The sequence below is a fragment of the Oxyura jamaicensis genome, chromosome 5 (assembly GCF_011077185.1).
Source record: "Oxyura jamaicensis isolate SHBP4307 breed ruddy duck chromosome 5, BPBGC_Ojam_1.0, whole genome shotgun sequence".
In the NCBI taxonomy this organism is placed as follows: Eukaryota; Metazoa; Chordata; class Aves; order Anseriformes; family Anatidae; genus Oxyura; species Oxyura jamaicensis.
In genome coordinates, this window is record NC_048897.1 from 27,740,328 (window position 1) to 27,801,275 (window position 60,948).

Consider the following 60,948-nt stretch of genomic DNA (forward strand, 5'->3'; position numbering starts at 1 on the left):
GATCCAGCTCTTTTTGGAGTGGGGAATGTGATAGCATGGAGGACTTCAGGCGTGGTATGTGCTTGGAAAATGCTGCTGGAGGATTAAGGCAGGGGAAATACCTGGAGTCCCTGGTTCGTATCTGAAGTCACATCTGATGCTCAGATTTCCAAACATGGGAGGGGGCAAGGGGAGCTCTCCTTAAGAACTTTTTCTCTGAAAACAAAGCAAAACACTCAAAACAAAAACTCTGGGTGGGACAAAGGGTAGGTATTTATTACCCCGAGGACTGAGAAATCATAAGACATCTGTTCTAGTTACTGTGTTTAATTGGCATTGTTGTACAAACTCCACCTCTAGCTGTGCAGCTTCTGGAGGGACAAGTTCGTACTGAGTGATTCTGGAAAGATGAGAGAGATTCCTGGAGGAACGATTTACATTGCCTATCATCTTATCACCAGCCTGTCCCTCTTGCTTTTTTATTTCTCTGTGCAGCAAAAGGGATGATTAAAGAGCTGGGGATTTAATTAAAGCCAGGTTCGCCTAGGGGGAAAACCCACTTGGTGAGAGGACCTTGCAACAACAAACATAAAGTTCTCCAGTTTCCTTGCTTTGAAGGATTTAAACCTGTGGTGGGGGGGCAGAGGGGGGAAAAGCCAGCCATTAGGCTGGAGTTTGCAAAACACACGCTCATCTCTCCCCTGCGAGGCCAAGTGCTGCTTCAGCAGTTTGGTCCTTACCGTCAGCTCTCCTTACGGCCCCAACACCCTCATGCTCTTCTGCAAGACCTGAACGACTTCTCCAATGCTTTCTGTCATCACCGTATCCGTAAAACAACCTCCTTCCCCTCCCACCCAGACCAATGCAGGGTTTTGCACTATCTTCAACCTGTCAAGAAATGTCCAGCACTGCTTGATGCCCCAGTTTGTGTCTACCCCTGGTCCCAGCCCTTATGTGGGCTGTGCCTGCCTCCATGAGCTTCTCACGTCTTCTCCTTTCCAAGTGTTTCTGTAAATGGGTGTCTTCTTGCTGGGCTCTTTTGTCAATGGGTGCTTGTGAAGGAGTTTGTAGGAACAGCCTTGTGTCCAACAGCCACAGGTGAGCATGAAGGACCAGCCAGGCCTCTGTATGACTTGGATTTTTTCCGTGTCACTACTTGGGGATCCTGGTCTGGCTCCACAGCAGCTCCACACAGCAAGGAAACTGCTTTGCCATTAAAAAGTCACCCAAAAAATAACACTTTAGACCTTTAAACAGCAAAAGCCTTTTCCATTCTGTAAGGGACTTGGGAGAGTTGGTGGTGAGGTCAACAAGAAGATGTGTCACTGGCTCTCCCAAGCAAACAGGAGCTCCAGCAGATACCTTAATAGTGGGGGTGGTTTTCTACATCATCAAGTGAACTAGTGGAAGGAATCATGAGTACAAATCCAGAGTAAGGACAAGGAGAGAGAGATTTGGCTGTTCTGAATTTATCGGGAGACTTATTTGCCTTGTAAGGAGGGGGGAGGAAAAAGAAAAAGCAGTGTTGGTTTTTCCTGCGACATGTGTACACAGCCACGGGCAGTGCCTGTTATTTCACTTGCAAACAATTTCCTCTCCCTTTTGTTTATTGATGACAGAACACATTCCAGCCAGGTACACTGTCTCTGCCCCAGCACTTCAAAGGAGGTCAGGTTACAAAGGCAAGCACCATCCAGCAGATTAAATGCAGGAGGGGAAGGCCCATGGGATCTCAAGGGGAGGCTGCATGCAAGGAAAAAGCCCCGAACATGCCAGCAGGAATAAAGATAAATCCCACTGCTGCCTTTTCGGTGCTGACCAAGCTTATCCATGGGAGCGAGGAAGTCCAAACCATCCCAGGTGCCCCCGCTACCGCCTACATCCATACTAACAGCACTGCGAGGGCAGCACATCGCCCAAACCCTCCATGGGATTGTGCATGCCAACCTTTTGGTTTCCTCCTTCCCAAATGTGCCCGTGCTGCTGCTTGAGCAAATCAGGCACCTGCATGCCCATGGAAAATTGTAGGTGGCATTTTGGCAGGCGTTGTGCGTGGCGCGAGGATGTCATCACTGGGTGGTGCAGATCCGTCTATCCCTATTTTTCTAGATTTTTCTTCCTCTAAGCCTCTTTCTAGGGATTTTACGAGCTTATCTGTGACTCAGGAAAGCTCTCTGCTGGAGGTAATGAGTTTTCAGGTCTCATTTCTGACCAGAAGCAGGTCCTGAGCTCCAAAAATATAATCCAGCACCTAAATCAAGATGCTGGTGTTAGAAAGGGTCCACACTCAAGATGAGGGGCCTTTGTGGCTCATGGCTGGATCAGCCACGCTGGGGAGGGAGACCAGCAGCAAAAGCCAACAGGACCCAGTAACCAGTGGGGAGGCTGGGGTACATATAACCCAGGGATGGCCACATGGCCTGGGATGGAAAGCAGGTGACGTGGGCTGATGCTTGCCGCTCCCATGGTGATCTGGAAGTCACTGATGATATCCCCCCATGACTCAAGGATGGGCAGGGATGGGGCTGCGCCTGCATGGTGAATCCCGATTAAATACACCATTCAAGTCTGGGCAAATTGAGAAACCTTTCCTCCAGTGGCTCAGAGGAGCTGAACTAGGGTTTGGGTGATGCCACCACCATGGCAAATCATGCCGAGGGAAGGCAGTCCTGTGACTCAGCACAGCCCTGGCGGGAGGGACCGGCAGGCAGCAAGGCATTAATGATGGTTCTTCTTCGTTTTTGGAGTGCTCAGCTTAATGAAGCATGACTCAGCAGCTCCTCCACCCATCCTCCTCCTGCCCAGCCCGTGTCCCTGGCGGGTGTGAAGCCGCAATGACTCAGGTCACCCCATCCTTTGTCCCAGCGTCACACTGCACTGTCCCCCAGGCCACCAAGCAGGTGAGCCGCACGGGATTCATGCCACTGCCACACACGTGAGCCCAGCTACTGAGTCCTGCCCAGGGGTGGCACAGGGACAGGGTCAGGGACAGGGAAGAGGCAGAAGCATGTACTGGAAAACCAAATTTCTGCATGGCAATATGCCCCCTCATGCCAAAAATTGTGCTCTGAAGGACAACAAAGGGTTTAATTTTGATTTTTTTCCATTAAGTTGTAGCTTGTTGGAGAAATATTTAAACTAGCTATCACTTGTTATGAAAACTTCACCTTATTTTCACTCTATGTCTATTTACTTTTTACTGGTTTATTTTATTTTTGCAATTAAATTGTTTGTTTGTTTGTTTCTGGACTATTTGTTGTACATCAACATTTCTTTTAAATAACTTCCTTTTTTATTTATCCTGCACTGATTTCCTTTCAGTGGATTTTGTGTTTTTTTCCTTAGGATTAGCATAGTAAAGCTGAGAGCAGCACAGCTGTGGTCCAAGTCAAATCTGAGCACCAAGGTTTTCTTTAGGCTGCACCAAAATTGAAAAGAAGCCATTGCAGGAAACAGTGTTTTGCACTAAAGCTCTTCTTTCAAGTCAGAGGGGCTTTCGTTAGGATCAAACAAACCCTTCTGAAGTGGGGGAAGCTCAGTAAATCCCCATCTGCCCCTCCCCTGGAGCCCCGTCAGCCAGGATGAGCTCTTCCACCCTCTGTCCTCTCCTGCCCACTCTGGCCAGTGCCAAGTGTGCCAGATGCTTGGCAGAGAAATAAAAGCAGGCACCTTCCCTCTCTGAAGCACTGTAAAAGACAAGCGTGCCCTGGGATTTACATTTTCTTCTCATCCTTCCATCCCCCTCTCCCCCAGTTTTTGCTTAAAATCTGTAAAACCAGTTCCTTGTCCCTTGTGCCTGTGCATACTGCTGGGGCTGGGAATTAGCATTGCTGTTGTCCTTATTTCCTTATGTCCTTATTTCCTGTATAAAAATGATGAACTGCCCAATTAATACATTTATGGTTTAAAATACTGGCAAGACAAGGTACAGGAGAGGAGGCATTTTCCACCTCTGCATAAATATGTACAGCTTTGCTTTGGAAGAGCTTGCCAAAAATGAAGAATTTAAGAGTAATTGTGTTTCACAAATAAAATAAAATAAAATAAAATAAAATAAAATAAAATAATAAAAAATAAAATAATAAAAAATAAAATAAATCTCAAGTTAAAAATTTTTATCTCCACGTGCCTTTAGATGGTTTCAATCACCGCTGTTGACTGGGCAGTGACAGTAAAATCTCACAAACACCACTCAGTAGAGAGATCTTCCTCTGACAGGGCAGATTTATCGCTAGGATGCAAATAGCTCAAAATCATGTATTGTGTCTTCAGGCCATTTACTGTGACAGCAAAGACCCTTCCGGGGGGCCGCCCCCCGGCCCCACAAGGGAAAGAGGGAGGAAAGAACTCATAACTCATTTACTCCCTTTCAGTTGCCTTCTCAGCTTGTTCCTATTGATATAAACTGGATTAACGTTGCTTGTGTGCTTCTCCCCCAGGTTGTGCAAGGTCTGGTGGTTGGGAAGCTCAGTAAGCACTGCACAGAGAGGACCCTGCTCAGGCTTGGCGTCCTCGTCTTCGCCGGCGTCGGCCTGGGCATGGTAAGGCTTGGTGTAAAATCATCCACAGTGCTTTCCAATAATGTGGCAGGCAGGGGCCCGGCTGCCACTGCTGCTGCTGGCAGTGCCACCGCTGGCTCTGCTGGGCAATGCTCCTGGGGGGGACCAGCAGTCCTGGGCCTCTCTGCAAACATGGCTGTGCTCAGCAACGATAAAGAGTGCTGTGAGTAATGGTTATGGGGATTAGCAGAATAATAATCCTGCACAGAAATTCATAAGTCCATCCTGAGTCACTGGATTTGCATAGAGGTCCTGCCTTCCGTCCTCAAGCCGCTGCGTTTCCTGAACAGCCCAGAAAGTAAATGCAGATTATGGGGAGATAAAACATTGCAGTCGTACCCTGCTGTGAGACAGAGAAGAACTGTTTTCTCATCTTTCTGGGCCTTTGTTTTGCCTAATTCCCCCAAGCTTAGAGCATTTGGAGAAGGAAGCAGCAAGGAAATAATTCAGCTCCTCGGTTTGGGGATAAGCGGCCTCACACATCGCTGGTTGTGTTGGTGTGGGCGAGAGTCGATGCCAACCCCAAACGTCAATCGGGAAATCGTGCTGACGTGGGTAGCTCTGCCGATAATCGCATTCACTCAGATAAGCCAGCTCTGCCTAGGGCGGTGGGATGCTCGGGAAGGGTCTGCCTGGTCCCTGCCCACTGGCATCGTGCCTGGCATCAGGCTGGTGGTGGTGTGCCCCATAAAGTGTGGCCCAGGGGTGGTTTTAAGGGTCTCACCACTGGGGTTTGGTCTTGGGTGGGAGCAATTAGGTGGGGTCAAGGTGGAGCTGGCCCACCCTGAGATGTGAGGAGAAGTAGATGGGAGCAGGGCATGGTGCCACTGGTTTAGGGCCTACAGCGCTCAGACAGAGGGGCTATGGTGGAGTAAAGGGCTTTGGTGCACCAAGATCTCACTGGGAGGGAGAGCTAGCAGCTGCTGAAGGTACAGGAGAAAGCCTCAACAGCAGAGCAGACTGGAGGCACTCGCTCAGCCAACTTTATTGTGTCTGAAACCCATCCAAAACCAGCGTGGATGGGACACAGGAGCTCACTGGGCAGCAATGACAGAGCAGCAAGGGGGTGATTTGGGGGGGTAATTCCCATTTTCCTCTGGAGAGACAGCAACACAGTGGCCACAGGGCTGATGTGGCTGCACAGGGAGGGGAAAGCGGGGAAGGGAAATGGTTGGTTTGAGAGCTGGCAATTACACCATGTCTGGAGGGCTGTGGACATCCTGACAGCATAGCCCAGGGACAAGGGTCAGCGATGACTTCCCACAAGAGCTATTCATAGGCAAATGCAGCAGCCATCCTTGTCGGGCAGGCAGTCCTTATTAAAAAGCGCTCTGTTGTGTGGTTTGCTGCAAAAATATCTATCTCTGGGGTGGCTTTTCATCTCAGGCAGGTCCCAAGCACAGAGAGGACAAAAAATCCCCAAAGAGAGGCAGCAAGGAAAAGCAGCTATCTGTCCGTACAAGAACCTCCGAAATCCACCCCCTTGCCATGAGGCGGGCTGAAGGGATTTTGGATGGGGGCCACCGGTGGCTGCAGACAGCCGGGAAGAGGCTGGAGGATGCTTGGCAGCAGCAGAGGAAAGAGGTGGGCTGGGAGCCCTGCAGTCACACCTGGAAGAGGGAGAGCAGGGCAGGGTGTCTGGCATGCAGATGCTGGCAGCGCTGTGAGCCGAGCGCGTGGGCAGGGGCGTAGGAGGTCTTGGCGGTGTTGATGGGGAAGTTTTTTCGCTTTGTCTCAAGGCACGGCTGTGCCCCATCCTGCCTCCTCCCCTCTGGTTCCCAGGCACTGGTTTTTGAGCTGAAACCCCTGGGTCTGCCTTCCTCACCTTGAAAATGGCCTTGGATTTGGCTGGGTGGAAAAGGCTGCTGTCTGCTGGGCTGCAGACGAGTAGCGAACACCAAGCTCTACCCAACCCCATCCTGCCAAAGCCCTAAGGCAGCAAGGAAACATTCCCCAAGGTCTATGTGGGTCTGCTCTTTCCTGGCCATTTCCTTCAGCCTCCAGCCCCTGAGGACACTCCTTCAAGGCAAGGGAGCATTAAAGCTGTTTTTTCCTACAACTGCCATGTTGTCCCGCAATGACATTTGCCCTGGCAAGGAATTATTCTCCCCCTGTCTGAATGTTTATGTACCAAATACCTGTTCCTCTACCTTTGTTCACCAGTTCCTTAAGCAGGAGTGCCTAGTTCTTAACCAAAACGTAGGCAAAGAGCCCCTCCAAGGAGAGAAACCTAGCCGTGTACGAGTCTAGAGGGGAACTAGGAATAAACCTCAGTATTTCCAAATCATTAGTTAGCAATGGCTCTGGGCTTCTCCAGCTTCTGTAGCCAAGAGGCACAGACCAGTTTTTATGAGCAAGAACCCCAGAGAATGAAACCTCTGGCTGGGCCAGTGACTGTTCCAGCCACAACAACACACCTTGAGATGAGGCTGAGGGCAGGAGACTGGCAAGGGAGGGGGAATTTCCTTTTCATGCCCCAGAGAAATCTATTTATTTGACCAGCAGGGCTGAGAGCCGCTCTAGCCCCATCGCTGAGGGATCCTCACTGCTTTTGTTTAAGCATTAAACAGCTGGAGGGATGTCTCCACTAAGAATATGTGCAATAACAAAATCATTACTCTCCTTAATTATGCTCGCTAATGTGCACTTATGGCCAGAAGACCTATTCCAGATTACTGAATTTGATGAATTTATTAGCGAGGAAGCAGGAGAACAGGATTAGAAATCCCAAAGGTACAGCATTACATAATGCACCGGTTCATTTATTTTGGCAAGCTTAGTTTGGTTTTAATTACTTATGATAATGAACCAAAGTGCCTTCTCTAGGCTGTTTTGTATAAGTAATGGAGGCTTCCTGAAGTACGCCACATGCATCTGCTGCTGAACATTTCCTTAGGACTTGGACAAGGGACAGAAGACCGGGGGGAGGGTGTGGGACGTCACTAATTCCCAGACACTAAAAATACCCATGGCAGGGCTGGAAAACGTGCTGCCGGATTACAGGGTATCGTCTGCTACTTGTGCTGCATGCTTGGAATAATTCCCTGCACACAAATGCTGGGAGACGGAAGACCCTGAAATGGCCAAAGCCACACCATCATAAATCAGTTGGGGCTCCCACAATTCAACTAAAAGTCAAGGGTTTGGCTCATGATGCTTTTCTAGATAGTTTTTTTGCTAAAAAGTTGCTTTTTTGTGCTCTCTAATGATCCATTGTCCCTCATGTCTTGTCACTTAGGCCCTGATGAGGACTGTATGGCATTACTGCATCATTGCCTTGCCACTGGTGTTTGCCTTCAGCATGCTGGGCACCATCACCGACAGCATCCTCACCAAGGCCGTCCCCTCCTCCGATACCGGTAAGGCTCATCAGAGAGATCAGACAGGTCTTTTTCCACTCCCTTTGCTCTTTTTTTGGCCCCATCAGGCGCTTCCCAGCTCAGGCTCCAGCTCACCACAGTGGATGCCCGATTCTCCAGCAAATCTGGCTGCAGCAGTTGCGTGTGGTGGTTGTCAGCAGAGGGGTGAGTGAGTACCAGTGGATCTAGCACAGGATGAGCCAGAACGGTGCTGAACAAACATCCCATGGCCAGTGCACCCAGTCCTACCCCACCTGCTGCCCTCAGGCTCCAGGGTGCTGTCGGCTCTGGACCTTCAGTCCCATTTGCCCTGCACGAGGTGAAGTCCATGGCCTGATAGACCTCACTCTTTCAGCAGCTGTTTCCCCAAAAAGCTGACGCCATCCCCAGCACCATCATCCCTAATCCCCAACTCAGCACCAAGCAATGCACTTTGCTTCCAGCCCCATGCGGTCATTGCCCCGTCTCCACTTTTTGGCCACATCTCTGCATAGAGTTACTTTATTTCTCTGTACAGGGGGTCTGAAATGCAGCTGTAGATACAGAAATCTCCACACCTGCATTTTTTTCTTTAGTCAGCTGAGGAAATATAGCTGTGTTATTGCCATGGGAGCCTTCCTGAGTTTGCCCCAGAATGGAGCAGGGTTAACTTGCTGCAGTGTATTCTGCTTATGGTCTTTCACATTTTGTTCCTGGAGCTCTGACCACCAGGTACCCAAGAGTTCCTCTGCTTTAGCTGAGCCTTTCCGGGCCACCAGCCTTCACCCTTCAGCTTCATTTGCAGCTGTCTGAGCAGATACCTTCCCAAAGGACCCTACTGAGAATTGGCTTTAGAGTCTGCACAGACCATTTGTGAAGTTTATAAAGCACTTTTAAGATGCTTCTGGATGAAGAGCTTTTCTAAACGTCACTCCAGAAGTTTATTTGTAGAGCTAAAGACTGCCTCATCTACAAATGCTGGGATCCCACAATTTCCAAGTGCGATGCTTCTACCTGGGAGAAGATCCTAGACCATGCAGAGGTGAGATCTGGGATTCCCCAGCCCCTCTGCGTGTCCAGGAAGGAAATCTGCTGCTTCACGACTTGGAGCAACATTCAGCAAGGAGGGAGAGTAGTGGAGGAAGGGCACCAAAGGGCTTTGGGGCATAAAGCAATGCTGGAATTCATCCAAGCTCTGCTCAAAGGGGCTTTGTAAGGAAAAACGGAGCATTGCTTGGCTTTTAAAGCCCAGAGGCTAGCATCGGTCAGAGGGGAAAATGGGTTTAGTTGCCTCACCCTGCTCCCTGCTTGCGTATGTTGTTGCGACAGGACAGGATGGATGATCTCTGCACAGAAAGGCATGATGGAGACAGCCCATGGGGTGGCAGGAGGATGTCTGGAGACCCTGGGATATGGGCTCTAATGTGCCCATCCATTCTGGGCTGATGCCATGCCAAGTGCTCCTACAAATTGCAGGCTCAAAACTGGGCACAAGGAGGAGGCATGCTGCCGGCACGGAGGATCACAGCAGTGGTGGAAAACTGTGTCTCCACCAGCCCTTCCTGCCCCTCACCCTTACAACAGTGCCTTCCTTCACGGTGTTTCCCAGGGAGGAGGCATCTGCTAGTCTCGCACTTGTTTTGGGTGCATCCCCAGCGAAGGCAGGAATGCCTGACGCAGCAGAGTCGCGTCCTCGCGAGCTGCCTCTCCACGGCAGCTGCGGCGGTGACAGCGTGGGTGTCTCTCAGAGCAATGCAGCTATTAAGATGCCTGCCATCCGTTGCAGGCTGTGGGTGGCACCACACGAGGGCTGTTCCACCCGTACGGCACCTCGAGTGCAGCTCCTTCCTCTGCCAGCCTGAAACTGGCTCTGCAGAGTGAGTGTTTTGGTGGTGTGCTAGGAATCGCCACTTCCCCAAGGGTGTGTAAATCTGTGGATTCTCTTTACAGAAAAGCCTCTCTTTCATTCCCTGGGGTCAGCCCTTGCTGTTTTTACCTGGGGCTGGAAGAGGCTGGGGGGACTTTGCTTTTGGTCAGAGAGGCCACGTGAGGAGCTGGAAGTTGGGCTGAGCTGAGGATGGGGTGTTGCAGGACGATTGTCTGTCTGCCCTGGCTAGACACTGAATCACCCATCCTTGCCTCCTAGCTCGGCGTTTCTGCAAGGAAACAGAGACTAGGTGGTGGCTGGAGGACAGCACCATCCCTTGCACCCACCACCCTGCTTCCAGGCCCCATCTCAGGCCACTCCTCCTGAGGCTGACGAGTTCCACTGAAGGCAACGGAGTGGAAATGATTTCATTCATTTCCTTTTGATTTTTTTTCCCCTCCCCATCTTCAAAGGCAGGAAGGGAAAATGTTGCGCCACGTGCATGTGCCATTCAGCTGGGCGCGCGAGCTGGTGGGAGCACAGCCCCAAGCCAAGGCGGGCTCGCATCGGCACAAACACTCCTTGTCCCCCCGAGAATGGAGGTCTTGTTCCTGCCCGAAGGAGGGGGGAGGTAGGAAGGAAGTGAAGCAGAGCATCACTGCTTCATAGGCCTGTGTTTCACAATTTTATTCACACATCAGGCGCAAAGCCCTAGAAGGAGAGCTTGCAGCAAGGCTCGGCCCCCCAGGCCCCCCCAGCTTTGCCTTGCTGGTTTGGAGGCAGCCGCTCATGTTGTCCTGATCACTAAATGAGGCCACGCTATTGCCCCACGGGCACCAGGCTGATCCGGGCCAGCACTGTCATCTGAAGGTGGTGACAGGATGTGAGCTGGAAAGGAGTGAGCTGGGAGGAGGGACACGGCCCCGAAACCTGTGGGAGGAGATGCTGGGAGAAGGTCTGGGGTGGGAGGTGACTACACTGGCCAGATCTGGCCACATGGGAAGGGGTAGTGATGCAAGGTATGGGAAAAAGCAGGGGAAAAGCTAGTGAAAGAGGAAAAAAAGGGGGCAGGGAAGGTACAGAAAGATGAGATCGCTGTGATAAGAAGGTGGCAAGCAAGCATGGGTTTTGGCAGAGCTGAACAAAGTGACGCAGACATGGTTTTTGCTGGCATGGTGACTCGTCACGGTTAAAGGTCTGATGTTAACTGAGATCCATCACGTGTGCAGCGTGGAAAAAGAACAAGGGCTGAGATTTACAGTGTCCGAAAGCTCCAGGGCATCCGACACGAGGGATCTAATTTAAGCCCATTAAATAGAAATTATCTTTCTCAGCAGTATGTTACAGAAGTGCAGGGGGAGAGCCCAGCCTTTTGAGAGGATGGATTGCAGTTCAAAAAAAAAAAAAAAAAGGAAAGGAAAAAAGTGCCTCCTCAATCATAAGAGCCAGTTTGGCAATTGCACATAGTAATTAGTTTAATTCAAATACCTAGAGGGAAAAAAATAATTGCAAAACCTGCCCAGAAAGTTTGGTGGTTGTGGGATTGTTCCCATTGGCAAAGGGTCAGGTTGAGGTCCCACCCATCGCCGTGGTGTTCCCATGTGCAGGAGGAGCTCAGCAGCTCTTCCAGGGAGACTTCCCTCTCCACGCACCGTGACTACGCCCTTGGTTTGGGCTCATTGCACAAGTATTTTAAGCATTTTTGATAAAAGCGCAGCAGTCCCGGGGAAGCGTTATGCCAACACGTGGCTGCCCATCCTCCCTCTGAGCTGGGGGTCGATCCTCTGTGGTCAGCCACTGCTCCAAGACACACCAGATATCACTGGTGTCCGCATCTTGCAAGCAGGACAGCATCCTCCCCTCACCTAGATGCTGCTGGCATGGTGTGGTGATGTTTCAGTCCATGTCTTGGTGGAAAATTAATGTCAACAGTCCACTAATCACACTGGGGTTAAGAGAAATAATTTAGAACGACATTTCAGAGCAGAGCGTAAGTTCCCTGCACAGCTTGCCCTCCTGCCCCGTGGTGTGGGCTAATAATTTTCTGGCTGGATGGGCATTTTCTGCTCCCCTGAGTGTGAGAGCCATCCTGCATGAGGACTGCATGGCCAGGAGGCCAGTGGGTGCAGAGGGCCACAGTTGCATCCCGTGAGATGTCCTGGCGGAAAAACCTGCCTTTGCCCAAGTGGAGGTGCTTCCCCTTCCCCTGGGCTCCTGTTAACCATGCAAATGTGCGAGCTGCTGGAAGGAGAACCGGCTGAGCAGGGTGAAAGGCTCCCATTTCCATCCAAATTGAAACATCCGCTCTGTTCGCAAGGGTGTGGGGGGTTAATCTCAAGGGGGTTCGGTCTCTAGCTGTGCTTTTAGCTATTTATTCTTAAAGACATAGTTGGACCTAAGTTTCTTGCTTCTGATAAGCTCTCAAGAGCAGTATTATGCAAGAGAAGAAATGGTGATTGCTGCTTGATGGGATTGAAGCCTCTCGGGTATCCACTGCTGCTAATCATGATATCAGAAGACAGTGTGCTTCGCTTTGGAAGGTGTCAATGTGCTCCTAGAAGTGACATCTCTGTCCCCAACCTGTGCTGTACTTGGCAGCCCGGTTGAGTTCAGGAGCATCTTCTAGTGTCCAAAGCATCCGTGGACCCTGGCTAAGGCAGTGTTGAGCCTCAGCTTGCCTTTTGGGCAGCATTATGACCATCTGCATCGCGGTAGCAAAGAGCTGAGCTGGCTCCTGGTGGAAACTCGTCCCCATGCCTCCAGGAGGCCTTAGACTTAACAAACCCTAATTGGACTTCTATAAATAAATGCAAGAGATTATTTGATTTCCTATTGCTGTGGGGGGAAGGCCAGCAGGGACAAAGGGGCTCTCGCACACCTCCCTCCCAAAACTCGCCCTCACCCTGACATGTGCCTGTCTCTGCCGTCTCTCCTAGGTACCATGCTGGGGATCTGCGCGTCAGTCCAGCCCCTGACACGGACGGTGGGCCCAACCATTGGTGGTGTGTTGTACAAACGATTTGGAGTCCACTCCTTTGGCTATTTGCAGCTAATTGTCAATATCGGGTTGTTTGTTTACCTCTTAAAGAGTAAAATCCCGCTGAGAGAGCAGAAAACCCACTGATTCAGATGCACCAAAGCTGCCCCCCTTACTTTTCCCATAGCAATAAAGAAGACTGTGGCATTGTGCTTTCTTTTTGAGGACACAAATGTGGAATAAAGCACTTTCAACAGCTGCTTGTGTTTCTTCACCCTTGGCACAAAGAAGAACTGACATCAAGGCCAGCAGCAGGCAGTCCGGCTTGCAATAGCAGGGGGCTGCATGCCCCACAAGCTGCTGCTGCCATTGCAAATACTCAGCAGCAGCTCCCAAGCCCCAGCTGCTCTAAATCAGCATTCCTGCGTTGGATTCACGGAAACTGAGGGGATTAACAGCCAGCCCCTCTGCTCGGTTTGGGCTTTTTTTCTACCATCAATACTAACAAGGAAAATGGGAGTAGAATGCACCCACAGCAGTGCATTATCACTCTATTAACCAAGCCTCTGGTGTTCTTGTGTTAGAGGGGAGGCAGGGCTAAAGGCTGTCAGATGCTGTGGCCAAATGTTTGTTATGTCCACTGTTAAAGCCTGGCAAGCCACAACGGTGCATGAGGCTGCTGGGCACAGCTGCCAGCAGGGCATGAGGAGGATGCCCGGCCCTGCTGTGGCCCTGACCCTCCTCCCGGGGTGATTTTTATTGCCTGTACTGAGCCTCTCTTGCTCTTACTACAGGCTGCTTGTAATTAAATAGCTTCCTCTACTATAAACTCTCCTGCAAGAATTTCCTGATACTGGGCGAGGGGGGGAAATTACCCAAATGAAGTGATCAACTTTGGAGCATTAGTAGGGAATACTTTGCTAGTGATCATTGAGTCTCACGAGATAAATCTTCAATAATTTTGTCCCCAAAATATATATATATAAAAGAGCTACTGCTTGGTCTATGGGCTCTGTAGGAAAATATCATCTTACTCCTTCCCAGGCAATTTAACTTGATCTAGGCACCGCGTCACTGCAGGCAGATAAGAGGAGTTTGGCTTGCTGTGTTGCAAAGGTGAGCAATCCTGCGGAGCTCCGGCACTGCATTAGGCTGAAATCAATAATCCAGGTCACTGCCCCAGCCCAGCAGGAAGCTCTGGGGCAGCAGGGGGAAGGCAAAGGGCATTAGTAGTAGACAGAAGCATTTTATAGTTGCAGGGAGCTCTTGCGCCGTCTTTAGCTGCCATTACTCAATTACATGGGAAAATGCTTCTGAAAGAGCCCTTACCGAGCACGTGGAAGGCTTTTGTATTTCCACTGCTGGCCAGCGCTGGCCCTCAACACGCTTTCCCTCCCTGTTCTCAGATACAGATGGGTTACCTCGAGTTCCTCCACCTCCCACTGCCCAGTCCAGGCCAGCAAAATGGTGCTCACCCACTCCTTTCAAGCCACTGCCCGCACCACAGATACGTGTCCACAAAAATTACTGCACCACAGACTATAGTAATAAAAAGTGAACATTTCAAGTAATTTATTTGGAATGGACATATTAATGCAAAAGCAATATTAAGACGAATAACTGCCAAAAGACATTCATCAAAATAAATACAAATATAGATACTACAAATAATTTAAATTGTGTTTAACACCACCAGTCAGTGTTGAATCTTCCTTGCGTCTCATAAATAGAAGATAATCGTTTGCGAAGTCGTGCCACTCAACACAGGTGGACGCCTGGCTACAAGTCCTGTATGGAAGTCTTTGGTTTTTCTTTTTCAAAATGCATCTCAGACAAAGCTTGGGGCTCTTTGCTCAGCAGCCTCGACAGGCTTGGAGAAAACCAAGCTGCTTCCAGCTATCTTCTTTGCTTTCCTTCATTGGTACCCTGTCCCATTTCAGTCCAAGACACTTGCTCTGGTATATCATCCAGCGGCATGCTCTAAGGGCAGCGAGAGAAAGCAAGTTAGTGAAACGCACCGGGTGGTGGAAATAGAAAAATAAAGAGCTCCCAAGTGGGAGGCAGCGTCCGGCCCTCATTGCATGCTTGGGGGTTTCCACAGGGAATTCTGCGTGGAAAGCACCGCTGAGTGCCATTTCTGCCCTGGCAGTCCCTCGCCGCCCGCACCCACCCGAAATACCCGGCCTGGGGGAACCCGGCAATGCGGGTGACCCCTTGGCAGCCGGATAGAGTGCAGGGGGCTCAGGCTCACCTGGGGCCGTGCCGGGCCGTGCCGGGTGGCGGGTGGGGGGCTCAGGGCGCCCGGGCCAGCCGTCGCTCCTGGGTGCCCGCCGCCTGCTCCATCTCCTGGCGGCTCTTGAAGTCCTGGATGGCCCGCTTGTTCTGGAAGTCGATGAGGGCCATGGTGATGGAAGCGTTCCAGCAGCTCTGGTCCGGACACCGAAAGTCAATCTCCTTGCGGTCCTTGGTGACGATGGTGAAGTAGATGTACTTGCCCGTGCGCTCAACGCAGTCCACCTTGAGGATGGAGCCGAAGCCCAGCTCCTTGCCCTTGGCCCGCTTGTGCCCGTCGGGGAAGAGGCTCAGGCTGTCCTTGGTGAGCACCACCAGTTTCTTCTTCCACAGCTGAAAAAGGCTGTCGCTGCGCTTCTCCAGCTCGCCCTCGCGGATCACCTCGGCTTGCATCTTCATCCTTTCCCCTTGCTTTTCTCCTTCTTCCCTCCCTCCCTTCCTCCGCGGCGGCTGCGGCTCCTCCAGCTGCGGCTCCGGCTGGGGCTGTGGCGGCGATGAGCGAGCCGTGCCGCTCAGGACCGATTTATTGCAATGAATCAGCGCCGGCCGCCTTCCGGTGCCTCCCCCGGGGAGCCCGGCCCGCCGCCCCCTCGCCGCTCCGCCTCCTGCCCGCCCCCCCCGGGCCGCGCTGCTCCGAAGGGGGTTGCCGGCGGAGACCCCACCACGCCTGGGTGCCAACCGCGGCTCGGCCGAGCCCCCAGACCCTTGTCTTTTGCATCGTCCCCTGCAATCGCTGCCCTCGCCCCTTTTTTTCACCCCTCCACTATGCTAAACCCACTCCCCCCCCACTCGGGAAGGCTGCGTGGTTTGCCAGCCCCTAGCCCCACGGGGAAGGGAGTGAAGCTGGGGCTTTAGGAGGCGACCAGCCGGCAGCAGAAGCAAGCCCACCGTCCCTTCCCCTAGCACCCCACGAGTTTTGCCACCCTCTTTACACCCCATGCTGCTTCGCCCAAGCCAGCGTTGCAGCAAGCGGCAGCCTGGGTGGCTCACTTCTGCGGGGTTCATGGTTGCCTTCAGCAAGGGAAAGGGTCCAGGGTGGCATTATCCAGACAAATGCCACTCCGGCCTGTAAAACAGGAAAGTTCCTGCACAAAAGACCCCATAAGAACAAGGGATCTCAACTAGGTAGGAGCAGAGCTGGATCCTAAGCTGAAATTTTATTATTATTTTAAGCAGGGCTCCCAAACACACCGGGGAAGGGTCTTTGTGTGCAGGAAATGGGACGCCACTTCAAAAAGAGCTGAAACAGAAAAGGCAGCAAGCCGGGAGCGTACAAGGAACATCTGGAGGAAGGCTCCTGGTTTGGAAGGCTGCAGGACGTGGCATGTTTGTGCACACCTTGCTTCAAAAGGTCCAGAAAAAAATAAAAAAATATATTCTTTTTTTTAAAAAAGATGCTTTTAAATGAAGCTCACATCTGTGGTGTGGGGTCAGCAGCCCGCTTTGGTGTTCGTCTTCCTGCTTTGGCTAGCACCTAAGTGATCTTCTGTACTCATCCATCACATCAAAAAATCAGAGCCTCAGCTGTCACAGCCTCTAGCTTGTCTGAGCACTGACCGACTCAGAACACTGCCAGAAAAAAAAAAAAATAAATGCTTACAGTGCAGAGAAAGGTTCTTGCAGCACTGGGACCCTGGTTTCCAATGTATGGCCGCTATAAGAACTGTCCCCTCTTTATTAGCATGGGCTTGCTAACTGGATAACCACATAAAAGGAAAGCCCAGTGCATTAAAATACCTTAATTCTATGTCTTTGGCATTGTGACCAGGCAAAAACTGCATAAAGGAGGTTTTAACACTGGTTTGTCCTTACCAAGGCAGAGAGCAAAGCAAACGTGACTCCAGCTGACCCCAAACCAGGCAGCAGCTCCTACAGCTTGCACTGAAGCAGCACAGCCTCAGCCCTAGCGTGTGCTGCAGTGGCTGGTCTTTGTGTAGCAAAAAGCAAAAAGCCCATTGCTTTGCTTGGAAGAAAGAAAAGAAATGTGCATATTGACTCCTTTTAAAATAATACAGGTTAATAAATAAAGTGAGGACCTCACAAGGAGTTTACAGCGGAGTGCTAACTTCATCTTCAGCGCCTGGGGAGAGAGTAAGAAATACAAGGCAAGCATGATCTTCCCAAGTGTCACAGAGCGGCTTGTGTACATGTGGGTCTCCCTACTCTTAGAATAAAATAAAAATAAATAAATAATAATAAATAAATAATAATAAATAAACTGAATAAATAAATACAAATTAAAATAAATAAAAATAAATTGGTGGGCAGTGCTAAGCACCAGGGAGGTGGTGGGGATGCAGCAAGGCAGGCATCATGTGCAGCTCCAGGGCAGTTCATTGGCATTCACATGCCCATCTCCCACTTCCAGCGTTCAGTAGAGATGCTGCTACCACCCTTTGCATCACCCTAAAGCAACTTCTGCTCTGGTAAGAACATTTTGAAAGCCAGCGTAGTACAGAGGTATGGCTTCAATCCTCTCCCAAGTGACGGGAGGGTCGCTGACTCTGCCATTGTGTGTGTTTCTTAATTCAGTGCATGCACCAGGCCAGGGATTTTGCTCATTGTTTCAGACTTTGGGGTTTTATGTGCCCTCCTCCACTGGCCTGTGTGCCCATTGACCTGGTGGCTCCCTCCATGTTCAAGGGATGGGGCTCATGCTGAGGAAAAACTGAAAAAATAAAAAAAAAAAAGGCGGGGGAGTGGGGGGGGTAGGCTTAGTGGTTTATCACCTCTGCAGCTCTCCCCACGCACCCTTTCACGGGGTCTTGAGCGGGTTTTAGCAATGCACCCAGCCTGCCCAGGTCAGGATCTGCCCCCACACACATCAGCCCTTACTTAAGCTCTGCAGGGTATCAGCGTTTCCACTGCTGTCATGCTGTTTGTTATTCCCGTTGCCACTTAACATCCCAGAGATGTGCACATCCCTGGCCTGGTGAGGGACCACCAATTCAACCACTGTCACATCTCAGCAGCAGAAGGAAGTGGAGAATTGAGGCCATATGACTTTTTTTTTTTTTTTTTTAATTATAATGATTTCCTTTTATTTAAACATGACATCTGTAGGGGGAAAAGAGCCTGTTTACAGGCTTGAGGTTGTAATCCTGCCAGCTGAAGTCGATTAGTAATGGAGAAACATATGCTCTCGCATCATAAACTGCTGCCCTCCAAGTTTTATTATTTCTAGGAGCATAGCTGTATCCACAGGCTCCTATAGCTTAGTGAGCACCAGGTCCCCTAAAAACTTGCATTAAAACATAAAAAATAAGCTGCAAACTGGGGGTCTGGGTTACTACTGCAGAACAGTTGTGAGGAGCAACATTTCTTCATGCTTTTCACATTTTTTTCCTTTGCTCATTTTTTCACATGTTCATATTCCTTACTATATAGATATATTATATATATATATTTAATGAGAGCATTCCGCAAGATACCCATGAAGGTCTTGGTTACAGTTTCTTATCGTCCTCTCCCTTCACAAACCTCCTGGGACCACCAGCCCCCCCAGCCCACCCTGGTGACGTGTTGGGCACTGCTCCCTCTGCGGGGAGGACCCTGGACGGGTCTCAGCAAGGCAGACAAAGGCCACCAAGGCTGCTTGTTTAACAATTGCAGCAAATGAAACGCAGCAGGGCTGGAGCTTTTCAGCTGGTTTGGGGGCTAATTTAAACAAGGGCAACAGAGGAAGCATCTTTGCTCAATCTGTGAGAAGAATTTTTCATGCTGTACGCAAGCCATGTATTAATCAGCAATATCACGTAGCCCCCATTGCTCAATTTACTAATATTTATCTGACTAAGACTCTTTTTTCCTAAGCAGCTTGAAAATGTTTCGTCCAACTGACTCAGTGCGTTACCACTGCATGTTGTAAACTGCCATGAAACAATCTTGAGGGGCTGGGGAAGAAAAAAAAAAAAAAAAAAAAAAAAAAAGTCATTTCCAGTAATCTGGTCCTCACTGGGCTCCCAGGGATGTAGCCAAATAAGGGTGCTCCAAATCCAATTTGGGCACTGCAGGTCAGGGTAGTGGTTAGAAATGTGTGTGTTTGTGTTTATTTCTCCCCAGCAGTCTTCCTGGATGTGACCCTGTGTGGAGCACGTTCTCAGCTCCTGGACATCACGTAGGTGTTTAGTCTGGTTACAAAGGGGAAAAGAAGTCCCCCAAAGAGCCTTACATTATTCGGTCTCGTGAGCGTTGGTCATGTTGCTTGGGTCTCACCACCTAAGACACATATCTTTGAGTCTCGTCTCAAGTCCATGTGGGACCTGGATTAGGCCTGGTCTCCAGGTCACAACTACCTTGAGATGTTAACCTGCATTTTGGGGGAGGACCCAGCCCCATGGCCTGGCTGCCGGGGACAGGTTGTGACTCAGTACTTCCCAGTAAATGAGGATTTTGGCTGAGGGCGTGGGAACACCAGTGGCTTTCCAAGTGCTGCCCTGAAATACACGGTATTTACTGGCCCCTTGGAGTGCCACAGATATTTGCTCATGTCTAATGAGCTCAGGAGATGGTTTAGGCTACAGCTCATGATTTTAAAATGATGTTATGTTTCCAAACCCCATCCTGGCAATATAAATATTTGGGAGATCTTTATTTTGCAGCAACAATGATAAATGTTTGAGACCTCGACCCTGATCGATGCTGACATGCTCATTGCATATTAAGTCTACAGCAGTTACAAATCATGGAATTTGGGCTGAAATGGCCCGTTGTGCTTGCAGCTAGTCTTTTATTACCTTGTGCTACAACACTAGCATTTACTGGAGATTACGAAGAGCTGGGCCTCATAGTAGTAAGAAGGCAAACTGAAGGTCACTGCTACCGGCAACCTGCCCTTTCTACTTTCAGTGATAAGAAAAGTGCCTTTGAACAATCTCTTCCCTTTTTTATCTACCTGTAGAGGTGCTTCTTGTAGGAAATACCTCTGGGAGAGCTTCAGCTCTGATATTTTCTCTGGCATTTCTCACTCTGTGTCTTGTCACAGTGCTATGTCCCTGCCCATTTGCTGGGTGATGCTGGTGCTCCTGCTGCGGGCTCTGTCTGCCCGCAGGCTCCAGCTGTGGGCATCAGCCCTCACAAGGCCGTCACCTGGCCATGGTTTGGGAGGAGGGGTGCTGGGGCTGACAGAGCAGCACATAAGTGAATCCACAGATGTGTGTGTGAGCAGGGAGGAGAAGGACATTCCCCCACATTCGCTGTTGCATGAGCTGTTGTATTGAATATCATCAGGAGTTTATTCTCTGGTGTAGTGCCAATTGCAAAAGTGCCAAATCCTTTGGCCGAGCAAAGCCACTTGGAAATGGCCATGAGTGTGTCCCACTTCCCCACAGTGTCCCTATTGTGTCACCCACAGACCGCCTCCACCATGCTGAAGTTATATAGATGTGACAAACATCATCACAGCCCAGAAAACCCCATGATGGAGGTGAGGACAGAGTGAGACATGCTCCTGGAGGCACTTCCAGCAGGCCCAGTGTTGATGAATGTGTATGAGCAGGATATCCCCACCACCTCCCCACATCACATCCCCCCCGGCTGTCCTGCCTGCAAACGAATGAGCTCCGTGCTTGGCGCATCCTCCCAGACATGCCTTTTGCTTTTCTCAATCTTTTTTTTTTTTTTTTTTTGATTTGTTTTGTTTTTGAACCAACAGTGAGTAAACTTTAAGGGTAAACACTGAAACGCATCACAAGCTCGCCAAACCAAAACATCGACAAGCTCGGGGCGGGGGAATGATGATGAAGTCACTTTACTGTCAAGATTTAGGCCATTTCCCGTCTCCAGCCAGACTGGGAGCGATCAAAAACAAAACTCTCAAGCACATCATTCCCAGCAAAGGCCAGCAAAGGGGAGTGGGGGATGGGAGAGCTAACGTTCACCACCATGACCTTCACCTGCTGCCTCTTCCCTACTGCTCCTCCCGGACCCAGGCCCATGGCCAGCACTTCGCCAGTGTGGCCTGTGGTGGCTGAGGATGCTGTAGTAAACCTCATATGGTGTAGTCCCTCTCTCTATATACATATTTATATATATATATGTACTTTATATGTGTTTTCTATGTATCAGCTTCAAGAGCTTCAAGGAAACTCAAAAAGCATGGGAGAAAGAGGAGAAGGGGCATCAGCAATGTGCATTTCTCCAGTTTTGTTTGATTTTCCCAAAGCTCACCTGCTGCTGATTTATGTCCCTGCTCCAGACACCAGTAGGGTAGGAATGGGGTGGGTTCAACAGCCCTGAGCAGCAGCAGACTTGGTGTGCATAAGCCCCAGGTGCCACCCAGTTTGCACCCATCGTTTGCCTTTGGCGTCATAAGAGGGGGAGAATGGCAGCCTGCCCATCACTCCAGTTAACCGTTCCTAATGGGGCCACCTCATAAAAGCTGGACTTGCTTTTCCTTCCCATCGGTTATTCAGATCCTCTCATGTTTGAATGCCCGGCCCCACCTTGGCAAATATTTGAAGGAGGTGTCACAGCCCCAAGTCCCGGGGACATCCTGATGTAACTCATAGTGGGCTCAGGGCTAGGGCTGGAGAAAGTAAGTGATGAGCTTCAGGATGACGTTGTGCTCCTCCTCACAGTCCCCATGCCACCCGGCTGAGTCATGAGGTGGGAAAGGGAAAATGTAACTCATAAAACATTGAGGAATTGTGGTTTTGTTTTTTTTCTCTCATCTTTGGTGGCAAAGAGAAGCGAGCTGGCAGAAACCTGTGTGTTTTGTGCTGACTTTTGGAGCCAAGCACAAGCCCAGTGACCTGGTGGCATGGGGCAGGGAGCCTTGGCTGGGCTTTGCTTGCCAGGGATGAACTGACAATAAGCAGCCAGGGCAGGCAGCACCTGTGCTGGTGGCAGAGTCTGGCCCTGGCCCTCTGCCACCTCTCAATCTGGTCAAAGTTCCTGTGGGGTAGGGACTGCAGCCCCGGTGGGATGGGCAGGGAGGGGATCCATCACCTGGCCCAGAAGCAAGGGAGCTTTAAAGACAGAAACTGTGCAATATCATGGAAATCCCTCAGTGCTGCACAGTCCAACACACTGGGCCAAATGTCGTAAAAGCTTAGCTATTAACCCCAAATTAGCAGCTTCTTTTAGAAGAGGTTTCCTTTAAGGCAGCACACATAGGGTAGAACTGAGCTGGCATTACTGCCCTGTGGTGGGTTCAGTCCCAGCTTTTTGGGAGATGCCGTAACCAGAGGGGTTCCTACTGCAAGGATAAAATGCTGCTAATACCTCATTTATAATAATCAATAATTAATAGAATTATCATGCTTATTAATTGTTATTAATATACCACTATTAAATTGTTGTTGTTGTTATTACTATTGAATGTTGCAACTATTGAGAATTTATTCAGGTCAGAGAGCAAGGCCGAACACTCCGGTCCCACTGGCTGGCCAGCCTTCGGAGTGGGGAAAAAAAAAACTCCGGATGGAGCAAAAGGAGTTAAGGCTCTTGGCAGGCGGCAGGGATGACTCAGGCATTCTTTCAGCCTTAGTGGGGCAGGAGTCAAAGTCACAGAACTGGACGGATTTCCCATAATTGGACAACCTTCGCCAGAAATGAACACTCAGGCTTGCATCAGCAGCGGCGAAGGCTGTGGCAGGGGTGCGGGTGGGACACAGGGCTAAAAAGTGGTGGCTTTCTGTGTGAGTACCAGCATGGGCATGACAAGGTGGTTTGGGCAGGGACCGAGCCTGGGCACACCTCCGTGACCATGTGTGCTGGCTTATCCTACTTAGAGATGACCAAAAAGGAGTAAATGGACAGAGAGAGCAAACCATCCCCATGTCAAAAATAGTGCCAAATGAGGCTGGAGGTTCTGACCCTAAACCCAGATGGCCCAGGGCTGGATGTTTCATGGCTAAGGCCTCATAAGACGCTGAAGAATGAAGCTAAGTGAAAGTAGGAGGAGAAAGGTCTCACTTCAGTGCGCCCATCTCCTTCCATCTTCTCCCCCACCCACGGTGGATGGAGGGCCCACTGGTTATCCTGCTGCTGCCAGGATAACTCATTCCCTAATTCCAGCCTTTCCTCCTGCCGGGCGTTGTCTGTCACCTGTGACAATGTCCAAAGGCGCTCTGTGGAGCTTCACCACCCAAGGCTTGTCTAACCAGCCTATCAATCAGCACCATTCAGCTTATGGCACCACCAAGAATCATCATCAAGGCCTGTGCTTGGTCAATGACGAGGGAGTGCAGCAGTCACCCTGTGGTCACACCACCCTGGGACCTGGGCTTTTCAGGTCCAGCCGCCCTGTGAGCACCTTTCTTTGCAGTGTGACAAGCCCACAGCCCAGCCTTGCCTGCTTGCACAGCCCAGAGCTGATAAGGGAGGGAGCGTGCCCCTTATCTGTGGTGACTCACGGCTGCTTCCCCTCCTTTTGCACTTCAAAAGCCGGCTGCCTCCTGGATGGGAAAACTGCTAAGTGTTGACCAAGGCCTGGAGGAGCTTGGCCACACCTGCTCTCAGAAATCCCCTTTTCTCAGGGACTACAGCCTCCACTCAGCCTCTTATCACCCACCACCACTCAGAGCCTTGCTCCCCTGTGGCACATTTTGCCTCAGCCCTGTTCATAACTGAGTGGTGATTGCTTTGGTACAATTATTCCGGAAAAATGAATCCTCTCATATTGATAACTGCCACGGTCCCACAGCATGCAGTGTTGCCATGGAGGAAAAACAGCCTCCCACAGGCAGTGTGCGCCCTGTGAGTCACTGCGGCCACACCGTGATGGGAGGGGGGGATGTTACAGCCCAAGAAAAATGCCCCTGATCTAGCAACATCTTCATCCACAACATTATTTCCAGGGCAGAGACTGCTCCCCGGACATGTCCTCTCCCAGAAGCCATTTATTTTTGTATACATGCTCAGGGGGCAGCACCACAGGAGCCCAGGACTGGGTCACCAGCATGGTGGCCACACATGCTGAGAACTTCAGGCATCCCATGGTGACAGAGGTGCCCATTTCTCTGAGCGATGCCCAGCAGATTGATGGGCTGTGGGGCACAAGGAAAACCTGTGATCCAGCCACAGCTGTAGAAGATGCTGGAGAAGACCTCAGGTTGCGCACAAGAGGCTGCAATCGACAAAAGCTGTGGGCACTGAGGCAGGGGAAGCTTTTCTGGGGAGGTGGTGGCAGGAAGAGAGGAAAGCAGGGGAGGTTTTATCCGCCCCAGCCTTCCAAGGGTGGAGGCTGCTGGCTCAGTGCTGGCTGCTGGAGGCGGCCCAGCTCTCACATGTTGCTTCCATTCAGGCTTTCTTTGAAAAAAAAAAAAAAAAAAAAAAAAAAAGCAGGTTTCACTTCTCGGTCAGAGGAAAGCAGCTCACTCGCCCATCTGGCACGCGGCTGGGGCGGCCGATCAGCAGAACCGGCGTGACTCAGCCCTCCCACGCACAGCCTGCGATACGGCCCCGGATATATTTGCCGAGCAGGTGAATCAATCATTGCACAGAAAGACCTTGGACCTTGCTTCCTTTCCTTCCCCCTTTTTTTTTTTTTTTTACACATGACCATCCCTGGCTCCCTCTTTGGGGCTGGTGCGAGCCACCCCAGAGAGCTGCCCCCTCTCCACTCCGTGCCTGCGCTATCAGCACTGGGGAGATGGCTCCCACCTTTATGTCAGTGCCAGTTGGCGCCCGGGGGCCCCAATGAGCTCAGCACCCTGCAGCATGTGGGCGCACATCCCTGGGAGCTGCCAGCCTGAGAGTAAAATAAAATAAAATAATATATATAAATAATAAATTAAAAAATAAAATAAATACAAATATTTTGGAGCTCCTAATGGTGGGCCTGCTATGCTCTCAGGCCCCCACCTCCCCACTAGGAGCCCCCCCATGTTTCATCCAGGACATGTTTCTGGGTTGTGCTGTGTGTGTGGAGGGCTTGCTTTGCCTTCAGAGGGTTGGTTTTTCAGTTCTGGTTTCTTTATTTCTTTTTTTTTCTTTTTTTTCTTTTTTTTTTTTTTCTTTTTTTTTTCCCAAAGATCTTCTCTGCCCCTTTGATGTGCTGCCTCCAACACCACAGAAGCCATTTGCAGTTTGCCTGGGGTGCTGGGGCCGGATCTGAGGGCCCCAGCAGCATGGCCGGGGGGCAGACAGCTTCTATCTGCTCCTGCCAGGCCCCCCAAGCCCCCCAGATGCTCACACCGAAGGGCTAGGTTTGACCCCCCCACCCCACATGTCCCACCGCACACAATGGCATCACCATGGGGCCACACTCACAGGGGGCCAGTCCCCCCTTTCCCTGCCCCACCGCCCCCTTTAATTAAAAATTGAAATCGCGTAATTGCCTCTTCATTAAAGCCAATTAAAGCCCAGCTGACGAGGGAGGTAGGCGGCACATTTTGCAACTCGCCGCGGAGATGAGACAGCGCGCAGCGCAATTACGGCGTCTGTTTGCTTTGCCTCCATCCGACAGCCTCATCAGGGCTCACTTTGAAAGCAGGCTCTGGGTTGGGAAGGTGCTGGCAAACCCCTGTGCACTGGTCTGGCTGGCTGGTGGGAAAAGGAGGCTGGGCAGCCTCCTCCTCCTCTTCTTCCTCCTCCCCATCCTCCTCCTCCTGCCCAACAGCTCCCTGTGCTGCAGGAGGAGGATGGGGATGCAGGTTGATGGAGAGCAAGGCTTTGGGGCAGCATTGTCAACATCGCCCACGGTGGGCTACTGCCATCCCTGCCACATCCTCATCCTCAAGCAGCGAGCACCACTTAAAATTAACACTTGGCCTCACTAATAGGGAGGTGGGAGCAGGGAGTGCTGCCCCCCACGAGCCCCGGGGGTGCCAGCTGCAGCTTTGCCTTTTGCTCTCCATCCCTAGGCTCCAAAGCTAGTGCTGGCTCCTGGGGGAGGCCAGGAGAGCCCAGGCAGGCTCAGTGCCCACGCTGCTCGATTATGGGAACTGTGCTCACCCCATGCTGATGACCCCTGCGGAGGGGCCTTCTCCAGGCCTCACAAGAGGAGGCAGCGCATTGCCCCCAGCACAGCCCGGGGCGGCAGGAGGGAGGGTTCCATCACCTGTTCTCCTGAGGCAGGAGCTCCCGATAACAGCCCAGCCGCCTCCACAACCACACGACTTTCCAGCCTGGTGAGCTCTACCAAGCCAGCAGCTGCAGACAAATGCACCCGAAGCCCTGTGCTGCTGCTGCTGGAGAGCCCAGCTCCATGATTTCCCCTCCTAATGTCAGCTGCAAAACGCCTGGGCAAGCAACCCTTGCTAGCACTTTGTTGCACACACTGTGCTTGCCTGTATTTTGACCTGAATGGCGCTTATTAAGCTTTTTTTTTTTTTTGGTTATAATAATAGTCCAGAGTCCTTTGTAGGCAATCTTTCTTCAAAGATCTCTTTTTTTGATCTTTTCATAGGCTAAGCAACAATTCATCCTATATAAATCTGAGATTGAAAGGACATAATTTGTTGTTCCCTGCTTTTTTTGAAGCGGTAAGAGATGAAACAGCTCAGGGGAATGTCAGCACTGGTTATATCTTAATTGGTTTTTCTCTGCATCAAAATGCCTTGAACTATTCACTCGTGTGCAGCAGCACTACATGACCTTTACAGAGAGTGCTCTGACTCTCCAAACAAGTTATAGCCCATCTCCCACCTTAGGTGTTCTCATTGTTAGTGGCTCTGACACTAATTTTGTACCCAGCCCTCTTCTTTCTGTCCAGGCAAATCAAAGACTTCCAAATGTGCCTTAAGCCAGGCGTGTAGAAAGGAAGAAGGAAGACTGCATAATTGGGTGAAATTAAAAAGAAAAAAAGGGAGTGGGGGGGAGAACATTTCGCAGTCTTTCCCTCAACCTATGCACCGGTTTTCCCCGGTGAAGAGGCTGCACGTGGCCAGCTTATGCTTCTGCTCCCCGACCCCAGAAACACTATTTCTGCCCACAGGTGTGAACTTCCCCCTGTTGGCTAAACAGACGTAAATGCTAAAACACAGCAGAAAGTCCTTCCTTTCCCCTAAAAGGTGGGAGAGCGTGGACTCAACAACTGCAGGGGTGCATTTGCTTTGTAAAACCATCAGGTTATCAGCTCGCAAGGAATAGAAAGACCAGTGGCCCTTCTTTTCATCAGCAGTATCATGTTATGCTGTTCAGTTCCTGCCCCAAGCAGGGGCAAGTTATTATCATGCATATCTATATAAGTCTATAGGTAGAGAGATTTTCCTTTGGGCCATATTGCGTAATGAGCAAATTCCTTTCCATCCTGCTTCCCTTCAGCCCTCTCCTTAAGCTGGGCCGGGTCCGGTATCGGTGATGCTAACTTGCAAGAGCTGGGGGCAGGAAGAGAGGAAGGGATGAGCCAGTGAGAGGGCACAGTATTGCTGCAGACAGCTTATTTCGGAAAGGAAAAATTGCTAATAGGGTTTTGTTAGTTGTTTTTTTGTTGTTGTTGTTTTCAGCCCAGGACTGTTAGCAGGAAGGTTGGTATGAGCTCTTGCAACCAGAGCACGCTCTCGCTGGGTTTTATTCACCTGGTTTGGCATCCCCACAAGGCGTCCGGATTCCCACGGTAAAAACCAGAGGGTAATGAAGCTTGTGCAAGAGGCGAGCGCTGCTGGGTGGAGCACGCGCTCACTTGTGTAATAGCGAGATGAACGAGCAGAGAGGAGAGCTGGTCTGGAAACAAAGCTGGCACTGGGCAAACAGCTCAGCCTTCATTCACAGAATGCTTCATTAACAGCACAGAGTGACTTTGCTAGTTATTTTCCCTTCCTTTGAATGCTTGTCAAACCTGAGTGACTTACAGCGCTTATTGTCCCTGGCCTACGAGAGGCTGGAGGTATTTAGGACAGCAGTGTGAGCGCATGGAAAAATCCCTGCCTGCTGTTAGCGGTATGGCCACGACCTACCTGGGGAAAGCAGCTCTCCTGCACACAGGTCACAGCTATGGTGTCAGAGCTGGACACGAAATCAGCTCCTCCCAGGAAGGGGTAGACAGTGAAGAAGCATGAATGCAGCACGTTTATTTGTTTGTTTGTTTGTTACACATTACAGAAAGCTTGCTGAGAGATGCTTTGCAAGAGGCAATCTCCATGGTCTCCAAAATCTGACTGCACCCTGTTGGTGGCCATTAGGACCCATGGGACTGGGTGAAGTTCAGTGACTCCAAGACTTTGGGGAACGTAACCCGTGGGAGAAGCCAGCCTCCCCCCTAGTCTGCCTAATCCACAGCTTGTGCCTTTGGGCTCAGCTAGAAAAGCTGCTTGTTTTCTAGCTGATCTGTAATTATTTCCAAAAGGGATCAGGCTAAGATGCTTCAGAAAAAAGTGCAAATCTCAAGCACGAGTTCATAAGGTTATGTGCTAACTCAGTGTAACTTCAGGCAGCCAGAGCATGTCTTACGTCTCAAGCTTGCCTTCTGAATCACCAAATTCACAAGGAACAAGCAATTTCCTTGTGCCGTAACCAGTCTGACCTCTTCTTACACGCTCTTCTCTGGCTCGAGTCTCCTCAGGACTTAGCTGTGCTGAACTGGCTTCCTTCAGGAGACCTTGCTGGCTTGAGGAACTGCCGTCAAGGCAGCATTTCCCTGAGAATGAATTTATTAAGCCTCTTTTATTTTAAAACAGGCAAAGCTTGTTTCAGAAGGAGAGTGGAAACTTGCAAAGCCTATTTTAACTCTTCCAGCTGCCTCAAATCCTAAGCCAGGTGGCAGCCAAACCCAGACAGCTGAACTTACTGACACTGCTCACAGACATCCCAAACACCTCCCACGGGGGTCCTGTGGAGCCCCCAGGCCTGTGTCAGAGGCCGCTGACAACCCGCAGCCCCCCATGGCCAGCTGCGGGGCCCTCAAAGCCTTCTTCCTAGAGAATCGAGGCGCCGTTATCGCACCGCTTCCCAAATGGATCTCGCTTGGACTGCTTCCAGTGCCTCAACCTGCAGACCCAGAAATTGAGCTTTTTTTTTTTTTTTTTTTTTCCTCACCCTCAGGTCAGAAGCCAGTGAAATGAAGACTGCGTCAAACCGGTGTGTTCTCACAGACAGAATCTAAGTTTTCTTTATGGAGTTGCTGTGAAGGTAATCAGGCATATATTGATGTAACTTTTTTCTTTTTTTCTTTTTTTTTTTTTTTTTGTATCACAACTCACCATTTTTTAAACTTCCCTCTAAAGAGGGAATTTTGCAATTCATTTGACTTGAGGCAGAGCCTTCAGAAAACACCAGGACTGAGCCTTTTTTCCTTTTCTGCTGTAGTTTACAACTATAAATAACCATCTGAAGCCAAAGGAGAGTTTACTAAGCTACTCGTCTTTGCCATTATCAGCTAGATCTGTAATGGCAAGGGCAAGGCTAGGTTTTGACAAGATCTATGCTCTATTAGACTGCGTCGCCTGACATTAACTCTGCTTTAACGAAGCCCAGCTCAGCTTTCCCACTGCTTTCCTGAGGATGAACATCTTGCTCATCAGCTTCATTACCCACTCAGCTCATTTGCTCCTCCTGAATGCTGGCACATTCACTCTCCATGTTCTGGAATTTCCCGTTTTCTTGAAATTAAAGTTAGCCTTTAAGGATTCATGCACATAAATTACTTCTGTGTGCTAACATGCAGATGTTTATCTCCAGGTAGTAGCACTCCTATTTAACCATGTGGTGGAAAGTATTTATGACAGTGGAAGCATATCATTCACTTTCTTTTGATAAAAAAGACTGGTCAAATACCTCCACCTGATGCGCCTAGCATCACCAGCAGTGTTATGAGCCATTTAGCATGCAGGCAAACTCTGGTTATTCCCACCCTCATCAGCCATACATCTACACCAGGAAAAGTGCATACTGTAGATTTTTCTCCTCTACATCCCCTAAACTACTGTCGCTATGACAACTATGACAAATTTTTAGGACCAATCTTGCATGCACATCCCCTACCCCATCTCCTGGAGTCTGTTAATCACCACAGTCCAGTGACTGGCTGCAATTTTTTTCCCCTTCAGTAACCAAAACCTATCCACATCCCCCTCCTCTTCCCAACACCCCTGCCTTAATTGAGCATTAGGAACTGTATTTTCTGACTACAAGGTACAGATGCATGAATATCTCAATATGCCCTAAACCAATTCACATCCCCAGCACCTTCTCTATGACTGAAGTAGGTAACTGCATGGAATCTTTAGTGATGTTGGTGCCCCCAAACTCCATGTGACAATCCAGATGCTTAGAAGTTGAGGAAACTTTGTTCACAAATCCAGCTAGTTTGTTCTGAATTACATTGAAAAACTTTTTAATGCAGTTTTCATAAGGGCTACTGTTCTTCAGCTCTTGACAAGAGAGGAAGCTGACCCTATGCTCATTCAAGAGCTGCACTATGCCAAAGAGGTAGCATGGCCCTTGTTGCAGACTTCAGAGTTAACTACAGAATGTCAACTGGATTTCCATTTAACCTAGGAAGCATTATGGACCAGACAGTCACCAACGTTCATGTTTCACAACTTTAATAGAATATTCTATCTATTCTGTACAAATTGAAAACACTGTATTGTTACAAATGTGTAAGGTAAGGCTGGAGCACTCTACATGCCTGGTCACAGTGTTGATACAGCTGCTATTCAACTGCTGCCAGAGGTTGGCAATGGATGCTGAAACTAGAAACATGTACCTGAAGTGCCACACAACAACAAAAGGTAGTTTTGGAGACTTCAGAGCTTTAAGAAAACAAATTGTGGAATGGAATAATTTCAGTGTTGCAAGTAAGACACCAAAACTTCAGATTTATTGAACTGAATTTTGTTAAACTTCCGTGTTCATAGTGAAAGGTCCTTCCATGCTGGACACTAAGCAATAAGACTACTGGAAATTTTCTGGTTCTTTGGCTGCAACCCACTTCCATTGACAGCAAGTTTGGCCTTTACTTTTTGATCTTCATCCAGAAGAGTTGTCATTTTGATAAAAGTTCATTTTTTCTGTCTAGACTACTACATTGAGACCAATTCAAATCATTTGTTGTACAAGTACCCATATTTTATGCAAAACAGGAAGAATATTTTCAAGTATATTAAAAACTATTAAAAAGCACTAATTCTGTCAAAGTACTTACAAACATGAATAAATAAATAGTAAGATGAACAACTAAGTCTCAAATATGACACCCCCCTTCAATGAAGTAAAATTACTTCAATTCAATTGGTTTTACTGAGATAATAAATATGACATTTAAAGCTGCTCAAGCACTAGTTCAATTTGTAGGTTGCAAGAAACATTAAAAAAGGGGGGGGAGGAAACTAGCAAAGAGTTCATATTGCTCTATCCGTTTCAGCTACCATACATGTAATCCATTTACTTTAGCTTCTCAGCACATTGCTATTCCACAATTTTCAAGGTTTTAACAAGAAAATGGATAATCTTCACTTGGTAGTCTGGACTATTCCCCTATGCATAGGGCAAAAGGCTCTAAAGGCCTACTGACATACTGAGCTACAGTGTACCAACGGCTGTAGAGTGTGCTTTATTTAAACCTCTTATTTCCCAAATGCATTGAAGTTGCCACTGTACATGTTAAGCAATAAAAGAAAAGTTAGTGAAAATCATGCATTTTAAAACAAATTAATTTTAAGCATTGTTAATAAGATTGTGCTGCAGCGATGAAGTATCCTGAACTGCAGGCCAGGTATCCAAATATTTGTTACAAGTTGTTCAAATATCACTTTGAAGTGGTATTTCCTTATTACTGTTGTTTGCATTCAGCAGGTTGGCTGGAATCTTTCTGTTCAAATGGAAAAAGAAAATAACAGTTAAAAATCAGAACTGCATACAATAAATAGAATACTTCAATGAATAAAATAAATTGTCTATGCAGTTAAGCTAGCTAGAGAGCATTAACATATAAGGCAAGCTACATGTAAACTTAGGTTAGATCACAAAGGCTTCAGCAATAGTGCCTTTTTTTTTTTTTTTTAATTCCTTCCAACTGTTTGGTACCTCATACTATTTTTTAATCTGTATTTGCATTCTCTAAACTCCATCCAGTAGGCTGAGGTTGAAACAAACCAGAAAGCAAGTGATTTTCTACTCCCCCATCCAAAGGCTCAGTTTGACTTTCAGTTCGTATTAAACTGTCTAACAATGAACTGCCACCTCCTCAACAACTTGGAGGAGGGACGAAGGCAGTGAAGTCAGGCTGCTTATTTTTGCAGCATGATTGAGTTTTTACTTGCTCTTTCTGCAAAGGTGATAAAAATGTAATTAATGTGTTGATTTCATCTAGGTTCTGCATCACCAGTATGCAACTATTCAACAGTTTAACACTGGGCAAGAAGTCCATATGTTAATCTGAGTATGCAAAAGCAGAAACACCTTCATTAGGGAGTAAAACTATTTCCCCTCTGGCAAAAGGAAGTGTATCTGGGAAAGAACAAGTACTTAAACAGCTAAGAACTTCAGGTTTTACATTGTACATCTTGCTTGGTTTTTGCTGTTGTAAAACAGTGTTCTTAGAAAGCAGAAGAATTTACTCTGTGTATTTCCTGTTCACTTCTCCCTTTACTGTTCTTATTAGAGTTTGTTATAAACAAAATCTATGTCACAGAAACCTGCTGAATTATAGTAAAGAAAACTATAAAATATGACACCTCGAATGCCACCAACTGCAAAATAAGATGTTTTGGGGTAACCATCCTGAAGAGGAACTTCTTAATGTTGCAAAAGAAGCAGACATGCAAGAGTTCATCATGCATCAAGCAACCAAAAGCTAAGACAACTTAAGCACTGTGCTTGTAGAAGAGGAGTAAGAGATGCAACTAAGATACTTTATCAGAAAGTTTGTCCTGAAGAAGCTGTTCTAAACCCAGACAATTATTCCCTTCACCACCTAAACTGCATAGGGCTAGAGGTCACTATCATTCCAGACTCCTAACTTGTGATCTTCCTCCCCTGGTGCATCTGGCTAACTTCAACTCTGTACTTTCTCAACTGCCTGAGTTCCCAGAAAACATGAACTCATTTTCACTGATCCAGCACTAAATGCAGCATGAATATCATTCTTTTCAAGAATAAATGTTTGCACAACAGTAGTATTTTTTCCTCAAAAAAACCTGACGGCCATTGCTATTTGTTGCATGCTAGTCATTTCCACTAAAGGCAGGCAACAAACACCCAGCATTTTTTATTCAAGAAGTTTTTTCAGAAATGCCTTTTTCTTACAGCTACTTTGTATTTGAATGTGGCAATAGAGTAGTGAATAGCACCACTCCCTCTCCCACACACCCTCTGGCTAAGAGCCGCAATCAAGTAACAAACCAATTATTTACAAACTACTTCAAAAGCTTTTCATCTCCCTCCCTTCCTTCCTATTCAGCTGTAATAGGAAATCAGACTCATTTAGGTTGACCACTGCAATCATTTTGGCCAAATTTTAATGGCCAAACAAAATCCTTATACTTGCTAATAAGTTTCATCTCTTCTTCATACCTGTCTTTATTTCTGTGTAAGCATTTAAAACCTGCATCATAGGTCCGACAAAGTTCCTTTTTAAGGATCTTTCAGTGTTGACTACAGCTCTTATACAGAGAAAAATATACAATTTAAGAGGCTGTCAGATACAAGTCAGTTGTTGGAAACTTTCAAGAAAAATGCCAGTATTTTATGCCACTTTTGGCTTATAGTTGAGGGCATATCTATCTTGACAATACGTATTAACTGTTTAAGCTGGGCATAAGTAACAAAGTAATATCTCAGATCCAGTATCCAACATAATCATTTTGCTTCCCCTAATTCAGTAGCAGAGCACTACTCCCGAGCGAGCCAGCTTAAGCTCATTGCCTGCATTTACCTGTCAGCCTCAAACCTCAGGATTAGCCAGTGAGATGCAACAGCACAGGTTGATGACTACGCTTTTCTTCTAAAGTTACTGCTTCCCCATCAGGCACATGAAAGCTGAAATTTAGTTTTTGGCCTATAACAGCTCCTGGAAGATCCAGACCCTAGGTTGTAAGTGTGATTGAGATACTACATCCTTACTCCCTCAGGCATGGCTGTTAGTTTGAGCTTGTTCTTCCCATGCTGCCCAGACTGCTGGTGACATTTGGACAGACAACCACTACCAAAATCCATTTAGCAGCTCTGAACATACCCTGCTCTATTTCCTCCACAGTAGCAAGATTTCCACTTACGCTACATTTTCCTAAATTAACTTTCAAAGGGGTCTTAAAAATCTTGGTAAAGTGTGTCAGGAAGGCAACAAAGACCAAAAAGGAAATACTAGAACTAGCAAAGATGAGGAAGAATTTTATCTCATTTTAAAATAAATATATCAGTAAACAAAAGCTGAGATTCACCATCATTGCTACAGAGTCAAATAAGAATTCTTGTTGTCTTGAAGAAATTTTCTATACAAGTCCTGAGCAATGACTTAAATTCACATGAACTGTGGCAGAACTTTTTACTTCAATGTCTTTAAGGCAGTTATTTCAGAACATTTACTTATGCTTTGCAAGCAGCGGTTTAAACTGCTCTGGGGCCTTGATTCCAGCTTGAAAAACTGTTCCAATCGAGATACACAAGCTAAATGAGACTCCCACTTACTCTTAAGCTTATTAATTTTTAACTCCTTCATTAACTAGTATCTATATGTAAAGCTTTTGTGTCACTGCTTCTTGTTTATAGCACCGCTTGTTTGAAACAGAAAAAATAAATTATTAGTCCTGCTACAATGGACCTCAACATTTTTCTTCTGGGATTTGATTACCCAGGAGATAAATGCAAAAATCTTCTGCTAATTAGCCTATATACAGACCACTTCTTCAGACATCCGCAACCAGATCAGCTGAACTGTATCAACTGCTTATGGATAGAGGACATGCATCAAATTTAATGAGGAAGTTTCACCTAAAATTTACAGCATGAGAGGGCTAAAATGCAGCAGAAAAGCAGGTCTGAATTAGTATGAATATCTCTCCACAAACTGCTTCCATAGCTTTCATGGACACAGCCCACTGCTTCCCTTCCACCCATTCAATTAATCTGGAGTCACGGAGAATAGGGGCATGCATCCAAAGTACCTGTGCCATTTACCTTAGTAATTTAATCCTTTCAAGCCACATTTTTTTTTTTTTTTTTTGCATAAAGTTACTATTAAAACAAGAGACTGAATTCCTTTTAATCTTCAATGTTTAAACAGACTAGGCAGGATATATTTCTAGCTGAATAAAGGAACAATCAAGCCTTCACCTCCTTACTTCTACAGATCACTTTGGGAAGCTTCTGTTACACAAGCATTCCATCTGCTAAAGCAGCCATGCAGGCACAAGCAGCCCATCGAGATCTGACTCCCAAATGCACTTGGCTGCCAACAACAGTGGGATCAATGCAGTCAGTAGGCACTAAAGCCAATGCCTTTCCAGCACACAAGGAAGAAAGCCTTTCAATATTCCAAATATTTTTAGCATGAAATAAACTCCAGTTAGGAGTCATAGAGATAAAGCTTATCTTTGTTCCTTTTCTAACATATGTTCTTGAGAAAAAAAGCAAGGATATCAAACAGACGTGGGAAATAAACTCACAGCTAACTGGAGCTAAGCAAGCACGAGGTCTAAACTGCTTCCTCCACAAACAGAAAAAACCCTACAAAAGGTTCCGAAAATAAATTCACTGCTAACAAGCCCTTCAGCCACCGTTACTTAAAAGACATACTAAGCATCCTGAAGCAGGAGTAGTCTCTCTCTAACAGCTGATTTTAGCTCATAATTCAAACTGGTGTTCTGCATTACCCAGTCAACTAATTCTCTATTCAAGCATGATATCAGTAACTTGAAAAAGGCAGTTAAACAACAGGGCATGCAAGTACAGAAAACTATTGTTGTCCAAATAAGCTTGACATCTTCTGAAGCTACTTTCAATCACGTGACTGCTCAGTCTTCCAAAGCCACAACTTATACATAGCACAGCATTATATATAACGATACTGACCTGGTTCTAACTGAACAACTCAAATGTACTTAAATCTGTCAGGAGCGCGAGGGAGGAAGGAGGAAGAGGTGACAAAGCAAAGGGAAAAGTGTTGACATTTATCAAGCAAATGAAGTACAACAATAAAGGAGGAGGTAACATGGAAGTGACTGAAGAGGCAAAACTGGATACAAAACAGAAACAGAGTAAAGGACCATTATTTTTGTGTACACAAAAAGGAAAGCTATTCTAGATATAACAAAAGGGAAGGGGGGAACTGAAAGGTAAAGAAGGGCAGGGGATGGGGAGAGACAGATCGAATGAACAGAGGCAGCAATGGAAGACAGGATTAGGGGGCATGACCCTTAAGAGGCAAAACAAGAATTCCAAGTTTACTTGAAAAACTGAAGACGGTGGCTAACGATTTTTAATTGTAGTAAGGGAAGACAGTTGTGTAAGACTGCAGCAGCATGACATATAAGCTGTCATGACAAATGAACGTTCTACTACAGCACATGAATAAACAGTGCAAGTATGTTGAGATGGTGGTTGGCTTTTCAAAGCACATCAGATTGGAAATAAACACAGCTTAAGTGAATTGAACAGACAAAGAAGAGCAATACTTATGAAGGGAGGAAAAGAACTAGAAAGAATATAGTTTCACATAAGTAACAAAGAAAAAAAACACAGAAGCCTAAAATACAGGAAAAGAAGCATGGAGCCTGTTGCAGGCAGCGTTCTCTGTGAAGTATGGGAAGAAAGGTGAGAGACAGTGTACAATAGAAGGACTTTCTCTCCTTTTAAATAAAAGGAGAAAAATGAGCAGGAGAACAAAACCTACTCAGAAGCATGAGTGCTAAAGAAAAGGCCTCTTCAGCGTGACCAACTGAACTTGTCAGGCAGTGTAAGAATGAGTGTTGGAAAGGACATACCAAGTAAGTCAATGACTTACAAGAATTCTTAAGGAGAGCAGAGGAGATATTTAGAAATTTGCAAGTATGCTAGAAACAGTAAAGAGGTGCAACATCAAATCACAAAGAAGGAAAAATGAAGTCTGACAAGTCTCGGTATCTTTTATCATGTGTACAGAAAAGAGCTTGACTGCTACAAAAGCAAAGCAGAAGTTGTGCCAGGAAGGCAAAGAGGTCATTCTGAAAAATCTACTTTCATTATATGATTTAAAGGCATCCATCTCTGTATGCACTACTTTTTGGTTTTCTGAGCTACTAATAAAACCTAAACCCTGAAGTCCCCATTCCCCATTTTCTTTTCCCCATACAAGGAAAACAAAAGTCAAGACTAGCAAACAAACTACATTGCATGGCTACAATGGGACTTCTTGGAAGTTAAGGTATGAATGGAATTCCACCTTACCTAGAAATGTATGAATGATAAACAGACTTAAATTACACCTAAATGGGAAAAAATTGAAAGGAACTGTCAGCATGAATGAAAAGTGAAATGTACAAAATAATACAGGAGGCAACAGCTATAACCTTCCAAGGTACTAAAAGTTCTTTCTAAAGAGTAACAGATTTCACATTTCTGCCATTAAAAGGATCTTACTTAGCATGAATGTACTTTGACTCAGAACTAACATTGTTTCTCAGCTCTCCCACCCTTTTCCATTACAGGTACACTACTACATTTTGATCCTTCAGAACAGAGTAAGAACATTTGTTTCTGTCATATGAATCCTGTTTGATCAATCTTTCCTCAAGACAGACTTTCTTTACAGCAGTTCTCAATAAAGAAAAGTAAGCTCAAATCTTGATATGGAGACAAAAAACATGTACTAGCAATACGATGTGTATTAACTTCATAAGTCAGAAAAGTGACACGTTAAGCTGCTGTAAGACTTTCATCCACAGATCAAGTAGTTTTGCATACCTTTAACTTTTTCATCTGTGCCTTTAGAAAAGATTAAAAGTTGATGTTTTAAGAACTAAATAAGTACAAGTCTTTGTTATCTTTGTCCTGGCTTCACTAAATTTAAGTATTAACTTTAATATAACTGAAGGATCGAAAAATACCTATCAGAAGGAGCACTAGGCCTTAGGCTGAGTTTTAAAACAGGTGACACAAAGTTTTAAGGTCAAAAGTTGGGGGACTAACTTTTTGAATCCTAGCTGAGCATGGACATGTGGAGTCCAACCTGCAGCCATTATAGCAACCAAAAAGAACAATTCTAACAAAGAAAGTAAATAAATGAAAACTAGTTGAGACTTGTCAGACTAATTCCAAGTTGAAGTCCAACCACAGAAAAATATTTGAAATAAGACCTTTCTAAAGGAAGAGAGATATACTTATTACACAAAGGTGTTGCTAAGAGGTAAATGCACAAAGTTAAGAAATTACCTTAATTTATATTTATCCAGACTTAAATTTTTCTTTTAAGAGCAATGTGAGTACTGAGGAAGACGAAAACACTGCAGTCAGGAGGTAGGCTTTTTTTAAAAAAACAATTTGTTAATATTTTCAAACTGCTATAACCTTTATTACATTGCTCAGGGTTATAGTGTGTACCACACAAACATACTAACATCCTTACCTTAGCATCACTCTCTGCATCTTCCTCCTCTTCTCCCTCCTCTTCCCCCTCCAACTCCTATGACAAAATAGAGATAAACTAACAGAAATTAAAACAGGTTAAAAGTGCAACTTTTTGCAATGGAGAAAAAAACAAAATAGCAAGTATTACCACTGTATTCCAGAGTGTTTCAGCAGTCAACATTAAAACTACTTTGGCTTGATTAAAAGAATTCAGCATCTTCTAGATCTTAAAGCAAAATCTTTAAAAGACTTAAAACATAAGATTTACAAGATTCAGCATGACTTAAGGAAACCTTCCTATATAAGTTGCTGCAGTCTGCTAGCGATTTTTGAAGTTCTACCTGATGCATTAGTTGGAATTTTGCAGTTTTGGTAAGCAGTATCTATGTCTAATTTCGTTCTTTTTCACCTCCTCCCAGAATCTCTCTATTTAGGCTACTGTGGACAGATTAGGTATTTCTCCACAGGATTTGGCAGTATTTTTGCACTGTTGTACACATGCCTGTATCCAAATAGTAACATCTGGCACTGTGTACAGATTAAAAAACACATGTACATTTCTATCATGATCCAGTTTAAAAATATAGATGTTTAGTCCTCAATAGCCTAGGCCCAGAAGTCTGTATTACAACATGCAAAGAGAAAAGCAATTGCAGTCTGAAAGCTGCCAGCTCTTACTAGCCACCAGCTCAGTAACTTCTAATGCACTCTACTCTGGTGAGATTGACGACAGTCAGGTATGTACCTTTAACCAATGAGCAAGAACACCACAGCAAACATAGTAAAATAAAAGTGCAATTACCTGTCAAGGATATTAGTTTATTCAAGTGTGGTATCATTTAGTGGTTTTGTGCACAGCCTTTCATGGTATGCTTGTATTCATACAACACTGCAGTAGACGGACAAGAGCTCTTGGCATACTAGAACATTCACCCTAAATTGAACCTTTAACCCTAGCAGTTGCTCCCTCTCCCTTTTTTTGAGCTTGATATTTGGCAATAACCAGTCTTAAGATGTATGACAACTAAAAACTGAAAACCAAATTTCATTACCACTTAAGTAATAGATATTAGAAAAAAATGAAGGGTCTTATCATGCAGCACTCAAAAAAAGTCTCTGCCTAATTAATTTTGACTTGTGACAGAAAGTAGCTCCCAAAATACTAGGAGAACCCTAGGTAAGTGCTCTTACAGGAAGTAAAACACAGATTTTACAACTCAGAAATGCTGAGCTCTTTTGGAAAGTAGTACCATACAAAATTTCAGGACTGGAATACAGTAGGTAATTAGTTTTCTATAAGAGATGTAGTATGCATCTCACCTCCTCTTCACCTTCTTCACCTTCTTCAAACTGAAAAACAAGACCAAGAAGTTTTATCAACTCTGCTAATATTTGCATAAAATCTCTGCAGTAACACTTCTAGCACACTGAAACGCAGTACTGGAAACTAAGCCCGTTCCAGAAAGGAACATTAGCAACCATTCAATTTATTGTGAGCTATTTCCTATTCCCAAGTAATAGGAACTTCTTCAGATATCATCACATAATCAATAATACAAACTAGTCTAATCAGAAGTAAGAGAGACAGCTTCTAGGTACATGGTGACTAATAAACAAAATGCTGATAGGCATACATACATTATCATCATCCTCTATAGCCTCCCCAGTGAAATAAAGCACAGCACGAGGGACTATCCTTTCACGGAAGAAGTGACCAATTTCAAAATCTGCTGCTAAAGTAAACTCAGAATCTTCATCCTGTAAAGCAAATCAGTTTGAAATAATTTCGTTCACTCCTCTGCAGCAAACATTTTCTTTTAATTGAAAAATAAAAATCACAGGTTTGAGAAACACACCATCAACCCTTCTGGTGACCTGTACTTAATTTTGTAGCAATAAAAGAAATATTGCAAGGCTAAATCCAGATTTGCAAAACTGACATTTTAAAAAAATCTACCATCTATGTACAGGCTACTAGCCTGCTAAAAAACACATTCTATTAAAAATAAAGCTCACATTGACTTTGCTGGCCCTGACACCTGATGTAGCGGAATTGTTTAGACTGCTTCAGACTTTCGTGAAGAGCTCGTTACCAGTTGTGTGACTAGAAAAAGTAATGACCTTTTCCCAACAGCGACAGTTACAGATTATCTTATCAACAAGACATGAAACAGGAAAACATCACAGGATTTAGAGAAGTCTACAGTATCTTTCAGTTTATCAAGGTAAAGCTCAACTCCAGCAACAGCAAAAATAACTAAGATATACACAATTATTAAAGAATCTGAATAGTTAGCATAGAGATGGTGAAGAAAAAACAGCAGAGAACTGTTGTCCCATTTCAGAAACAAACTTACCAACGACTCTCCATCACCAGATACTGCAAAAAAGAAAAGACAGTAAATTCAAGTAAAGTTTGAATATTGAGGTGGGCTAGACTATACAAAAATGACAAAAACATAATATAAAGGCCTTCTCATACCAGGAAGCACTGGGATGATTAAAGACTTCAAAAGCTAACTCTTAAACTTTTAAAGTCAATTCAGATCCATCTTAAAATCAAACCCACAGAAACAGTACCTGCAAAGACTCTGTTGTGATACAGGCACCAAAGTCACCATGTAGCAGCCTCATATAGCAACACCTTATTTCTGCTTTAATTCTGTAATTACAGTAATTTTATTTTGCTAGAGCACCATAAGCCTTCCTCCCTCCTCTTCAAACACAGATGCTACCAAGTGAATTTATCTTTTAACAGGAGTTTACAAAGTATTTTGAGACAAGGCCTTTCTCAAAGTATTTTGAGAAAAGTGATGCATCCAGGACAGACTAAATCAAAATGCAGTCACAAAAGTGCTTGGCAGAATTAAGGAACAGTGTATTTTTTTAAAAAAAAAAATCCTAGTTTCTCTCTTTTCATCAAGTGCCATAAGTATTGTCATCCTACTGTAAAATTTATGATTTGATTCTGACTGTTCTCAAGTTGAAAATGCAAGTATTAACCGCCAGCACATGCCATAGCCTTGAGCCTTCTTAAACAAGAACCTCCAGAATTTGTCCTTTACATATATAAAAAGCCAGGATAAAGCCATCATGAGGCAAACTAGTCACTATCCCTTTCTCAAAACAGCACCTACATACATTCCATGTGTAACAAAATAAGAGAAACTAACAACTGCTTAAAGGATGTTTTCATAGACAAATTAACTTGGAATTACTTATCACTTGTTTAACTCCTGTGCAAACAGGGATTTGCAATATGATCCAGAAGGGGCATAAAAGCCTACGACTAAATCAAGACCTAATGTCAGTTTTGTTTAGTACATCTCTGAAGTCCAAAGTAAACAGCTTCTTTTATCTATATTTGAAAAAAGATTACAATGGGAGATGTATCAAAATACAATGTTTTTCAGAATACACTTGAATTGCTTTAAGTATGTAAGTACACAGCTAGCATTAGATAAACCAGGAAAATTAGGAAGGTATATGGAGTATCAGGGATCACTAATGAATCACAGAAGAAACTGCAGAAAGTTCCAACGCTCAAAGGTTTAAATGAAACTAACACTCTAGAACTTTGACCAGAACTGGAAGAGTGCTTCACATGTTAAAAACCTCAAACTGATGCATGGAGCCATCCTGTGGTAAAACAAATCAACTTCTTTACGAGATTCTACAAGAGACTCCACATACAAGGAATCCTGTTTACACAGTACACCTAATTGCCAAATTCCACAGAATAACCCCAAACCAAAGTGATCTGCTTTGATGGGCTGCAGTTTGCCATCCTCCTCCAGTAAGAAGTCTAAATGTACAACGTAGCAAATACAGTTTATAGACTTAAGCTGTATTTACATATAAAACACTGCATTTTAAGAATCCTACATTCTCAGTTTCCAAGCTTACCCTTTATTGGGTTGAAGAAGTTAAAAAAAGAATCGTTAGGTACTTGTTTAGTAATCGTCCGAACTGTGCCTCGACCCTTGTGTTTCTGTTTTTTCTTGATCGTTTTAACTGTAACATTTTTTCCTTTCTTCCAGTCAATAGTACACCTAAAGACAACATGTGGGAAACAGCATTTTAATGCAACACATCAATGGAAATAAAGAACTGAGCACTGAAGCAACAAACAAAGTAAAGATGGTTTCCAGTTTTCTAGTTAAAGCTACTTTTACACACACTGGCATCTTAATCTACTTGACAAGATATTTAGGATGCATGATACTGCTAGAGACTATGTAACTATGTATATGTTGGATATACCAAATACTTCCCTTAACAGAAAACCTACATAGGCCATTTTCTCAGCATAATCACTGCCCCCACCCCACCCATGCCTTAACACTTGTTTGGCCCAATTACTAGAGTTTTGCAGCTGAGGATGTGATTAAGCCAATCCACAACACCCCAACAGTTAAGAATGATTTTTCCACTGGCCTGGTTGTCAGAAAACAATACATAATTTAACCTCACTGCAGGCCAAGGCAGTGTCCAGTTACCCTGAAAAGCGCACCAAAAAGAGTGGCCAGGGAGAGGCATGCTAGCTCTCCAAACAACAGTGCTCAGACTGACTTGGCAATAAAATATAACAAGCTGGAAATAACAAACTTCTTGGATCCTTTCTGCTACTGTGCAAACTGGCACATTACCTTAATTAAAAGTCATTCTCCATGTACCTACAGTTTTACCCCAAACTGCACATGGCAAAGAGTAAGCAGTAAACACAGACAGTTCTCTTTTAATATGAGGGGGAAAAAAAATCTGAGCCAAGCATGGTGTCAAAGTATATAAAGCACTTTGTTTATCTGAAGTTACTGTCAAGATGGACTAACTTTTCACTTAGGTGTGAGTTTGACTAAACTTACAAGATGACGTTTTGCCTCAATGCAAACAAACATTCAATTCAAACAGCTAACACAGCACTAAATGCCAAAAGATTTTGAGGTTGTCAAGGTACCTTCAAAAGACCAAGTACTTGGCATTTTCCCAGTGTTAAGTTTTGTGAGGGGAAAAATAAAACAAAGGGAAAAAATCTTTAAACAGAAAAAAAAACAGGAAGAAAGAGAAAAAAGGAAAAAGCAAGGAAACTGCATTCTGAATACATTCAGAGATACACAGCCAAGACTAACAGAAACAAAATACACAGCCAACACATTCTGGGCTGAGAGAACAGATCACACATATGACCACTTCCTGCCAGATTCTGAAGTATTGCTGGAATAAAAATTGCTGAGATGGGCTCAAGTCCAATAGACTCTAAAGCTACCTATCAGAGTGACTATTGGAGCTGTGAAATAAAATTAATTTACCCTCTTATCTAGAAGTTAAAGGCTTGTTACCTCATTGATCTATTTTAACTTGAAAGGCACAGGAATACAAATGCACTCCATATTTGTGTACACATACACATATATATACACATACAAACACACTTCTACATGCTGAGGCTAAGATCACCATCCTCATAAACATTCCCAGTTTAAGGAAACAACATATTTATCTTCACTCGTTATCACCAGTCAGGAAAAGAAACAGCATCTTGGAGACATCGACTAGCACTTCAAAAGGTTTTTTGAATTTCAAGTTTTCCTTACCCCTCACAATCAACTATTTCAGGTCCTTCAAATGAAAAGGGATCTGTCTTGTCCGGCTCCGACTTCATCTTGTAGGTTTTTGTCAGGACTGTATTAGAAAAGTAGTCATTGGGCCCAAAGTGGAACTCTAATGAGAAAGACTAGAAGAAAGTTGCATTACAGTTTTATGTTAACAACGGTTTTTTTTTAATCTTTGAAATAGTGAATCAGCAGAATCACCATTAATCAAACTCTGAACACAGGAAAAAAAGAACGACTTGACAGTAAACGTATCTTTCACTGCAGCAGAATCAGGAAATTGAGAAGAGTCTTTGTTTCATGTTCTGTGGAAGCCTATTCTTCATCCTTTAGCTAGGGATGATGCAACTGTTGTTCTGAAAGTCACTCTGGCTTCACAGTAATACCATTGAGCTCTGCTCTATCTAACCCTGGCTCTGAGCAGTCAATGCTATGATATTTCAAGTCTGAAACAAACATTTTTAATTTAAAATATATTTTTCAGGAGTCTGTATTTAAGTAGTACACTCCACCATGAACCAGAATGTTTATTTAATAATAAGAAGTCCTGCAAAAAGAACCCTAGCTTCATAAACTGAAGCCTAACATTACACATTTTAACTGCTTGCAGCCTGAAGCAGGTGTTTCTGATAACATGTTCATGATCATCCCTCATGTGGCACCTGAAAATTGTTAACAGAAATTCAGCAACTTAGGTGGAGAACAAAAAGCTCCAGCTAGGGAGAACCATTGCATACATAAAGCATCAACTTTCAAATCTGTAAAGCTTCCAAAAACTGATCACACAAAGCTATACAAGCCTATTTCTCACTCAGGATCAGCTATGAACTAAAGGTTCATAAAGGTGTGTTTTTTTTTTCTTCCAGCAGCACTGCTTTCATTACTTGAAGCAGAGGTAGGAGGGGGAAGTCTGCTTAGGCAGGTCAGTTCTCCAGCAGCACAGAAGGGTTGAAAGTCAAAAGCTCCAGCATCACCAGAACTACTGCATAGACGCAGTATGCCCTATTACTTAAAATATTTTATTTACCACCCTGGCAACATGCCATAATACCTAGACCTCATGCACATGCAAAACAGACGAGCTAAGTGCAAAAACCACTAGCCTCAGTAGCCTTACAGAGCACATGTTGCAGAGCTTGCAAATCTACTTCCCCAGCACACTTCAGCCATAGGCCAGAAAATAGTCTCTTATAACTCAAGACCTTTTTGTCCTCTTGGAAAGTCTACCATGTGAAGACAGCTAAGTATCTCCAGGGACAGCAGTCTGTTCATCCAAGACAAACATCCCTCACTCATCTCCCAGAGGCCCCTCAGTTTTCCCTCACCATCTGCTTTCTCTGACCACATGGATCTCCTCACATGATAGAAATCTGGAAGGACAGAAGTCACAGAGAGATGGGTTTGGGGGCAGCAGAAGCCTTCAAAACCTCACATGCTTGCAGATTAAGGAAAGGAGGCTACTGGGAACCAGTTGTGAGATGAAATATTTGTGGTGGCTTCCCATAGTCTATTTTAGCTTTACTTGCATTGTAGACAAAATTCAAAATATCCAGCATGGTTTGGAGGTATTCTTCAGCTAGGACAAATCCCTCTCTGGCACTCATGCTCAGGGGAAAAGTCAAACTTAGCTTATCCACCACCAGTGACTAACACTCATACGCAAATAACCCACAAAACATCACCAGGATTATAAAGTAACCACTGGCATTACTTAGCAGGCAGCATCCCAAGGACTTGCAAGACAAACTTATCTGCAAAGACAGCATTTCAGAATTACTTTTTACATCTGCTAATTATGAGACAAAAGTTTCAAAGCCTATTTGAAGAGCTGTAATAACCTCTCCAGTAGCCTTGAGTGTCTTTCCTTTTGATATTGGATTAGCTATGTAGTATGAATTTCTACAGTTTTCTTATAGATTAGAAGGTACTCTTATGAAGTTCAAATAAATAAATGTCCTTATTTCAAGCTACTTAACTCATATCCATACTCATCATCCAGGTGTCAATGTGCTAGCAAGGGATCCTGATGTCCACATCAATAGGTATCTTATAAATTACATTTATATAAGCATATCTAAGTTTATTCATTGATTATAAATAAAAGCAGATAAGAAAATGAATTGCTTAATTTTACGCAGATAAGTTTACATACAGGCTATAGCAAACAGGACTTTGGAAGCACCATTACTGTAACCAGGTAAATCTGGTTCTGAAGGACAGTAACTGCAGTTAATCAGTGGTAAAACAAAAAATTCTTAACTATTATATGTTTATTTTAGTTGCAAAACTTATTGCCCAGCAGAATTAGTGTTTTTATTACACACCAGTGATTTGAACTTTTTGCATTACAAGGTTATCACTGCTGCAATAACTTTTAATAGTCAGAGAATTACAAACAACATTCTCAAATAATTGGTAAACAGGTTTCACTGAAGTGGTTAGGAATACATCCTTTTGTTTCCAAATACAGAAGAGACACATAATTTGTCAGCCTTCCATTATTGGATTTCATGTAGCACTGGAATGGAACCTAATCACAGGAATATGCTGTCAAGAGGTTACGAACAGTGCGAGACAAGATACATCCACTGATGTCTTCAACTTAAGGTACTGTAAAACAAAGCCAAATGAGAACACACAAAAATGTTGTGGTCAAAAACAATTATTCCCAAATTATCTGAATGCCACCAAATAGTGTTTTTTATCCAGAAACATAGCTAACTTTTTACAATACTTAACTTTGTACTTAAACAATTCATTTTCTTCATAGAACTCATATCTTCTCCAGCCTTAACAGTATTTAGGAACTTAACTCCCAGTTTTTCCTGTCCATACTGCCCCCCTTGCTGATTATCAGCTCAAGATTTTTGTACTAATAGAAGACAATGAGGGCTAAAAACTTCATTTCAGCTGTTAATAGCCTTTAAAAGGTATTTTGAGAAAGTCCTTTTATCTTTCTTATAAGCTCTGCAACAAAGCATCTCTTGCATTTTAGAACGTTGGTTACATGACTACAACTCCGTAAAACAAACCATCAAAAAATACATGTGGGGAAAAAAGAGACAGAAGGATGAAGTTTAAAGAAAGAACATGTAGGCTGAAATTCCATTCTTTCCCTGCCTCCCCCTCAAAAGAAATCCAAGGAATACATATAGTCTGCATGAATTAGAAGTGCAACAGAACAATCTGGGTTTGACAAACACAGGATCTGCAAAAGGAACACTACAAAGAACCTGCATGAACATGAATGTTTCTGAAAAAAGGCAAAACTTAACTTATCGGGTACACTTTCAAAAGACCATCTAATATTTTTCCTATAGGCACCATACCCATTATCATTGCTTTTGATTAATATTGAAGTCACAACTCTTCTTGTGATGAAGCACATTATGTGGGAAGTAGCACCCACAATTCACTTGCAAAACAAAAGCAGTCATGTAACTTTCACAGAAAGAGCAGATTATTTGGAATTTGAAATAGAAAATTAAAGCAATAAGTGGCCAGAACTGAATCAGAATTGCAATCTAAAAGCTACGTTAAAGATGCAGGGTGAAAAAGCAAAGGGTCAGGAAATCTGAACATTAAAAGCCAAAGCATAAAGATATAAGCCCAGAGAGAATCCCCCTATATATTCCAGCCAAACAGGATTGAATTAGAAGTTTGAACTGTTGCTCCCATCGTTACTACAACCTTCATGAGAAACAATTAGGGAAAACTCACCATAGGCTGTCCAGGTTCGGAGAACTTAACTTTAATATCCTGCAGATGTTTTAAGATTGGCTCATCATACTCCTAAAAAGGAAAAAGCAATTTCTTATGGTACAGGCAATATTTAGAAGACCAAAATTTTCATCTAGCTTGCTTGCTCAACCAGGTCTTAAGAGCAAACTAAGCCTTGCAGTTAAAGACTGCAGCTAACGCTCAGATTTGGATCCAAATTTCTTAATCCTTGTTGTAAATACCGTGTCAAACTCCCAACTCTCAGTCACTAAACCTTGTCTTCAGTAAATATTGTTACCATACTAGGTAACTTACCATACTAGGCTTCATGAATATTACTGAGAATAAAAACTTAATTCAGAGTATTACTCTTAATTCAGAGTACAAAAAGACAGACTTCAGAGGTTTATTCTTTAATATCATTACAAGCAATTAATATAACTGAGAACTACAGAGGATATTTAACATGAACTCAACCATAGGTACACATACAGTACCCTTGAAAAAACTATAGACTAAGTTAATTACAGAGAAACAGCTGTTGTGAGCTGTAAATTTGCATTTTAATATCTACAGAGGTTGTTACAAGATCATTTCTAAGAAAACCTGCATCCTGTTTAGCAGTTTTGGTCAGCTGTTCTGCTTATCACTAGTTTTTCAAGCACCTTCAGGAATAGTATTAGGGATTCTGAAAGCCCAAAGATTTGGTGTCACAACAGAATCAGAATGGTTTGGGTTGGAAGGGACCTCTAAAGACCTATCTTGTCCAATCCCTCTGCCATGAGCAGGGACACCTTCCACTACATCAGGCTGCACAAAACTCCATCCAGCCTGGCCGTGAAAACTTCCAGGCATGGGGCATCCACAGCTTCTCTGGGCATCCTGTTCCAGTGCCTCACCTACAGCTTGAATGAAGAACTTCTTCCAAATATCTGATCTAAATCTACCTTCTTTGAGTTTAAAACTGTTATCCCTTATCCTATTGCTGTACCCTAGTAAAAAGCCTCTACCTTTCTTATAAGCCTCATTTAAGTATCGAAAGGCAGCAGTAAGATCTCCCTAGAGCCTTCCTTTCTCCAGGCTACAGAACCCCAGATCTCTTATCTTTTCACTAAGAGAAGTGCTCCAGCCCTCTGATTATTTTTGTAGACCTCTTCTGGACCTGCTCTATCAGGTCCGTATCTTTCTCAGCCTGGGAGCCCCACACCTTGCCAATCACATCCATATTTTTTCATCCACCAGCACCCCAAGACCCTCCCCACAGAACTGCTCTCAGTCCATGCTGATGTAATTACCCTGACCAAGGTGCAGCACAAGGTTCCAAGCACTCACTAGTAACTGGAAAGAGTAGCATTTAACGTATGACAGAAGTTACTCTCATTGTAAGGCAAACTTACTTGTACTAATTCACTTAGCATATCTACGTTTCTAAAGATAGTAAACCAGAAGTCTGGAATTCCTTTGACATTTGTCTCTTCTGCTTCTGCTTTCTCTTCTATTACCACTGCATTTTTCAGATCTCCCTGTGAAACAAATACAAAAACAGTTAAGAAATAAAAACACAACTTCTCAATATATTACATAAACATAAGTAGATGTACAAAGCATTTGTCAACTCTGAACTCCTTTCAATTAAATTGGAATTATTTTGTACAAAGTCTAAATAACCAAGTGACAGCCGCCGTAATTTGAAAAAAAAAACACGTCCATCGTTACCACAAACAGAAAAAATACAAATGCATTTTTTTTGTATTTATCTCTCTCCTGTAGCCTCACATGTCAGTGACAGAATTCTACCTAAAAGTCTAAAATTAAGTTCTGCCCTCTGAAACTGTCCTAGCTTCCCAATTTTGCAGGATAGTTAGCAAAGTAGGTTTTCCATGGTTACTTTTCATTATTAATATTGAACAAATAACTTTTTGCAATGCAGAACTCTGTACACATAACTGATGTCAAACGTCACTAAAACAAAAATGACCAAGTTACTTCTCTAGCCCTTGAAACAAGGGATTTGCAGTATGAATTAGTGATATTGCACCTTCGCATTTACACCACTAGAGAGCAGCAAATACACAAGTTCTTCTGAACAGCAGCTGCTTGGGCAATGGCTAGCCAATATGAAGCAGCATTTTACTTGCCATCTAGACATGTTTCTGATCTATAATTGCATGGAACATCACCAGTCAATGCTGCACTTACACAAAGCCTAAGAAACCTTTTTGCTTCCACACACTGAGTACTGCATCATGCTAAATCTCATGAGACTGGTCAAAACAAAGAATAATTTGCATTGTATATAAAACAGTATCCAAAAGAAACCGAAGGGAGATGTAACATGGGAAAAATGCAAGGAAAACCTGACAGAATGCCACACTTGGCACTCTAAGTAGGTCACTGTTCTTTAAAAATAATAATAAATTTTAAAAAAAGTGAGTATCCATCTCCAAAAAACAACAATAAAAAACTAAAAGGCAGCCTACCCATTACATCATCCTTCGTAAAGCTAGATAGTTTCTACTCATTAGGGAAGAAAGAATCCACCAGCCAGAATACATTAGATTAGGTCAATTCCATTTTACAACTAAGAGATGCGTGTCTAGTTTATATTTCTGGACATTTAAGCTAAATTATGTCCCCCCAAAATAAAGAGAACAGGCAGACAAACAGCCAGCCTTTATTACCTTGGGGTTATCATATAGCACTGGAATGGAACCCATTAACAGAATAATGCTGCTAACAGATTACGAACAGTGCAAACAAAAACAAGAATTCGCTGAAGTTAAGAACTTGAAAAAAGCTAAACTGCATTTAGAAGCTTTCACAGGACCTAAGGAAGTGTTCATCACAGCTGCACTTTACTGGTAAAACATTTTTCTCTCCAAAAGATCCATCTTCAATGGGAAATGCTGTACAAGAATTAACTTTGAAAATCTTCTCCATCTCTAGTTCATTACCCAGTTTGTACTTACAGCTAGTTTTTCTTCTTCTTCATTTTCACTGTGCCACTCTGACTCTGCATCTGTGGGTTCAGCTTCTCCATTAATAAACTCTCTTCTCTATGACAGAAGAAAAATTAACTTTTTTCTCTGGAAGAGCTACTGGCATAAGTAAAATTACATATACGCAAACAGAATAGACACAGCTGTAAGCAAACATTTATAGTCTTCTCACCTTATCAAAAAGAGGTTGATAGAGTGCTGCATATTTTCTCTCTAAATCATGTACTTCTTCATAGAATTTAGCTTCTATATGGGCACATTTCACCTGGAGTTGTTTCAAGGCATCAATTCTTCTTTTCACTGCTTTTGGTAAGCTAAAAAATAAACAGTTCTTTAAGCTTAAAAACTAGTTGCCTCACCATTATTTAACATTTCACTGTGAAACAGGCTGCTTATAAGCCAAATGCAATTCTGATAGATTAAAAATTAAGTTAAAGTAACTTTAAAAATTTAATTAAAATAGTCTCCCAGCTATATTTCTAGTAAAGAAATAAAGGTAAAAGTTTCTGCTGAAGGCAAAACTTGGAAGTGTAAGCGTATCCTCCTTTTAAAAAGGAAACTTTAAACTAGGGCTAAAAGAGCAGCTTTACAAGTCCTGACCTTTCCACCACATCCAGACAACAATTTTATAGAAATCAGCACACCCTAACAGAATACGGATCAGAGGAAACAATGTAGAATGGAAAAAAAAAATATTTCAAAGCAAAATTATAGTAGCTAAGGAAAACACTAAACGGGGCAACATCCTGTTTAAAAATTTCATAGAAAAATTAAAACTTGACTCTTTCTTCCAGATGTAGGCCACTGAATCACGGTTAAAGTCAACCATTTTACTTAACAGGTCATTTGCTCCAATTTCCTACCTTAATTATACAGCAATATCATTCCATTATGCTTTCAGTCTTTCAAGAATTTTATTACGCACTGTACTTACGTTTCAATGTAACTTGAAGGGGTAAGCGCCGTGTTGTCAAGTCGTTCCTGTAGAGCTGCCAGAACTTGTGGATTTTGCATCACTTGGTCTGCCAGCTTTTCTACGAAGACAGAAACCCATTCTTAAAACCAATCTGAATATATTTATAGCACTTACATCATATTATGAGTCTTACTGTGTAACAGCAAAAATACTTGCTATTTTCCATGTCTCAAATATCACTGCTATAGTGAACTAATAACTCAGTTACCTGAGGATCAGATTTAAGAAAGGTAAGAAAAATAGAAAATGCATTCCTCTCTTTAGAAATATATCAAATCTTTGTTTTCTACAAATAGCACATTGATGTAAGCAGATTTCCTGTCTTCTCTAAGAAATTGCAAAATACAAGTTCCTATATCGTCCCTCTATACGAGCTCTAGTTTGTAAGCCACAAGTTTGCTACAGAAACATCAGATTATACTTTTTAGACATTTTCAAGTGTTTCCCAGTTAGTCTTACTCCTGAAAATGTGTGACAAACTTGGTGAGCTTTGTACAACAAAGCAACACTGCACTAATGAGCACTTCCTCAACAAGTATTCATTTTTATATCAAGATACTTTTACAACTTATATGACTCCTCAAACAGTCATCACAAGAGTTAGCAGAAGACTTTTCTGGAGGTCACACCTTCTGGTTAGGAGTTTAAAAGCCTCACTAGTAAGACTCACGTGGCACTCCTAACATGCAGACATTTGCTTTCCTGATCTTTCCATTCTTTCCCACCACTCATCAGAGATGACAACAACAACAAAATCTGTAAGTTCCACAGCACACACTAACTTGATGAAACTTTTACATAGATTTTTTTTCCTTGAAATTACTTTTTTTAAAATTAAAGAAGCTTCAATACAGAAGGCAACAGCTTTATTCCACCTTTGTAGTGTTACTACTAGTATGTACTTCTTACCTTTTTTGTCACTTGCATTTTTAGCAGCATCCACAGAATCCGAAGCAGTATCTTCTGCTTTACTAGAAGAATTAAAAACATAACATTAGAAAAGCATCATTTCGTAAAAACATTAATATTTAAGAACAAAAGTATACTGAATTTTCAGTGTTGATAAAACTTGACCTGTAGTAAACAAGTATGCCACTAGAAGACGTGCTTATGTCTTTAAGCTTTTCAAAACCTGAAGTTTGGATATGAAATTAATTCTACTGTGATGAACAGGAAGCAAAAGATGGAAGAATAGCTACGTGACAGATAAATGAATATCTTAAGTGAATGTCTGGCCTTTGACCTGTACTGGGTCATCCTGGACAGGGAAGTGTTATTACTCACAAGTGAAAACTCAAGACATCCTTTTAGAGTAAGGGATAAAAAAAACAACTAGAAAGAATACAGGTAAGGAAGCAATTTAAATGACTGCTCTAAGCTCTTTGGACTTAGTACAGTAAGTTGTTTTGACTAATAGGAAGAACAGTCACTTTGATTTTAAGAAAGAAACAACCCTGTCCTCCCCACAGTGTCTTCCATCTTGCTTCCTGTGCTGGGGAAAGAGAGGGCCCAGAATGAGTCAACAGCCAACAAGTCTTCCCTATGTTCCCTGCCTGTCTAGAGGTTGCAAAACACAGATTGGGTATTGCTGAAATTAATCTTACCTCAGATATAAAAGGAGAAAAAAATCATACATGCAAGTGGGTATTATTAATTACTGGATAGGCCAACTTATCCAGCTTACCCTGATGCAGTGCAAGCATTGAAAGAGCAGCATCACATATATATTTACACCAGCTTAAGAGACTCTTATTTGTTCTAAAAACATTATGAAAATCAGAAAATAAAGCAGTGCCTTCTGCATGCTGAAATCATATAGATCAGAGAAACAGTGATCAGTGTTCTCTTCACATCTTTACAGCATTTCAGCATGAACATGAAAAACTGAGTCAAGACAACACAACGGTAGTTACATTAAGCCCAAATCAGAGTTATTCTGTAGCCAATATCCGACATTCTCAGCTTACAGCATGGTAAATGGGCATTTTCTCCTTGCTGTAAGGAAATGCAGTTTAGCTACAGAAAATATTACTATCTTACTCTTATACAAGTTTGGTAATACCCTCTTCATTGAGAAAAAAAAGTTCACCCGCAAGAAGACCAGATGAAGTCATCTGTAACTAGATTTAACTTCATGAAATCAGTCCAACATACCTGTTATCTGCCATCTGTGTGCCTGTATCCACCTGCAAGTTGAAATACAGTGTTTAGAAATAATTTAATGGTAGCTTGCTTACCTCAAAGAAGGTAAAGATAAAATATGTAACGGTTTAAGACAAGAAGATAAATAAACTCCCTCTGTTTTTTCTAAGAAAGTCATCACTCAATCTCTTGCAGTAAAGTGAACAGCTCACATAACATCCAATCCAAATGGGAACTTGGTCAATTTTTAAACAGTATGTTAAGTGTTTTCATTTCATCCTTTTAGACTTTTTTCCTGTTATGTATTTCAGTTTACAACCTGCTTCTACCAGATCATAAGTCTTCATCCTAAGAACACATACCTAGATTGGTTCTGTATTCTTTTTAAAAAATAAAAACCTGATGATGAAGAAATATATTATTTTTTAATTCCCTGACAGTACCACAGTAAATAATGAATTTTTAATCTATGTATTACTATGTCTGATCTGGAAACTATGAAAGTTCAAACAAAGTACAACTTGAAAAGACTTTCTTCTCATGTCACCTGGGCAGAAAAATGTCTCACTTGTCAGTCTAATCAGGGCTATTTTTGTGAACAGCTGCTTTTGCTGCACTATACGGAGTGACAACTTAAACATGCTACCAGATAAATAGAACCAGAATGCTGGAGGGAAGAAAATTATTTATCTAAAAAGAAGGTTTTTGACAGCAGCTGGAAGACTCCTCTACTCAGAGTGTCGATTTGCCTTGAGTTTATTTATTGAGAGTAGAAAACAAACAAACAAACATGGAAGCAGAAGCTTAACACAGGTACCCCAGCCCCAACGATCTAAACCAGCTCTCCAGAGACAGAGCCAGACCGCCTACCTTATTTCATTGTAACTTCTTTATCAGGCTGACATACACAAGCTTGTATGTCTATTTTAGTAGGTATTTTTTTCCTCCTTCATTCCAGACATAGTTCATTGCACACCCAAGTAACCACTACATACTGTATAGATTATTTTACACTATTAAGTTTTCAAGAAAACAGATATGAGTCTGCAAGTCAAGTTTAAGAACACAAAGAAGGTTCCATCATTCTTATGAGTCTGGTTTCTTAGAGCCTGTAACGCCCAGGCAGGCTGACCTTTAGCCTGGCTTCCAATAGACAGCTACCAGAGAAGAATGTTAAGGACATCCAGAGTGACAGTCAGAGAAGGGGTGGCAGAGAATGTATACACTCCCCCACCTGGAAAAAGGAAATTCCTGCTCTAAGCTAGAAAACTAACACTTTCACAGACAGAAATGGAAAGCTAGGAGTACACATTAGATTATTCCACAGGAAATATAGTTGCTTACCATCTATCAAAAAAAGCAAAAAAGCCAACAAAAAAAATGCGAGCTCACCATAGACCAGGAACAAACAAGAAAGCAAGCTCTTTTGGCCAGGTCTATGTCAGCAATCCACTTTTTTTTTTTAATTGCCAACACTTATTTTTGCCTTAAACATAAAAAGGCAAAGTAACAATGCAAGCAACCATGCTGTGGAGCAAAAGGAGAGAATTTTGCTATCTTACAGCTGAAGAAATAAAAGAACATATACTAGTCTTTCCTTCCACTGCATACAAAAAGCAGGAAAAAAAAAGATGATTAGGAAGGTAAGAGAGCAAATTGACCTAATATCAGAGTTCAGCCAACAAGTTACATGATCCTCATCACTATTAGAGGAAGCAAGAGTAAGCAACTAAAAATGCAGACTCGCGTTACTTAAAAATTAGCCTTAAAGTCTTGTCCCTTCCAACACTGGCCCAGGGACAGAGCCAATGGAAAAAATCCACTCCACGTACAAATCTTCTGCTCCATTTTTTGTGCTGTGTTTCCTGTGGGGAACTACTTCTCAGCCCTGATGCTGAACACAATATTCTCATTCCTGTTTGGGAAGCATAAAATAACGCTCCCACAGCTTGCATAATTTTTAAGTAGCAGCTGACTTGAGCTCCACTGGAACAGACATCAATTAGGCATGTTCTGACAAGGGCCATTTACCTAAATAACACGTAATAAAATTGATAAGACACCATTCCGTTGTGCAAATACATACTTTCAGTCTGGTCTGCCTCTTCAAAGTTGTTCCTTTGGTAACTGAAAAATTAAAAGAAATAAACTGAATAATAAAATAAAAGAAGCTTTTCCAAAAATAATAAAAACTTATGATTCCCAGTGGCATTGCAACTCCCTTCTAATGGCCTAAATGCTGCAGATTACTAATAGAACTGTTCCATGAAAGCTGGTGGAGACAGGCGAGGAGAGAGCAAGGTGATTTTAGACAGAAAGTTAAGTGCATAGTTAATTGCAAAAGTACAGAAGCAAAGCACTGAGCCTTAGTTATCTTCCAAGAAAAAAGCTTGTAGACAACAAAGACAAAAAAAAGCTACCAGAACTCAAGAAAAAAAGACTATTGTAGGATATTATTATCACTACCACCACGAGTCCAAATTGATATCTTACATCTTCTGGACAGTTCACCCTTTTCATATAACTGACACAGACAAGAAGCTTAGGGGAAGGAGGGGACTAAATCAACCACCTGTCCCGTAAATCAGTCTGCTGCAGTTTGCCTAGAACGAATGTCACATGGCAGTAGGCACCTAAAACGGCAGGAAACTAAACTCAGTGCACGCTTCCAACAGTATACAACAGCAAAAGCTCATTATAAGGACAAGAAACATCCTGAAGGATGCACCTTTAAAGGAAAAGCCTGTTTCTTTAATAGAAAGAAATACAAACAAAAACGTACGCAGAATAAATTTTCTCAGCTAAAAAAAAGCCTACCTCTTGTTATAAGAGCCTTCTAAATTTACACAGCTAGAATATAAAACAAGAAGTTATTGGACATGTGAATTCACAGGAAGACTTCTACCCACAACTGTTACTACTTTTGTAACTACAACAAATCAAAAGGGAAAGTTATGACTTCCGTTTAGACCTGCTGGGATGCAACTCTGTGGGAAGCCACAAACATAATAGTTTCTGACACTTTTTGTAAGCAAAACTAGAAGCAATAACAAAAAAAATAGTCCAGAGGAAAAAACTCATAAACCTGCTCCACAAGCCCTGAACACCAGCAGCACTTATGCTCACCTTGAGAGCTGTACTGAGGGCATACTATTTTGACTTTATAAAAATGACTTTGCAAGTACTTTTTAAGATGAGTTTATAAAAATCTGCCTGGTGGTTCAGGTTTCACCTCCAGAATTTGGATACTTGCCTCCCTACCTGTAGGGGGGTGTTACCGAAACGAACCAAACAAATCCCACGAAGGATGTGCTGTTACATGCGGCAAACAACCGATGCAACAGCAAAAAAATTTAAAGATGTCCTCACTTGGAGGACGGGAGCCTCGAAACGAAAAGAGAACCCCAGAAAAGAACCGAACACGTTAAGCGCACGGAAGATCCTGGATGAGATCAAACGAAAGCACCACGCCTGACCTCAGCAGCTACGGGTTTCACGCGAGGCGAGACAGAAGCGCTCCCCACCCCCAGCCCTCCCTCCTCGTCCTCCCCGGTCCCGCAGGAGACCAAGGGGAGGCCGAGAAGCCCGCAGCGCCCCCCCCCGCTCCCTCAGCCCCACGTCCTCGCGGTAGCGTTAAGATGGTGCCGGGCCCCTCCCCGCAGGCAACCCCGCCACCACCGGCCGGGCCCGGCCGGGCCCGGCCCGGCCCGGCCCCACCCCGCCCCACCTCAGGCCCTAACGGCCGCCGCACGCGAGCCCCATCCCCGGCGAGCCCAGCCGCTGCCCAGCGGCCTCCTGAGGGCCGGGAGCCGATAGCGGCGGCCCCGCCGCGCCCTCACCTGCCCGCGGCCCCTCTCCGTGTCCCGCCCGCCCTCGGAGGCAGCGCCAGCCGCCAGGCTCCTCGCAGGCTCGCTCGGGCTGCGCCGTCCGCTAAGAAAGCCGCCTCCCGTTGGCCCTGAGAGGGGGCGCCTCCCTCAGTAAAAGCGCCAGCGATTGGCCCCAGCGCCGCCGCGGCCGCCGCGCCGCACGCGGGCCATGTTGACTATCCGGCGGCGCGGCGAGCGGCCAATCAGGGGGCGAGCGCGGGTCGGGGAGGGGAGGGGGGCGAGCGCGTGGTGGAGGGAGGGGGGTGAAGGGGAGGGGTGCGGGGGCTCGTGCCTGCGGCCTTAAAGCGGCAGCGACCCCGGGGGGCGTGGGGGGGGGCACAAAATGGCGGCGGCAACCCGCCCGCCCCATCTTCCCCTGGCAAAATTCGGATAACCCGGCCGCGGGCCCTGTCGGCGCCGTGATTAGCCGAAACCGTGGCGCTGCCTCACCTCGCTCCCCCGGCAGCGCCTGGCTCCTGCTTGCGCTGCAAGGCCCGCTGCCCCGGCACGCACACGCGCTGGGGAGGCGCGTTGTGGCTGTGCTGTACGGGAGCGGCGCGTTACCGGCCGCTGTACGCCAGCGGCTTTCAAAGCTGAGGGGTAAATCGAAGTGCCGCCTCATCGAAAAAAGGCATGGTGTTTCGAATCAAGTTCCTTTTTGGAATGCAGGTGTTAGCCCTTCCAGTACTTCCATGTAATTCATGTACATTTTCAATGTAATTCCTTCTGACAAAAAAATGAAACCTATCAATCGGGCTTGACTTCTAGCAGTCGGTAAGAAAAAGATGTCGTGTGGTACTGGGAACAGCGTGACTTAAGCATTTGAAAGCACTCAGAGTTTACATGAGTAACCTTTCACTCGGTAGGAAAAACCCTAACTCTGTGTGGCGTCACTGGGTTCCCTTGTTCTATAAATGCTTTTCTGCTGGTCTGCTTAGTCTTGGATTTCAGTAATTAACTACTAGGGCTTACATCACAATCCTTTCACAAGTGAAGTTAAAAGTTGGAAATTATGAGACTGATTAAGCAAAACTTTAATGTTGGATTAATTCAGTTATGAATGACGGGAATAATGCATCATTACTTAAATAGGTACCGATGTAACTAAGGAATAAGATTATTTTGAATTACATTCAAGCAGCTAAAGAACTGCAGAAATGTTGTAGAGCCCACTACACAAACAGATCCGGTGAGCCAGAGGATATGCTCAGTGGAAGCATTTTCAGCTTTTCTGTTTGCTTACACTTCCCTTTCCCTGTTTCTCCAAACCACTCCTTTTCCTAACATCACCAGATTAATGCCCTCCCCATGCTTCCATGAATTCTTTTTTGGGGACTTTATACGCAGTAGTGGCTACATTTAATTCTCCCTTTTCCAAAGAAGAACATACACTGTAAAAGGAGGATTTATCTGAAGATGTTTATGCTTTTGTTCTTGCTGATTCATAGCTGACAAGTATTCTTTTAAGCTTTTTTTCTGACAATCTCCATTTTGTTAAACGTTATTTTAACTTTTTTTTTTTTTTTTTTTTTTTAATATGTATACATATATATTATTCCAAAAGAAGTTTGGAGTAATGTATTGTCTCCTACAAAGGTGTAGGAGGTTTTGCTTGAGTATATGATCTACCTGCTCCTTCCTACTATTGCAGGAATACATTGCAGCCCTATTTGCATTGCAGCCCCGTACTGCATCTTCTGTAGTTTGTGCACATGCAGTAGTGGCTAAATTGTTAATGCCATTAGCCCCATAAGTTCTACAACAAATCCTGAATTAAGTTAAAATTAGAATGGCCTTGTAAAAATAGATTTGACTTCTAGATTAATTATTAAAGCCTCCAAACAGGCCAGAGTGCTGGATGTATTTCCCCTTTGTCCGTTGATGTATGTTGAAACAAACATATATTTCAGCTACCTTACATCCTTGGATTTAGTGTCCCTCTCCAAAGGCATTTATCTTCCATAATCAATGAGGGATTTTTGCTGACTGTTGTAGCATGATGCTAGACTTTAGGATTATAGCTGAGGTACAGTCTGTGGAGTCATCTTGCTGTCAGGTGCTCCTGCCCTGCAGAGAGCTGCAAGAAGATATCTGCTGAATCACCCTGGCTTGATTTAAACACCCAGCCTAGCATCCAAGAGAGCTTGGCGAACCAAAACTGAGAGAAGGGATTATGGCAGAGCTGCTGAACAGACCTACGAGGCGCTCCTGCTTCTAGAGAGAAAGCTTAGGCTGAGATCTGTAACTGGTATTAAAATGTCTGCGTCTTCTGCCCTTGGGTGGGTATTAATGGAAACTGCTTTCACTTAGTGAGATGCCAGACATTCACAACCTAATTTGAGAGATAAGACTTAGTCAATGACTTTTTCTGGAGGCTGAGAAAGAACTTTGATCATTGTTAAGTGGAGGCTTGGGTACTAAATAGCTGGTGTGCTTCTTAATTAATTTGTTCTGTCTCAGGAGACCTTAAGTACTATGCATTTGGTACAGTGTCTTGTATAGGAATCACCCTGTGAAAGCAGCGAGTAAAAATACCTTTACACATTGTAGAAATTGCATAATCAGAGAGCTAAAGTTGGTCCAAAACTACCACTACTTTATAATGTTTAAGTGTAGCTTAGAATGTAGAAAAAGAAGCTGAAGTTACATATTTTGTGTGGCAGAGATTTCCTTATTTGCATATCTGAGGCGCATCAGTGGTTTCCTGGAACAGCAGAAAGCAAATACAAATGTTAGGCTAAAAAGGTCAAATAGAACATCTTAAATGTAGTTAGGCACTCCTTAGTTTAACGTTGTAAAGAGCACTGACAACAAGACCACACTGATCAATTGACAGATTTTTCTACCAGTGCATTGTCCCAAAAAGTATTAAAAAAAAATCAAGATTTTGCTATTGGGATTTTCATTTTCTTAGTGCTTAGAAAATCATACTTCATCCTTGCTTCCTCAAGTCTGTGGGTATGCACGCATGCACATTTTAAAATTAAAAACAAAAAACAAACAAAACAAAACAAACAAAAAAAACAACAAAACAAAACATAACAAAAACATGGAATCTGTCCTTTCCCTTTTCTTGGCTGAGACAGGTGACTAGGACACTGCATGTGGGCCACTGCTGTTACATTCTCTTCTCCTGGTTGCCAAGTCTCTCCCACTAAGCAAATGCAGTGTAATTCACTTAACTGACACCTTGA

The 60,948-nt window shown here is 44.3% G+C and overlaps 3 protein-coding genes and 2 non-coding genes across 12 annotated transcripts in view; 1 reads left to right on the forward strand and 4 right to left on the reverse strand.

Annotated features, from left to right (window-relative positions):
• SLC22A18 (solute carrier family 22 member 18) overlaps positions 1-12,979 on the forward strand; it is a 56,074-nt gene extending 43,095 nt beyond the window's left edge. For both annotated transcript variants that reach the window (XM_035328467.1, XM_035328466.1), the window contains exons 8-10: positions 4,419-4,520; positions 7,777-7,897; positions 12,680-12,979. In XM_035328467.1, coding sequence (XP_035184358.1) covers positions 4,419-4,520; positions 7,777-7,897; positions 12,680-12,867 — 411 coding nt within the window. In that variant the 3' untranslated portion in view covers positions 12,868-12,979. The remainder of the gene's footprint in view (positions 1-4,418; positions 4,521-7,776; positions 7,898-12,679) is intronic.
• Positions 12,980-14,260: 1,281 nt separating this feature from the next.
• Positions 14,261-15,541, reverse strand: PHLDA2 (pleckstrin homology like domain family A member 2). The gene is made up of 2 exons (XM_035328468.1): positions 14,972-15,541; positions 14,261-14,700 (listed from the first exon to the last, which is right to left on the reverse strand). The coding sequence occupies exon 1, from the start codon at positions 15,409-15,411 to the stop codon at positions 15,013-15,015; it is 399 nt and encodes a 132-aa protein (XP_035184359.1). The 5' UTR covers positions 15,412-15,541; the 3' UTR covers positions 14,261-14,700; positions 14,972-15,012.
• A 14,882-nt stretch (positions 15,542-30,423) lies between these two features.
• On the reverse strand, positions 30,424-58,391 carry NAP1L4 (nucleosome assembly protein 1 like 4). Of its 7 annotated transcripts, none has more exons than XR_004751222.1 (17): positions 58,205-58,391; positions 55,975-56,015; positions 53,901-53,932; positions 52,656-52,717; positions 51,705-51,804; positions 50,943-51,084; positions 50,741-50,827; positions 49,169-49,294; positions 47,772-47,843; positions 44,034-44,173; positions 42,346-42,491; positions 40,797-40,819; positions 40,078-40,197; positions 39,760-39,789; positions 38,438-38,515; positions 37,261-37,298; positions 30,424-31,708 (listed from the first exon to the last, which is right to left on the reverse strand). XR_004751222.1 is itself a non-coding variant. In XM_035327371.1 (17 exons), the coding sequence occupies exons 1-16, from the start codon at positions 58,374-58,376 to the stop codon at positions 37,293-37,295; spliced, it is 1,356 nt and encodes a 451-aa protein (XP_035183262.1). In that variant the 5' UTR covers positions 58,377-58,391; the 3' UTR covers positions 30,424-31,708; positions 37,261-37,292. The 7 variants fall into 7 exon arrangements, 5 of the variants coding, with proteins under 5 accessions (XP_035183262.1, XP_035183261.1, XP_035183263.1 ...); XM_035327371.1 differs by having other exon boundaries at positions 38,438-38,494; XR_004751223.1 differs by lacking the exon at positions 37,261-37,298.
• Positions 46,504-46,624, reverse strand: LOC118168716. Its single transcript, XR_004751754.1, has one exon. It is a non-coding gene; the product is annotated as a small nucleolar RNA SNORA54 (small nucleolar RNA).
• On the reverse strand, positions 50,399-50,527 carry LOC118168715. Its single transcript, XR_004751753.1, has one exon. It is a non-coding gene; the product is annotated as a small nucleolar RNA SNORA54 (small nucleolar RNA).
• Positions 58,392-60,948: the final 2,557 nt, after the last annotated feature.

Coding starts and splice junctions, on each gene's coding strand:
- PHLDA2 (XM_035328468.1), bottom strand. CDS start 15,411: ATGAAGATGCAAGCCGAGGTGATCCGCGAGGGCGAGCTGGAGAAGCGC.
- NAP1L4 (XM_035327370.1), bottom strand. CDS start 58,376: ATGAGGCGGCACTTCGATTTACCCCTCAGCTTTGAAAGCCGCTGGCGT. Junction 51,085..51,704: donor CCTTCAAGTTACATTGAAAC/GTAAGTACAGTG, acceptor TTTATTTTTTAG/CTTACCAAAAGCAGTGAAAA. Junction 49,295..50,740: donor AAGAAGAAGAAAAACTAGCT/GTAAGTACAAAC, acceptor TTTGTTTCACAG/GGAGATCTGAAAAATGCAGT.